This window comes from Symsagittifera roscoffensis, chromosome 5 (genome assembly GCF_963678635.1).
Source record: "Symsagittifera roscoffensis chromosome 5, txSymRosc1.1, whole genome shotgun sequence".
Classification (NCBI taxonomy): Eukaryota; Metazoa; Xenacoelomorpha; order Acoela; family Convolutidae; genus Symsagittifera; species Symsagittifera roscoffensis.
The window spans coordinates 23,172,667-23,239,336 of record NC_087066.1 but is presented as its reverse complement, the minus strand read 5'-3'; the positions used below and the strand labels follow the sequence as shown (position 1 = coordinate 23,239,336).

The window sequence follows — 66,670 nt, the reverse complement described above, 5'->3', positions numbered from 1 at the left end:
CTACAATTCGTGCCACTTCTTTCTCGGACGGCTCAGATTTTATCTTCTTCGGTTTCCATGATGGTTTTTTCTTTTTAGGGCTGATGAGTTCTCTCTAGCTGTATCTCGACTAGTGACGAACAAAGCTGGATCATTACAGGGAGCTGGACCCGGATGAGGGCCGCAGGACAATGGTAAGCTACGATTTGTAGCAGATTTCTCCATGACTGTCATTTTGCTGGATTCTCTGCGACTTCTCTAGATTTAGAGCTAAGAGAACACAGTGTTTTGGTTGAATTTCCGCTTGGATCGACGGATTGTTGACTGTTGGGCAACGCTATGGCTACCATTTGAATGCATCTGACGCCTACTGAAAGAATTGAAATTGTTGTTCAGAACACTGACATAATTTTTAGAGCTGCTAATTGTTTTTGCCTTGGAAGTTCTTAGGAAAAGCTGTTTAAAAACTAATGACACTCCTTGAAAATTTTGCCCAAAAAAAACTGACACAATTAAAATATTAATTTTTCTGATTTTCACTAAAATTTGATAAACTGACAAAATTAGTAAAGATTTACCTGAATTCCTGTCAAGGAAATTCCGGCTTGCTAATTAACGCGTTTTTTTAAAGCTGACCAACAACTTTTGCCTCGTGCCAAATATGGGGGATATTATGGCGGGGATTGATCAATGAAGTCATACTAACCGACTTTTTCGAGACTCAGAGACAAATGGTTCTTTTTCTGTTTCTTTGCTAAGCTGTCCTTAACTCTGACTTAACTCATCTCCGGAGCTACTGCTAATTGTTCCAGATGATGATTTATGCGACGTGACAGTCTCCAACGTGTTTCATCAGTTTCGTGTTCTTTGGTAAGATGTTCCTGTTAAACCGTCCAGAGAGGACTACTTTGACCCTGTCTAGAGTAGCCCTCGCCCAGCATCTCTTCTGGTTTTAGCCTTGAACGCTGCAGTCGTTTTGAATATGCATCGGCACTGCATTTGTTATCCGACGCGAGTGAAAGTTTGGTGTTCGGCTGACGCTCCAAATGCTGTCAAAAGCCGAAAGTTTGACCATTTTGTGTTTGCCTGAGCAGATATCGTCTATAATATCAAATAATATAGGTTTTAGGAGGTCGGTTTTGTGGGTGTAGTGCTTAGATGAACATCAATGGATAAAATGCGAAAAAGCAGAGCCTGAAAACAGCAGCAATTGCGAAATAACATTGTACGTACTCTAAGCAAGAGGCCATGCTCGTTATTACTGTGTTCTGCAGTGCGGCTGCAAAGACATGCAAAACTTGCAGATGAAGTTTACTTTTTGGAAAAGCAAAAATTGTAATTATTATTGAAAAGCCTTCGTTCCCCGAAGAACTCCAAAGTCCAAATCGATTTTTAAAATTAGAATATGGGTACCAAGTCAGAACTCCAGCACTGCTCATTGTATGGCCTTCTTCTGAAAAGCGCCTCCTCATCCGGAGAGTCCATTACCCTCCTTGATGATTCCAGAAAGGGGTCTTCACATATAAGCTCAGCGAGAAAGTTAGTGTCAAACAGACTGGGTAATTCCGCCGCTATGTTCTTGTTTCTCGACGCAATCTGCTTTGGCTGCAATGAGCAGACATTTAGAGAATTTTTGATGCGAGTATAGGTAGTTGTTCCGCATTCCGCAAATGTAAATGGATTCCGCAAATGTAAGTGGATTCCGCAAAATTACGTGGATTCCGCTTACAATTTGCGGATTCCGCTTATAATTTGCGGAATTTGCTTACAATTATCGGATTCCGCCTACAATTTGGTGATTCCATTCACAGTTGAGGATTCCGCGACAGCTTAAATTTACTAAACTCATACAATAGTATTTGCTCATGGTTTCCACAAACTGGTTCCGGATTCCACACATTTTGTTGCGGATTCCACAAATTTGCCTGTTTTTGGAGCGATTTTGAGCAATACAGTGTTTTAGCTCTTTGTCCGTGGAATCCAAAACAGCAGAGAAGATCAAAGAAAAATAGCAATGTTGCAGAATCCGCGACAAATCTGGTTTTTGCCTGTTGCGGAATCCGCTTACAATTCACAAAATGCACAGTTTGGCCTCGTAATGTCGAAGCAAGGGTGGCTTCAAACATAAACTGCAATCTCAAATTGCCTTATTTGGTACCTAGATGAAAACGACATCGCAACGAAAAACTTTCTTTTGCCCCCAGTAGGCGTCAAAGACGTTGACAATTTAAAGACTTTTTATGCAGGCTTCTCTGCTGGCGTGAAAAGGGTTTCAACTAATTATTTACCAACAATTTCGACTTGTCCAACAATTACCAACAAGTTTTTTTAGCTGCTTTTTCTTGATTTTAGTTCAAAATAATTTTGTGTGATAACCGAATATGTTTTTTTTAACGAAATCCTAAATTAATGTGTTTGCAGTATTTGTTTTCTTGTGTGAGTAAGTGCTAGATCTTCGGAGGATGCTCAACGATTTTGAAGACATTGAATTTGCAGACAAAAGCAGAATCGCAAATGTACAATTTTTTTAGACTCATTGGTATTCAAAACTGTCCAATCCAGTTTTCACAAAAGATACGAATGTATTTTTTTTTCAACAATTTTCCGAGTATAAATTAAGAAACAAAAATTGATTTTTTTTGAATGAGTGATTTTCAACAAGCATATCGTTTGCATCATACGCTCCACGAAGCAAAAACTTGGTGTACCAATTTTTGTTTACACCCATGTTTAAAATAGTCAAAACTTTCTGCAGCGAGAGTTCCCTTTTGTACTGGGCTGATGAATTTGAATCGTGACAACTTTATGAAAACTGTATTATTAAGATAAAAAAATTTATAGAAAAATTCAGTTTTGTGATATAAGAAAAATTGGTGAACCATCGTAACTACTAGCTAAAGATGAAGGAGAAATTTGAGCTCAAATTGCGACTGCAAAAAACCTTGCCGAAGATAGATGCTACTTGTAAAAAAAATTTGAACAAATTTAGAAAAGCTGTCATACGTGCTTTTTTTCTAATTAATTCTTGTAATTAAACGTTTCATTTTTTACATAAAAAGATTTTTCTTTTCATAAAAAATTGCACAAAATACGTCTGAACAGTTTGAGTTATGTCATTGTATAACTCTGTTAGTTGTGACCCCGTTTATTTTGAAAAATTGTCAAACTATGCTCAAAAAACTTAAAAAACTGCTGTGGAGTTTTTGCTTTCAAGTCTAAATTTGAGCAAATGAAGCAAGCTAGTAAAATTTATTATAGGAAATTTTTAGTTCGAACCGTACAAAACTTCTTTTAAATCAAGGAAAATGAGTTTTAAAGCTTCTCTTAGCGTTTCTATACAATGAAATGTTTCCAAAAAAAAAAACTGTAAACATCTAAAGTAAATAATGAAAAAATTACTCACGATTGAAAAAACTTGAATAAATTTGTTGACTTCATATTGAAACTAGGTGGATAAAACAAGCTAAGGCTCATTATTTTAATTTAAACTGAGAAATTCGAAAATAAGTTGTAGGAATAATTCGAAAACAAATTGTAGGTTTAATTGTTTTTATATGGAAGTTTCACATCAAGAAATTATTTTTTGCTTTTTTCAAATCAGCTTTAAATAATTGCCTTGCTCTAAGTCTCAAAGTCTCACTCTAAGTCTCACTCATTCTAGGTCGCATGAAAAGTGACAAAACTGAAAACTGAAACTTTTAACGAAAATTTTAATGGCAAATTAATATGAGTCTTTGGGCAAATATTGAAAAAAAACTATATTACACCTTAAAATATCCGGTTTTTAAATAGCAGTTGAATGAAATCGCTCAGACGACTGCAATCAGAAAAGAATATACAAAAACGAACAACAAACCGGCTCAAAAAAAGAATCTCCAAAAAAAACATCGATAGCGAATTAATTTAGTTTTATGTGACTTAAAAACCATGCATCTGGCAGAGAATTTTTGATAAGCTGACCAGAAAAAAATTTGAGTCTTTCAAAATTCCGCAAAAATGACAAAAATTTTATAACAAGTATTTTTCACTTTGTGTAATCAAACTTTCAAGAAACGGCCATATTTAGATGATTTATTTCAAAACAATGTTTCAAAATTCTTGATCAATTTTTTAGCTCCTTTTTTTGAAACTTATCTCTGTTCAAGCGTTATAAGTGAACTGTTACAACTTTTTCCTACTATTCCCATAGTCAAAAAGGTTGAATGTTTTTTCTTTTGTGCAAAACTATAGTTCATGATTATTACTGAATTATCTCTAAAAAACGCATAACACATATAATCATCACTGCAAATTTTGATGCTAGGATAAAAACAAATCACTATATTCTTAAATAAAGATTTCAAAATAAAAAAACTTTTGGTTCGTTCTTCTTTCAAACACTCGCCTTTTATGCATTTTCAGAAAAATTCAATCATAATAAAAACGTAAAAATAAGACTATGTTTTTCTATGTTGAGGGGGAAAAACACTTTTGCACCACGTAAGAATGTCCAAAAATATGGACGGAACTTGTAACAAACAAAAAACGAAGTTTTGTTTGCTTCATCGGATTCGACAAAACATCATATACAAAGTTTTTTGCCGAATTTTTTTTAAAAAAAAAAACATTCTAATCATCAATTTACAAAATATGTGCAGTTTGAGACTGAGAATTAAGTAGAGTAAAGAAGCACGTATGCGTATGACAGCTGCTATGAATTGTGCTTTATTCTGCTTTTGTCGGTTTTTTATTTTCATGATTGAAGCTCAAATCAATTAACGTGCTATGAGAGGTTTTTAGTTTTTCCTTGATACTCGACTAAAATAAATGCTCAGTCCTTCAATATGAATTTTCAAATCAATTATTATCTTCAATTTTTCTGAAACGTGACGGAGCTGAAAACTGATTTTTTTTTTGAAAATTTTGATGGCAATAAAATCAAAAAAAAATGCAAGGTAGTCGAACCATCTCATTAATCTTCTTAGTGCTCTAAACAAAGAGCAAAAAAAAATCACTAGAACAAATCAAATTATAGATCATAGTGAAAATTTCTTAGTCGTGACTTGAATAAATATTTGAAAATTTCAACAAACTTATTCAACGTTGAGAAAAACCAGTTTTTGCTTTTTTGTCTAATTTCGTGAGATAAAATCAGTGAGAAACCTCGTTAAATCAAAACCTTTTGTTTGTGCCGCACAGAACTTACTACAATCGAAGAAAATATTTTTAGAAGGTTTAATTAGCTTTCGCATCATAATAAAAAAGTTTCGATAAAAAACGCATAAAAAATTAATCAGCAAACTCTTGTTTCTAAGTTTGATGTTGTTTTTAGGGTACATTTTGACTCAATTAGGTTAGTAAACAGCACGTATTATTAGTAAAATCAATTGGTAATTTGATGCAAAAAAACATAATGAACACTAAAAATAAGCTAAGAATTTAAATACTTGGACACCTGAAAACGAGAATATATACTTGAGAAACGGAAAAGTTCGGGCCAATTTTTTTTGTAATTTGGGCCAAAATATTTGAAATTTTTGAAATTAAAAAGACGACTCAAAAACCTTAAACATGCTACTCTACTTGAGCGAGCGTCTTTGGGAGTAGTCGAAAACAGATAGAAAAACCAAACTGAGTTGTATTTATTTGAAAAACAAAGCTAAACAATTCAGACAAAATAAAAGTTCAAAAATAATGTTGTTGAATTTTTTGTTTTGAAAACAGAATTTCGTAGCAAAAAACTTATTGTTTTTTTTCCAAATTTTCATCAACACAAAAGTTCCAAGGTCTTAATAGTCTAAATTAGAAATAAAAAATTCGCTCCTTTTTTGCTCCTTTTTTGCATAGTGGTTCAAGAATCTTCAGAGTAGATGTTTTCAAGCAAATTGAGATACAGCAAAATAGCGTCAAATGGGGTCGAGTGACATTAAAATGAAACCTTTTCAGTCCTGATTTGGATTTCAAAACCGAATTAAAATGTTTTCTTTGTGTCAAAAAAGCATTCTGAATATAACCAATTTTTGGCTGAGAGATTAATTTCAAACTTTTCAAAAGTTTTCATAGATTCGTCTCTTATTCATTTTAGAGTGATTTAATCATACTAAAACTATTATTATCTGTTTTCGATTTAAATTTCAAGCTCTTTCTGTAGCTCAAGAAAACGGCATAAAACTTCTGAAATGAATGAAAAACAAAAATTATTTTATATTAGTTTTTTATATAAATGCTTGTTGTCGAAAAAATCTGTCATACTTGCACAGGAACCAGTTTCTCTGGTTGCTAACTCCTTTGAAATTTTTAAAAACCCGAGTTTGGCTTTTTAAAAACCCGAGTTTGACGATTTCTTATGGATAAAAAAAAGCCATCGTTAGGTGCAATTTTTATTTCAATTCGCATTTAATTCGGTTGTTTCGAGATTTATTGATAGAAATGTAATATTTTTTGTTCCGGATACACTACATTATACTTCAATATCCTGGAAATTGAGCTCTCCCATGTAAGTAAATAAATTTTCATTTGGAAAACAAATATTTAATTTTATTTCTCATTAATTTTACACCTTTTTGTTGACATTTTCCATATTGATATCTGGTTTTTAATAAATGAAAGTAATTTGATAGCAATCTTAGAGAGGTCTAAGAAATACATGAGCAGTGTTGGAAAAACCCAGTAGCCAACAATTTAAAGTCAACTGTATCAATCAGAATCCATTTTTGGCAGTATTTAAAGTTTAAATGGAAAAAGAAGATTCATTTTGGATCTAAAAAATACCTTTCTTGAGAAGTATATACTTGAACACATTTGAAGGCATTTGTAGGATTTTGCTATTTGTCCAATCAGAATTGAGAGACGTTGATTGCTTTAACCGGTCCAAGTGATTTGGGGACAATTATATAAGACATTACATAACAATCAGGAAACATCTCTATGGAGAAATAAAAAGAATAAAAGCAAGAATTTTATTGGCAAATTTCAATTCAGTTAGAAAACACTATTTAGTGATTATTTCCCTATCCAAACTTTATTCCAATTCTTAACTAACACAGAACAGATTGCTAGGTAAAATCAACCTAAAAATTCTCAATCAAACACAATTACCAATTCTTTCAGCTAACAAGTAGTGGCTATCTACCAAAGCTGTTATGAACAATCCACTAACTTTTCATTAATATCTCACAAGCAATTGAATTAGCGGAAATCTTTCGAATTTTTCTTCTGAACGTTGATCACCTAACTTTTTCACAACAAGCAATGCAGAGCTCCTTAAACAGTCAGTCGGATATATTTCTGGATCAGGAAGAGCCAGAGGAAATCATGGAAGACGAGTCTGAAGATGTTGGGAGTCCAGAGTCCCGTGCAACATTGGACAATGGTGATGGCGAAGATGCGGCTCCTGGATATGGCGTCATGGGGCCGAGCGACGAAGGGGATGATGCCCATGGTCACCATCCAGATGAACAACTTATAAATGGTAAGAGTCTAAAATTCTAATTGCTGAATTTTTTTCACTTCAACCGGTATGTTCTAACTCGAACAATCTTAAGAAATCACACGAGGATGTGGCAAATTTGTTCATTTTAAATCTCTTGTCGCGCTTTTCCATAGTAACCTAAGGTAAAAAAAATGGTGTTGTTATTTAGAAGTTTTGTGCTGCCTCTGCAACATGAACTATTGCAGAACTTGAAGCAGAAACTATTTTCAGCTTAGCGTTGCTCCTTTTGCCAAATTTTGAACTGAAATGGCTCATCCAACTGAGAATGAAAAGCATTTTGCCTCGAAAATTGGATGTATGCCCTCATATGAAAACTCTTCCAGCAGGGCTTCACATTCGAAGTTTTTTTCAGACTAATTTAACGCCAGAGAAAAAACAATAAAAGTCCCTTTAAGCTTAATTTGTCAACAGCTCTATACTTTCAAGCTACACCGCTCTCTACTTTAATAGTTATTTAAAAAAAACTCCAGTTACCAAAAAACATTTTAAGAAAACATTATGATTCTGAGAGCAAAAATCATTTTTGATTAGTTTTCAATCGTTGAAAACTTCGTGCATTTTTTTAATGGGCGAAATATTCTGCTTTGTTACCACAACTATTTTTGCTTCGATTTTTTCCATTAATTTATCATTATTCTAAAACACGTTTCTTTAAAATGCACTCAAATAGCTTTCAGTCGTAAGCTGAACTTGGAGCCTTATCGCTGGAAGGTTGGCTCATCCAAGAATTGTATCAAGTCAAACTCGTTTTTCGTTCTAATTTGTCCTCATATGTGTTCACATGAAGCCCCAATGTTCACTCTGTTGATCTTATTTGGGCTCGAGCTGAGGATTTATCGCTTATCATTGCTAAATTTCAGTCTCTAACTGAACAAAAATTTCTGCTGCTGAAATATAACTGAATGTTTGAAAATTTCGTGGCTAATTTTTCAATTTTATGAAGGTATTCTCATTTCCATCATTTCTTTTAAATATGCGAAAAACTTTAATGCTAGAAAATTGATACTTAAAGGTTTCCTCATTTATGACTATGGAAAGTCAATGCTAAAAAATAGAAGACTCAATCAATCACCCGGAACGATGACGATGCTTCCTTGCGAGTTATGTTTGAACCGAGTCGGATCAAGCACATGTTAGTGTTCGACCAAAAAACCCTGTTCGAGAAGGCTTCATACTCATCATCATGGTGAAAGCATAAATTTGAGAGGTCGAAACATTTAACATACAGTAGTCGATCTCAAAGTAAAACATTTAACATAAAGGTAATCCGCTCACTTTAAGATCCTCAAAAAGTGTATTAGATCACCTGCCATGGCAATGATAGCATGTGAAGACGAGCTCTCACCTGATTTCTAGCTGCAAGTCTAGCACACCCCGAACAATTTTGGCTGCAATAGTGGTAACACGTGAAAGTTCTAGACTCGAAGAAACAGCTTCGAAAAAATATGCTTCGCTCAACAAAATTGCTTGGCCTGGAAAGTGAGAAAAAATAGAAATGAACTAATGATAGACATGCCAGGTTCTCACAAACCATCTGCAAATCGCAGAAACTTCACTTATTCTCATTGTTTACGGTCGAAAATTGAACTGTTTTTTTTTTCTCGGTCAAACACGGTTGGAGTTTCATACTTTTCTCAGCCAACATTTTTTTTTCAATCAAATACTGTCGAAATATAAATAATTTGCTTTGAGACGGTTAAAACATATGGAACTTGTTTTGAGACGGTCAAAACGTACAAGTTTTTAGTCGATTCGGTCAAAACATAAATTGAAAACCTCAACCCGGGTGAGTTTAATTAATATTTGTTTTCTGTGCTTTAGATCAACCAACCCTCTTGTTTTTAGCAAATGAAAGCAATGCCCAAAAACACATTTTTTCAATGAACATTTTGCAGCTGTAGAAAGCATATAAGAAACTTAAAAACGGCTAATTATCCAATAAAAGTTCAATCAACATGAAATTTCTATAATCATTTTACAACAACATCATCAAAATTTGAACTAATTTTGATAAGTTATTTTAGTTTGACATCAGAGATCTTAAATCTTAACCTCCATCCTAAAAAAGAGCAGGCTATATTTTGTTCCCACAAATGGGAGGGCGGTGGTGAATCCTTCCGCAACTGTTTTGCCTTTTTTGGTCGCCCGTACTGTAGTCAGTCAGCCATACCTGTCAAGGGCCAAATTTAACTAAATTGACTAGAGGCTACACTCGGATTGGGGGGTGGGGGAGGTTTAAAATGAACTTGAAAGAGAATGGATGAAAGGAAAGGCAAAGAAAGGTGTTTTGAGCAAATTTCATAGGTTCCATTTCCACTGTTTTCTCTTTAATATTTCCATCATTTTTATATTTAAAGCGGAAGTTGCTAGTGAGTTAAAGTCTCCTTGAAGCGGAAATATACTAGAATATCCATTAATTTTTCCCACAAACCGTGAACAAAAACATTGACGGATTGAATGAACTGGGTTGAAGACCGAAAAATGGGTAAATTTAGTGAATGAATTCAATTCCGTCAATACATTTTTGATGATCATCGCTGATGAAAAATACTAAATTGGAAATATTCGAGAAGCCTGCTTCCATTCGAATATCTATTAATCAATTTTTACTCTCAATTACATATTTGTGAAATACTCATTTTTCATTTACCGTGTTCAATTATAGCACTGATTTAAAGAATTTTAAAAAGTGATTCGATTCTTTTTGGATAAAATTCAGGTGTTTATGGGCGCTCATAAATTAAACTGGTGTCGTTTATCTTAGATATGCTTGCGGCTTCATTAAAATTTTAGGAAAAAGCAGAATTTGCTGTAGTTTAAAAGATCTTTGTTGAATAATTTCATAAAAATTACAAAGAAGCCGCTTGTTTATATCAAAAAGGGAGAAAACTATCTTTTGAATTTGATATTCACAAAAACGCCGCGAGCTTGCGCTTCATGTTGGCAATAATAAAATTTCTTCAAAAAAAATTCCAGCCCGGGATGAAAAATTAATGTTTTATCAAGACCTTACAGGTATTTTTAATAGCTTAGAGGATACTGTATTTTTAATCTTTTTCCTTGTTCGAACTATAAATTTAAACTTGATATGAATTTTTAAATGTAAAAAAGTTGATTTTTTTCCAGGTGATAGCTATCCCTTTGCTATTCAATGAAAAAAAAAATTAAAGGAAAAAAGGTAATTACATTTTGTAACCACTTTCCTTCAAATCTTGTAATTGTTTGTCTGCAGTTTCTAATGCATTCTCATAATCTGCACTAGTTGTGAAACATTATATACTTTTCGTCACCCCATTTGTCTGGTGACCCAAAAAAAGGATCAAAATTTTGATTTCTAAATTTCTACTCCGGGCAAAGCAGGTCATTCAAACACCTTTTCTGGTGCAACAAAGACTAATCTATTGTTTAATTAATAATTAGCAGCGATAAGTTTCATCCGTCTAATGTTTGAACCCAATTGTCAAAGGTTTGATATTAAATATGAAAATAGCGGATTGTAGTTTGTTCTGCCGTTTTATTGTATTGACTAACTATTACTATTAAACCTGCCGACCATTAGTGTTGGATGTAATATTTGAAGAAAGCAATTTAATAAATATAATTGACTTTATTTTATTGATCCGTTTCTGAAGGCGAGATTGCTTTTACGACACTTTCGCGCCAGGCATTGATTGATAACAGCAATAACAGTTATTCTGAATTTAACACCAATAGTTCTAGTCATACATAGATATAATATGGGGCAATTGTGTGTGTACCAACCAAACTACATGAAAGGTTCAATATTTAGTTATTGTTTTATTGCCCAAAAGGGGGGTTTGGTTTATTACGGCCGTTTAATAAAAATCGGCCGTAAGTAAAGAAAACACCTATTTGTAATGGCACCCCATTAAAGCCATATAGCCTGACCTCATTTTGTGATGTTGAATTATATCTAAATATTCCATGGCCGTTTTATGTGTGCCCATAAGGTGTATATTTCAGATCTACTCCATGCTGCCTGTAGTAATAAAATTAAGTGGGTTCGAAATTAATACACCAATCTCAACTTCAGCCAGTCGCAGCCAGTAGTCAAACATTTCTACAATGCACAAATATAAAGTATTGACACTAAAATGTGAACGAAGTGCGACTAAGTTATACTTACCCGGATGTTGTGAACAATATTTCCGATTTTGATTAGAGCCATTTAGGTCATAAATGTGGCGGGGTCAGACTTCAAGGGAAGAGCGCTGTTAGTTTTTAATTGATCCCATCCCAAGTGGAGAAACTGACCGGCTAGACACATGTTGATATCATTGTTATTATGGAATAATATACTGTGCCATATACAGGGGAGAGGCCATGATTTGAGGGGGTTGGCATAAGGCAAAACTAGATTGAAAAAAACTTTCGACGCAATAGAAAAATCCATAGTTTCAGGCTTTAAGAAAGTGTCAATGAAACTTCAATTAAGCTGAAGCTTCCGTTTTTCCAAAAATCATATAAATGATTTTTTCAATAAGCTTTTTTTCTCATCTCATATTGACCTGATCAAGTATATTGCAAAATTTTAATCTGATGATGGGTTTGTATATTAATACGACACTGAGCCATTAAATCATATTGTATTGATGTTTGAAGTAATAATAAAATATAAATTTGTGCTGTTTTTGACAGGCTCTGGCATTTATCTTCTTTCCTTTTCCTTTTCATCATTTTCTGCACCAGACTAGAAATCATACGCCATATCAGCCATAAAACCACTCAATTGCCTTAATGCTGCTTTGAGTATAAGAACTTTTCAATTTCGCTAATATCCTCTCAGATCTTTCGACTGATCAAAAGATAAGAAGCAAAAATTTTTGGGGGAAAATTAAAAAAAAATTTCAAACTCAATTTTTAGGTTTTTGGGCAAATAGATTTGATGCGATATGCTTGCGGAAATTAAAGTATCGCCTCGGCTCATAAAATGGCCCGTCACTACATATGCTCGACGCAATTATAATTTTGGTCGCTATTATTATTACAAGATATATTATCCCTAAAAATCCTGACCGTGTCTTAGTCGTCATCATAACTATTGTGTAGTGATAAGTGGTTATGGTTTGTTCACTTCGCTTCGGTGGCTTCGACTCCGACCATTGAACAGTCGGAACAAAGGCCTATGAATTGGTACTCATAAAGAAATAACTTGACTAAAACTTAACCAAGTCAACTGATATCACATTTCAATCAGCAAAAAAAAAATCAATTTGTAAAAATTACCCACAAGTCAACAAAATATTCAACAAGGTAAGATATAGTTTCATTCAGTTTATAGGGCGATTTTTTGAACTAAAACGCCTTTCAAAAAAGTTGGAGTTTTTTTTTCTGCGGACATCTTACACACTTCAAAGAACACAATAAATCAAATGGATGTCCCAATTTTTGTAAAAAAAAAGGATCACTTTTTCCAAAGTTTATGAATATAGTTCTAAGTTTGGCAAAATAATTATGTCATTTTTTCGTCAAAAGCAGAGCTGCTTTTGATAAAAATCAATTATAAGAGAAAAAGTTAAAAGCGAAAGTATCAGGTTGTAGTGAAGGATTTATTTTTTTACTTGATTACTCTACTTGAAATTATGAAATTTCATGTGCGCATATTTTGTTCACTTCAAACCGAGCGATTTTCCATAAATCAATTTGTCATCAAAGGTGATGAATAAATTCGCCCTTTCAAGTTTATAAGCGCACATGAGTATATATTGTATTTTGGTGTCATATAAATATTATGCGGCTGAATTTATGGGAGATTAGATGGAAAAGCGAATGTTTATAAATCTACCAGATAAAGGATACTTTAAGGAATAGCATCAAAGGTCATCTATTTAAATGTTTGGAAAATGATGTTCTAATAAAATGATCAAACTCAAAGAACCACAATGAAAACGATTTTTTAGTAAGTTGATCCCTCTTAAAAATGGTTCTCGGATCAATCTGTGCAAAGCTGTAAGATGCGCTGCTTGCTATAAGAATTTTTTTTCCAGCGAGTAGCTTGGTTCAAGTTTTCAAGGTTTTTTGTTGACAATAACCCGGTTCTATCCGGAACATTCAGATTCTGTACAGAAACGTTCAGTTAGTTCTTGTTGCGACCATTGAAACTGGGAAAAACTTTGTAGACAGGCGTTTTAGGTTTTTTTTTAGTTTTTTCCACACAAAGTCAGGTATAACAAAATGTCATCGGATTGGGTTGAGTGATATATCATATTGAAGCCCTTTCCATCATGATTCGAACGACATTCTAAAATTGCCAAAACAATCCTATGGTCAAGAAAAACCGGTTTGAAACTTTTGAATTTTTTGGTCTGTTTCAGAGCGAGTAACGCGATCGAGTAACGTTCTTTATGTATAAAAATTACCAATTTAGGCTATTTCTTCATTAGATTTTTTAGTTTTGGAAGCCTTATTTAGCGCTTCTCTGGCAAAAAAAAATGTTCCAAAAATACTATTAGTGCAAACAATGAAAGAGAAAAAATTTTTGAACAATATTTTCCATCTTCAATTTTTAGTTTTTGAAGACAATTGTAGTCATTTATGCCAATTTCACTGAATTTGTACGCGTTTATATAGCTCTACATCACAAGACGTGCAAAAAACACTAACTTGAAGAGAATGGGGTCGGAACATTCAGTGCCACTCGCACAGCAACCGGCTATCCTTGTATTAAATAAAGTTTGATTGTGTGAGTCACAGTTCACAGTTCTAGGAAACTTTCCGTTCTCAGATCAGGAAATTTAATCCAAATATTTAAATATTCATGATGAATACCTCAATTATTCTTAACTTGTGTAAGCCTCTGTGGAAGTTAAATTTTAAAAGAGTATTTTTATGGTCGATTTAGTTCGGCGCCACATCAAAAGTCCGAGAAGTCGATTCAAGTGAAAAACTCAAAGATCTCTTCAAAGGAGACCAAACTAAACAAACTGTTATGAAAATATAATCTTGTGTATGAATTAAGTCCAAGTTAGTGTTCAAATAAATTTATAATTTATGACTGCCTGACAAGTTATGGTTACTTTCAAAATTTACAATAACTCGGCAGCCACTTGGTAAGTTTGCCAACTAATTTCAACTTTGCTATTTTCTCATAAATGATTTCAATTTTGGTCAGAAGTTGTCCAATTTATCTTCATATGGTTTATGTAAGTTTCTTCAAACTCGACGACATTTGAAAGAGGCTTTTAACAAACGATTTTTTCCAATTGAATAAATTTGCGAATAGAAGTTTTTTTCTCATTTTTTCTGCCTTTATTTTTTTTTGCATGTATCGGAGTCAAATTTGCGATGGTATGACCCTTAAGAGTCAAATTAAATTTCAATTTTTATTATGATACCAGTTTCGAAATTATTGTCGGCCAACTTTGGTCATAAATTCTACCATTCGTATATCTCTGCCGTTAGATGTTATCCCTATTAATTTAGCAGCAATCAAATTTGTGAGTTGTGCTAAATAAACGGGGCTAAAGTGAGGGCTCTCATTTGTGTATTTTGGGTCACAAGCAAACGAGGCGAGAGAAAACGAGACTGGAATAAATGGAAATTTAAACAAAGCCTTTTTTGATCTGCTGGTCATTTCAATATGATATAATATAAAATTTAATGGCCTCTGCAAATATCATAACTTACAGTCATAAAACGCGATAACTGAATTATCACATCAAAAAGTGTTTCTTTTCCGAGGCGCTATTTCACAAAGTCGAAAAAAATTTAAAACAACTTGAAAGCAGAAAACTGACGAGAATATTCCAAATCAATCAAGTCTCCATATTTGATTGTATACATTACGGCTATTTATGCAAAATAATATCTGGTAATTTTTGTTTGATCCTCAGTTTTTTTTTGTTTTTTGTTTTTGTTCAGATCACTTATTTTGGTGAATGAAAGAACAAAGAATGATAAATGAATAAAAGGCAACTATTTTGTCACGAGCCGTCAACCCCGACCATAAAACTGCTGTGAAATTATGAATTAGTTATTATTTTCATACCTTTTCACAAGAAGCCTTCTACGCCATTTGGCAAATTTTCGACAATAAAAACTGGTATAAATCACACCTTTATTGCACAAACATAGTGGCTGATACTTAAATTAAAACGACCATTAACTTTTATTTCATTTTATTATTCCTAATAAATAATATCTCAGAGTGCCCTGTTAATTTGTTCAACAGGTTTGCAGTTGTAAAAATATAATAAACATAAATGTGATTCATTAGCCACAAAGCCTCGGTGAGTAAACTTATGTAAATTTTTATCGATTTTATTTAATTTTCGCAAATGTTTTCCTGCTTGAATTTCACAGTATCGATTTTAATATATCGATCGCAAAAATGCAATATTTTCAAGTATTTGTTCCTCGCATAATATATATATTTTATCATATCTCTGGAAAATTTTGAGCTGCCGCGGGGCGCATTAGAATTTAGTTGCGCAGCTATAAACAAAAATTCATAATCTTTTCTGCGTATATTTACAAGATAATAAATGAATCGTATCAACTCAATTCCGCCTTATTGAATTTTTCAACCTGGCCTTTCTTACCTACACTTTTAGATGTTGTACCTTTATTCACCCAACACAGTGCTATGATAATTTGAGTTGAACTTATTTTAATTATTCCGAAATAAGAAATACTGGGTTAATTAAAAAGTTGTCGAATTCATGGTTTAGAAATACTGGGGTTTTGAACAATTGAAGTCGCGGGTAAATTTGCATGATGTAATGAATGGTACGGTTCTAATTAAGTTAGTTTGGCTCATAGACATCTGCAGTTTTCTTTCCAATTGTTAATGTTTTTCTGTTTTTATCAAAAATAAATAGAACTAAAATAATATACTTTTTATTTTGATAACTGTTAGGCGTTGGTTGGCGTTGGCCATCCACTTGACTTGGAGTAATTCGGAGTTGGTTGGTTATTTGGTGGCAGAAAATGGCCATTGCCGCTTCTTTTCTTTTCTCTTCTCCATTGAGGCGTGACGACAATCAGGCAGTGCAGGATTGTTGATTATTTCGGTGCATTTTAAGCCCTCAATTAGGTCGAGCATTTAGAAAGGACTTGTTCGAGGAGAGAGGGGGGATTAGAGAAGAGCGAAAATGAGTTATGGGACTGGAATTGAATTCGATAATAAACGGGGAGGTTATAAATATAATAAATGCCACTCATCAACAAAACAATCAATGGAAGAATTTCGACCTCCGATTAGTCCCCGAAGACCTTGAAATTTTAATAATTCAATCATAAATACAAAATATCGCAAATCAAGTGTGGCCAAACTTGAGCACATGCTAATCAATTCCGCCGTTATATGTCAGTAATAACTTATAAACCCAACCCCCTCCCCCCACCACCATCGCCACCTCTTCATCCTACCCCCTACCCGCCTGGTTTATAAACCCAGCAATAACCTGACATCTTTTTATTTCCATAAAAGTAAACTGCTTTCCATGCAAATTATATTTCAGCACTACTCCAGTAATTCTCTCGCCGCGACTGCATTTCAAACTCGCTCCGGTGTAAATAATCTTCCCTAGTAATAACTTCTGACTTCTGATCCGAGAAAATCATATTTTCCAAATTAAATATTAATTTTCATATTTATCATTTTTTGCACGAGTTTAAAGAAAAAACTAAAATTTATTCAAACAAAGATAAAACTTGTTCAGATTCGTCAAAAATGGAGATTCCGTCGAGCGTAAGTGACTCACAACCTCAAAACGACTATTTTAACCAACACTCAAAGACTCCTGGAGTTCAAAGACACCTGTCAGATGACTGGAGTGAACAAAATGGGTCCTCAGATCTGAATGCTGAGCAACTTCACGAAGAACAGTCTAGAGTAAAAATGACACCACCTAATGCCGAGTTCGTGTCGGAAGTGAAAATTGAGACGCGACAGGCCGACAACATTCCGGCTTCGGCTCTGAATCCGAACCTTCAAAGTTTGGGAATTGATGCTGCGACTCAAAAACTACTGACCGAAAAGTATCTGCAAAGTTACCTATCAAGCGTGCAAGATGTAACATCAACTAATGCTAGCCTGAATGCGTATGCGAGCCTGCAGAACTCACAAATGCAACAAGAGCAGCAACGTCAAGTTCAACAAGTGACGCAATACCTGCAAAGTGTGTTTCTGCAACTCGCAATGGCATCCTCGAATAATACAGCTGGCAACGGGTTGTTCCAACCGGGTCAAAATACCAATGGAGGAGGCGCAGGCGCCTTGTTGCACCCTTATTCAGGTCTTCTACTTCAAAATGTAAGTCAATAATTCTGCTACTCAAAATTCAATTTTTTGGTTCATTCAAGAGCGTCTTTCTAAATTATTGAAATCCATGGGTCGTTATTTTTCGAGAAAAAAAATTTTCACGCAAAATTTTTTGTTTCAGCAATACTCATCGTTCTCCAACATGCTCGGAATGCACCAAAACTTAAACCCCCTGTCGGTCAATTCGCTGATCAACAAGCACTCACCCACCAACAACAATAACAACAACAGTCTCAAAATCCCCACACAAATCTCAGCCACAAACAACCACCAGACGTCGCCGCTTGCTTTCAAAAATGATCCGCAGTCTTCCCCAAATTTATCATCTCAATTCTTGTCAAACTTGCTGGGCTCAACGAATAGTTTACCTCCAAACTACCCACTGACTTTGGGCATAGGCCAAAGTCCAGTCATTACCAACCATAACCCAACCGGTTCATTTTTGAACTCTGGTTTCAAACCGCAACCTTGGGATTTGGGAATCAATACTGGAATGGCAAGTTTTCCCCTGTTGAAACGAAAGGCGCATATGAGTTCTGATATGAGTCATCCAGCGTCGGATTTGATCATGCCGAAGTTGATCAAAGCCGAGTCTGAAAGATCGCCGATTGACACGAAGAACGTGAAAAATTTGCCAACTGTGAGCAATGGAGACAGTCATAATTCATACAGACATCGCTGCAAGTTTTGCAAAAAGGTCAGTTTTCAGCCTGATTTTTAAATAATTTCTTTTTAAAATCTGTTTTCTATTTCTCGCAATACAGTTTGAGGCTAAGTCTAGAGTCTAGTCATGGACCCGCGACGTTGTAGAACCTGAACTAAAAAAGGAAACAAAAAGCCGAATTGTGTTTTCATTTACAATCTAATCCTGTATCGTATAGAAGATTTTTTCCTTAAGACAACCAATTGAAGTTTAATTAAAGTTCGAATTTTTAGAAGTTATGACAAAATGATACAATTTTTATTTGTCTTGAAATCAATTTCGATTCAGAAAACCTATTGAACTTAAATAATTAGTTCTGACCCGAGTTAATTTCATCTATGATTCATGCTTTGATTGTTTCAGCCATTTGGCAGTGACAGTGCACTTCAGATCCACGTGCGATCACACACGGGGGAGCGTCCTTTCAAGTGCAACATCTGTGGCAACCGATTCACCACCAAGGGCAACCTCAAAGTCCACTTCCAGCGACACAAGGCCAAATACCCATCCGTGGAGGTCAGTGATTGTTTGACCTTTTGACCCCAACTACTCGCACGCAAATCACACATATGAACACAAACGTCAACTTCCCATAAAAATGTTGCTTTTAACAACGCTTCAATCAACTTCCCATAAATATATTGCTATTAAAAACGCAAAATAATTTCATTTTAATAGAAGTAGCCGCTTGCTGTGCAAGTAACCCAGAATATTCCGACAGTTATTTATAAAAAGTCTTATGAAAATTTTTTTACCTTTTTTTTAATTTCGTTTTTAGAAGGTCGTATTTTGTGTGCGTGGCGTGGTGAGAGTTCCTAAAAAACGATCAGACAATTAAAACGGCAGTTGTCTTCCATTTTTCATTTTTTTAAATGCCTGCGAAGCATTAATTTGTTTTCCTTCATTAACTTGTTTTCCTTTCGTAAAACTGAGTTATTTTCTTGAATAACCAAATTTCATATAAAAACATTAAATGTTACTCTCGCTTTTACTTGCTCGAATTCGACCAAAAAAATTTCAAACTGGTTTTTCTCAACATTAATTTTTTTTTTTGAAAATTAATAAATCAGACAGAGAGAGAGAGAGAGCTATAATATGATACATCACTCAACCCATTCTGATGATTTATTTGAGGTACCTGATTTTGCGAAAAAAATACAAAAAACCCGAAGACAAAATTCCTACCCATTTTCAGTGGCCGGAACAATTACTTCATTTGATAGCCTTTTCCAAAACTGAGAGATGAAAGATTTAACAATTTTAGAGTCTTTTCGTGAAAATGACTAGTTTAGAAAAAGATGATAGACCTCCAAAATATAAAAAAAAAGATCATAATTTGGTGAGACTACTTTTTTTTACTTTACTGGAGGGGCTACGATAAAAATGACTGTAAGTTTTTAAATTAAATTGCTATCTAAGTAAGTCGTTATCAAAGTAAGCTGGTGATTTATGCTAACAGGTCAAATTATCAGTGCTAAATATCTAAATCACAAAGATACGATGCATGATCCATACATCTTTGATTTGAAAGTAATTCAATTTTGGGTTAAATGTTTTTGACTCTACCCTTGGGTGGAATTGCGACTTGGAAAGCACAAATTAGTGTTTCAATCGGGCGGGGGAGGTTGGGGGAGGTTGCATTGAGGCGGCAGTCGGAATCATAAAAGGGGTAGAAAATTATTATTTCAAATAAATTTGGGCGAGCAAGAATTAATCAGGATTTCACCCATCGCGCAGCTGAAAGATCAAAAGGTTTTTCATCAAAATTTTATACCTCATCAAAAATGAAATTATACGCTAGAAAAAGACCGGCTTCTTTAAAGTCGAACAAAATTTTATTTCCTTAAGGCTATTCTGATTAAATTTCTGAAAAACCAGAGAAATACATGTAAATATATCATTATTTTATCACAAAACCCAATCCCAGCTTAGAGATACATTACAGAGAAAATATTAAAGATGGAAAAAGCCCTAGTATAATAATTAATTTTAGATACGCTCAATTTAAACCAGCAGAACTCAACTCAGCGGCTCTGATAAACAACAAACAATATGTAAACTAAATTTAGGGTGACCTAATTTTCCTTCTTTGATATTTTATGGCCGCGAACTATTTGTGTTTCTGAAATTCAATGAAATGAAATATTCCAACACTTTTTCATCAGCAGTGTGCTTTCCATCCTTTTGCAGTATAATTTTTTTTTACGAAAAGTGATTGTACTCATTGTTGTCGTTTAATGATTCGAAAATTTCCAAAACCCAATTTTCAGCAAAATTAAATCTTGTTTTTGCGATGTGACCTGGTCGTATTTTTTCAGTTCTTGATTTTTTTCAGAGAAAGGGGTAAAAACTCCGATTGAAAAGTAAAATTGTATTGTTGAGTTATAAAGAAGACTTTACTGAAAATGGATTAGTTATTCATTTTTTCTGTCTTCTTTTAATTCGTCTTCTTTGTTTTTATCAGAAAGGAGTATTTGAAATGTAATTGTAAAAGCGTAATTTGTATGATAAACTAGATTGGGGGGTTGCATTGGAAGGAATAATGAATCGAATCCCATTGCCATTAATTTTAATATTCAATCTGACAGCTTTGATAAGCAGTTAATACCTCCCAGAATGCATTTCACTAAAAAAGATTATTTCACTGTCAAAAAAATTTCATCCTTTCCATCAATTCACAGTCTCAATGGTACGCATTAGCATAACTAAAAATAACATATTCCATAACCTAATAGCAAAGACACACGCTCCACTTTAAATACAATATTGAACCAACTTCATCGAAAATCAAAGAAACAATTTCATTATGGATCCCAAGGTTTCACGAAAAAAGTATATCAAAGTCGGATTTAGCTCAGTTTAATTCTGAAGATGTAAAACCAAACATCCTAGTGATATTTATTTATATTTTTGAAACCAGATTTCAACAAGAGCACTCAGTTGTTGAGCGAGTAGCGACCAATTTTCAAGCTAAAAGCAAAATTTTATTGACAATTTTTGTTTATCATCAAAAACTTCTATTTTTGAGTCCAAAGCCTTTCCTCACTCCTCCACTGAAGCATAAATTGATATCAGTATTTAGAGAAAATAGTGGAGCTGTTTTTCAGTTAATCTGCTATCATCAAGAGAGCAAAACTGTATGCTTCAGAGAATGAGAGATTGAATAATAGAGAACGTTTTTGTTCCGGTCTTAAAGAAAATTTGTGCTCCAGAAAAATTTCGAAATTTCAACAATGTTTGACAGAATATTTGATACAATCTGAATATTTTGGCAGAGTATTTCATAAAAAATATTTGATCCGTTTTAATGATGTTACTTTGGTTTGAAATTTGGCAAAACGAATTTTACTGTAAGTGGCAAACATTACAAACAAGTGGCAAACATTACAAAGATTTTTTATTAAAATCATTTTTGACAATTTAAACCAAAAAATTATTTTAAATCAGCACTATAGAAGCTTGTTTAGAACAAAATGCTGTGAAATTTCGATAAACCGCAAAAACATCCGTAAATTAACAATTTCCAACCTTATGAAATATACCATCAGAATTCGGCAAGTTTTTAGCTGCCTATTACAAAAAAATAACCCAAACATTTGGTAACTGTGTGAGGATTCATAAAACACTTGTATTGAAAACAGCCCATTGAAATGAAACAAATTGCTTGAAAAATGCCAGTAATTTGCTATGAGAATTGAGTTTGTTGGTCGGCCTCTGGTTTTTGTTTATTTTCTTGATATCTTTTTTGTCTGAAAGCGAAAAAAAATCACAATAATTTATCACCCTCTAATCCACTAGCTGATTTTCTTGAAGCAATCAACCATTTGTCTCAAACAGTTTGTGAAAAACGTAGCTTTCTTTTAAAAAGTTAAATATTATATATTTTTGTCGATACTTTTTCAGAAAAAGTTGAAAAACTGCTTCTTCTTAAATTTTTCTTGATTTGGAGTGTGATTGGTTTGAAAAAGTTTCATTTATTTTTTGTGCTAGCTGCCAACATCGAGATGTTTGGTCAGTTCGATTATTTGTCAAGGAATACATTTGATTTTTTTTTCAGAGTTATTTGTTACAGAGCTCTTTTTCACAAAAACCTGTATCATTTGACTTCAATATCTTTTTACCCATAAAAATACACTCAATTTTTTATTTTTTGAAAATAATCTTCTCAGTTTCTAGTAGAATCAAGGCAAAAACAGGCACCAAAATTAAAGGTCAGATGAGGTCAAGTGATATGTCGTATAAGAGCTCTATCAATGCCTGAAAGTTTTCGAGAACAAATCTCAGTGTGGACTGAAACCGGTGTAGATTTTTTTGTAGATGAAAATTGAACAGAGTGTCAATTTTGATTTTGATTAACTTGAAACAATCGTTGCAAAGTTTTTGTGAGATTTAAGCCATTGGTATTTTGCAAGGTATGTACTTAAAACATATCAAGTCTAAAACTTTTAGCTTTTTCTGATTCAACTTTTTGTTCCGACTTTCGATACGAAAGTAACGGAATATTTGTGCTCGGGTGGGTTTTTTTTTCTTCAGACAAATTTCGACTTTTTAACTAGCCATTTTTGACGGAATTTTTTTATATCATTCAAAAGGTATTGTTGTCCTGAGCTTAAATTTGAAAAAATATTTCACCTGTGATCATTTTTCGTAAAGTTATGAGGGTTTAAAGATTGCCATTGACCAATTTGGGACAATTAACGCGCGATATAATTCGAGCTATTAACGCGTAAGCGGAGATTGAATCCGTCTTAGAAATTCTTCCAAATTGGTTGAACGAAGCTTATTTGCCAATTTTGATTTGTTACAAGGAACGAAATCTATCCTTTTGTAGTTTATATGGCGTGTGGGGGATGAGTTTCATTTAAAAAATTTCAAATTTTGGAAAAAAAATTTTCAATTTATTTTATTTCATTTAATTTTTTAAAGTTATTACTGCTCCATAAACCTTAAAAGGCAGTCGGAACATTCAGGGCTTCGCCCTGATACGAGCAGTCTTGTTTGTATAAATGATCATAAATGTATTCATACCAATGTGAATAAGAAGAATGTGAAAAAATAATGAAAGGTTCAAAATACGTATAAATTGATAAAAATCAAAAAAGCATGGGAAATTTGCGATAATTGCGTCAATTGTGATGGTACATAAAAACTCATTTAAGACAAGAAAAATGTATTTATTGTAGAAAAACAGGCGGTTGAAATCTTGAACTAGAGGAAATATTACCAAGATATACTTTTTTGTTTTTCTACGAAACCAAAAATTACGAGGCATTGAATCTGTAATGAAGTTATAGAGTCAACACATCGATATTTTGATAATTTTGTTTCCGGGAAATTTTTTTCAAAGTAATTTGAATTCCAACTTTGTCTCTAAATATTTTCTTAGCGAGACGGTGTCTGCACAAACTTCCCTCTGAAATTACGTAAATGTTTGTAACGTCAATTTTATTCCAAAAATGACATTTTAAGAATTGTTACACTGTTCTCTATGTTGCCTCTATGAATTAATGCCATTAAATTTTATCGTCTTTTTTATTGTTTTTGTACAACTTGTGCTTTTATTGATCTCCGATGCAAGAAAGATATGATGATTAATTCATAAATCGGATTACTATTTTTTGATGTCGAGCTTTATTGTCTCAGTTTTTATGACTGTGATATGATTTTTACGGCGATAGATCGGCCAGCCCTGCTTTTCATTCGCTGCTTTTTAAGGGGGGGGGGCTGTCTGTGGAGATTATAAGCATATATAATAGTATCGAATTTCACTTTTTTACAAACTGATGAGTAAAATAGTAATGGCAGGATAAATATTAAGTTACTGATTTATTTTATATTCAGGAATAAAGTGAACTGCGGGAAATGATGATTGATTTTAATGCTAATTGACAGGTCAAAAATTGACAAGCGCAAAAACTAATCGGAACCTAAATAATGCACACATATTTTACACCTCGGGCGTAATTTTTCACTCAAAAAGGGAGAAAATGGGAAAATAAAATGGCGTAATGAGAAGAGACATATTATATTTGTCGTTAAATTAATTCACCTCAATACTTTTTTGACAGCTCAGATATGTTTCCACGTGAATTCCTAATATGCAATTGGAAAACGTCAAAACGAATTAGGAAATAAATTTCCCCCACGTGTCATGCCAGCCAGTTCTCATTTTTTCAACTTCCCAAAATTGTTCAGGAAAACTTGACACCATATCTGCCATGTAACATTAGTGTCAAAACTAAAATTCTTAAAGTTTGTTCAGATTCAAAAAATAAATTAAAGTTAAAAAAAACTATGTAAAAAAAGATCAAGTGAAAAAGTAACCATAAATTCACCGGTCTCACTTCTATAAAACTTTGGGATCAGAGTTGATTTTTACGAGGAAGAGAAAATTGTGAAAAAATTGAAGTTGAATAAAACTTGATGTCGCCCTTAGGCTCTTTTTATGCCGAATAATTGCCTTTTATTCCGCAATATAACGCTTTTTGACACTTTCTATTTATATTAAAACTCGAGGGGAATTTAGCCCACAAAGAGGGGATATATTTTTGATGGAGGCAGATTGAAAAGCATTCGCTTATTGCAATCTGACAATTGCATTTTTGTTTGAAAACTGAAGTTAACATAATTGCCTGCCGCGCTCGCTTTTATTATAAGTCAATTTTTACAATTCTTTTTTGACTATACTACAAATCTAGAATTTTAAATAAACTTGACTCTTTCAAAAAGTACTTAATTATTTTTTTTGGAACAGTATAAGTTTAAAGTTTTCGAGAGTTGCGTAAGAGAAATAGTTGCTTTGTAAAGGTCTCAATTTGGTCTATTTTACTTCATGATAATTTTTTCTTAGCTAAAAGCAAAACTTTTGTTTGAAATTATGGGGTTAAAATTGCTGGGTTTTTAGGGGCAAAAGTGACTGCTGATTATGATGATAAAATTGCTTATAAATGATTGACACATGTCATTTTTAAACAGAACTGGCATAAAGCGACCGCTTTTTAATGATTTTTTGATAATAATAAAAATCTATACCATGCTAACTTATCTTTCTCTGCTCTTGTCGAGCCTTTTTGCATTTCCCCGGTTTTTGTTCTTTTTATCCTTTTTCAATGAAATCATTTCGATTTCAATTTTTTCATACCAGCAATTTGCTGCCTTAAATATGCTCTGCTAGGGTTATATTTATAGGCTAACTTTAGTAATATTTCAATAGAATTCACGTCCATAATTTAAATAGAAAAAAAGTCCTTCTTTTAGACATCTTTAACTTATCTCTCAGTAAGTTAGTGAAAATGGTAAATTCTGGTTTAAAATGGAGTACTTGAGATTTATACTTGAGCCTTGTGGTGGTAATATTTTCAACAATCCAAGTTTTCCTTTTTCAGTCGTCTTTTGTACTTTTGTCTTCTTGCCATTTTTAAACGTCAATGTCAAAATCACTCCTGCTTTTTATTGCCACCGTCTCTTAATTTTTTATGTTGAGCGCTCCCCGCCCGTCAATCAAATTTAAATGCTCAAAAATCCACATAAACTGTCAGTAACATCATAATTTTTCAATTCCACAGTTTTGTATCCTTTTGCTCTGCCGGGGAAAAGGAACAGAAGAACCTGTTTTTATCAGCAAATTGAACAATAAATGGCACACATGTTTTTGTGATAAGTTGTCAATCCAATCAAACTAGAAAATAGAGACTTAACAAAAAGCTTTCAATCAACTTCAGGCTAAAATCAAATAAACTTTATGAATTGTAAATTGTTAAAAGCATGTCATAAATGTGCTCCCTTTCTCAACCGACGTCTCCGCGTAATTTCCCAAAAATCAGGAAAAGAAAAATGGCACATGTTTCATAGAAAAATGTATCTTAATTTAAAATACAAGACTTAATTAATTATAACAAACATGTAAAACTGAATTTAATTATTTTAGATGAACTCCAATCCAGTTCCAGAATATCTGGACGCCAACTTTCCGACCCTCCTCTCCTCATTCCCAGAAAACCCAGTCGGGTCTTCCGGCAAGCCGACACTTCTAAACCCAGTTCACCCTACTTTGAGCCACCTCGGACTGATAGGTCGATCCGGTTGCTCTCAGTCTCCGACAACTCGAGCCGAGTGCTCAGGGGCGTTCGATCGTTGTCCCAGAACGTCGGCAAACCAAGTAATTGGAAGTCCTCAGATATCCAAATTGGATCCATCGGTATCGCAAAGTCCAGATATTTCACCCCTGGCCATTCTATCGAGCATAGCAGACGACCCAAATTTGAAACTGAAGCTGGCGCAGGATTTGGAGGCAATGAAAACGAAAGACGAGACTAGCTTCAGTGATGACGAAGACGACAGCGATTCGGACCAGGTGTTCGTTGATCCCAGTCAGCAGCCGATCAATTTGACTACTTCAGCTGGTCAAAACGAAAACAGGTTATTTATTGATGATGGCTACTATAGCAATTTTTTTGAATTAGTTTTAGCGAGATTTCGATTTACACTATACGGTGGTCTTTCATTTGATTTTGCGATGCTCGCTTAAGCACTATTTCAATTTACGTATTTCAATTTTTTATATATATAAATTTAATGTTATGTTTTCACGAGTAAATAGTAAATTAATTTTTACTGTTTTTAACTTTAGTGATGAAGATGAAGATTCGTTGGATCAAATGAAGCTACCGCCCCTACAGGTTCTACATGTGAACCCTGAAGATGGAAGCGACTCGGTAGCCAACCAGATTGCGGCAACGGCAGCCGAGCAGTACAAGCGAGAAAGTATCAACCAATCAGAGTTCTCAAACGTGAACTCATCAAGTGAGACGATGAAACTTCAGGCGCTAGTTGACAATATTGAAACTAAAATGGGAATTCACTCCAAGGAATTTTCGAGTCAACATTTGCCGCAGACCGCTTGCGTTTGCAACGTCTGCCAGAAAGTTCTCAGCTGCAAAAGTGCACTGAAAATTCATTACCGCATACACACTGGTAAGTAAAAAAAACTTACTTCTATCAAGCATGATGTCCAAGGTTCGAAGTCCAGATTGATCAGATTTTTTGAAATGATTTCATCGATTTCTAATAGTTTTATAATTGATTCAAGCGTTTCATTTCATTGTTTTTTTAGGCGAAAGGCCATATAGCTGTGAAATTTGTCAGCGAAAGTTCTCCAGTCGAGGAAACATGAAATTGCATCAAGAGACTCACAAGGAGTCACACATGCACCTTAAAAGTCAACAACTGAACCAGTGCCATGTATGCTACATGCACTTCGACACTTCAAATGCCCTTGACTTACATATGAAGTAAGTAGTTTCGAATTGACCATTTACCCTAACTTACAACTTAGCCTAAAATTGTCACTTCTTATATTATTTTTTGAAATTGAACTTGTCAATGAGATTTGTCTGAGCCTGTTCGGAATTTTCTGGTTCAAGTCGCTGTAACATTACAAAGCGGGGTTTGACTTGGAGCCATTTTGCGAATTTGTGTATTCTTGTCAATTAAAGACATTATTCGTTGTATTTGCTTAATTTATGACTAAAATCGCACAGGTATGAAAGGTAAAGGAAGGTTGTTGAGTGTTTAGTTAACAGAACGGTTCAATCAAGTCGAAGGGGAAATTGTTTATAGATATTTTACTTGTTAAAATATCAAATTTATGTAATACTAATGCCAATATGAGGGAATTTTGTTTAAACAAGCCGGTTTTATTTTGATTAACTTTCCCAAACATTACGGCTCAACGCTACAGGGACTGCCATCATCCGATCTGAAAATGAAAGTCTGAACAAGTTGCGGATAAAAATTTGCTCTCGTTCCATTTATTTGAAGAACATGTTTCCGATTTCCATAATTTATGGCACAGTTTTTGACATTAATATATGGATAAACATTGAGGAAATTTAATGAAGTCAACTTGTAAAAGAGCCGCTCTTCTTCAAAAGCTTTATGATTTGATAAAGAGAAATAAACAGAATCGACTTGAAAGAAACGCACATTTTAGCACCCAAATCGCCCAGCGCTATAGCACAAATCAAAGACTTCGGCTGAGAAAATAAACTAAATTATTTTATGGCAAATATTACCAACTCGCAAAAACATGCCAACCGCCGAACATGAAATATTTAGACAAATTGACTCTGCCTCGAGGCACAATTAACTATACGGCCTATTTTCTTATAGGTTTTTCAAATTATCCAAAAATAACATTCTATTTTCCTCTAACTGGTCGTAAAACCTCAAATTGAGACAAACTGAAGTTCGCTCAAAAAACGTCAAGCAAACCATGAACATTTTCCATAATTTGTTGGTAAAATTTGTTGGTATGGTTTCAGGGATCACACCGTTGAAAACACGTACAAAATGCACCCATCTCTCCAGGAAACAAGCGATTCGACTATTTTGAACTTTTCTTCCTCGTCGCTGAAAAGTGCTTTCGAAAAAATGAAGCAAGAGAATGGAGACTTTGCGATCAACGAAAGCGAGTCAAAACAATCTACCGATTCTGACTGTGATAATTTGAACTCAATTAAAACCGCAAACTCGCAGAATGAAGGTGAAAACTCAGATGGGGCGGAAATTTATTCGATGCTAAATGAGGACGAAGATGAAAAAGGTGTGAAAAAAGAGTCGGAATCGCCTCTTGGATATTCAGGAGATTCTAGCAGAGTTTCGCCATCTGAGAACTCTCAGGGTCAAAATGAATGTTCCCCGCATCAGTTTTATCCCGTTGGTAGTTCGGCCAAACAACACGTCTGCTTAACATGCTCGAAGCCATTTTCATCGGCATCAGCACTGCAGATACACACACGTACTCACACAGGTGACAAGCCGTACAAGTGTGCAATTTGTCAACGGGCTTTCACGACGAAAGGTAACTTGAAAGTTCACATGGGAACTCATATCTACAATGGACCCAGTAGACGAGGGCGTCGAACTTCAAATGACCCCGTAGGTTTGAACCCAGTCGGGATTCCCGGGATCGATTCGGCATCCGCACCCTACTTTCGTTCCTTGCCGGTATCCAATCAAAATCAACTTGTCGCTAATCCGTCATCAATTTTAGCAGCCGCTGCTGCCGCTTCGAGTTTGTTTCCTTTCTACAACGTCCAACCTGAACTTAATCGGAACCTGAATCCGAGTGTGAACACTAATTCTGCTGGTTTAAGTTCACGATTTGATTTCACACTTCCCACATCGTGGGGTAATGATGCAATGAACAAGTTATTACGTAATACACCTGGTAACAACTCTGAAGCAATTGCTGCGTCACAAGCTAGTTACATAACTTCGAGCAACTTTGTCAAAAAAGATTTTGAACCAAAAGATCGAAGTATCATCACAAGCCCTAATCAAGCTACTACAAGCGTTTCAATTGCTAACACAAACTCTTGCTTCCCTAAATCTTGTGAAAACCAAATATCTGCAGCGCAGAATAGTATTTTAAATGCCCTTTTGAAAACCTGACCTAAATGACATTTTGTCCAAAACTTAGTTCTAAATTTTGCGTGAAATTTATGCAATTTGTACAGAATCAGCAAAAAAAATTAAAGCGCTTTAGCGTTTACTTTTGTAGCTTCTTTATCCTAACTTCTCGTATAAAATTGTATCTCAAATCATCTTTATCTAAATCACAAAATCTCACATTCCTATACTTTATCTATTTGTTTGATGTTTATTTTATTTTGCAAAACACTAAAAATTGTGTATTCGAACTTTATTGCACTAAATTCAAGTTAATAGTTGAACAGTTTTCCCGACTCAACTTTAAAAAACTACTCAGCGAGGAGTTCATGCTAAGACTTACTCCAAACGCGTTTCGCTCCCACAATGAAACTTTTTCAGCGGAAAAAGTTGGATAAATGTTTTCATACGTTCGAAGCATGTGAAGTTTTAATAAAGAGACGATTAGCTTCATGACAATTTATAGGTATTTACGTCCATGCCAAAAAAGAATGATGATAAACAATCGCGATTGGTGCGGTGCCTTTAGAAGCTTTAAATGTTAAAACGCGACAAAATCAGTTTTTCTTTAAATAAATAATAATTAATAATTAATTGTGTTTTCTGCGATTGGCAGAGGATCTATGAAAGGCTATCCAGCCAGTCTAAGCATAGACCATTTCTCTTATTTCCCCACATTTTAGACTAAGTTATGTCTTTGAGAGAAGCTTTTTTTGCGACTCAAGGCCATTTTTTTGTCAAAACTTTCACAGGGTACCGTTATTGGAGCCGTGGTAGACCTGAAGCTAGAGGTCAAGTGAGAGCTTGACCTCACGCACTATCATTGCCACGGCAGGGGATCGATTACTCGATATGACGATCTCAAAGTCAACGCCCTACTACTATGCTAAGTGCCTCTAAATATTAAGATTCGACACGCGCGCGCTGTGCCCATTAACCCTAAAATTAAGCAAACAGCATCAAACTGAGAAAATACAATATTTCTGACACAATGGACTAAAACCATTTTGAGCAAAATTCAAATTCGAAAGCAAAAGAAAAATGAATTTTCAAAAAAAACTGGAGAGGCTATAATAGACAAAAACTATTTTGGACAAAAAAAATGACGATTCAAGGCAAAAATTTTGAAGATAAATGCCTATACTTTAACAAAAACAAGCTCCGATTATAACTCTACTCGATTTCTCCATTGTCGAAAGATTCCAAAATAGCTCTACAGGGTATTATCGAAACACGTTGTTTATACGTCCTCTCTCATTTCAAAAATATTTAGGTAGTTGAAGAGATGTTTTTGCGGTCAGCAGAAAAATTTCGTTGAAACTTGATGATATATTTCATTAAATTAGATTGCATTTTGCTGAAGTTTTTTGCTGTTTATCGAATTTTTATTGCAAATTGTGCTGAACAAGCTACATTAGTGCTGATTTAAAATAACCGCCATGCAAGCTTAACCGAGCGAAATAGCGTTAGCTCGTGTGACATAATAATTCACAATGAATGAATATACTACAATCAAGGAAGCAAACTTAAAAAATTCCAATGATAACTTGAAATTCTCCTTTTTTCTTGGGTTACTTTTGGTTGACAAACAGCTTCAAGAATGAAATGACGACGGTTAATTTCATTCAAAACTTCCTTGATGCATTCTGCAGTGATTACAAATTAAAGTAGGTTACTTCGCTGAAAGATTTCTGAAAACCGAAAAACTTCAGATCAGTTGTTCTCAATACCGATAATTTTTTTCATTAGTTTTTTTTTGAATTTAATGTATGATTGAAAAAGTCATGGAATTCGGTTTGTACTTGACGCCTTCAGTTGTTTCTAAACTTTTCATTTCATCTTGTTCTTGATGAATTTTGCTATAAAACTGTTTTCGGTTGGTTCAATTGTAATCAAACTGTTTGTATCAGCTACAACGATTAGCGCTAACCAGTTTTTACCATATCAAACAAAGACAAGTAGGATAAAGAAGTTTGTAATGCTTTTTAATGGAAATGCTTAGGCTGTTTAAAATATGGCATGAGAAAAAAACTACTGGAAGAATTAAACCATCTTTTTGCGTTATAACCGCAGTCAAGAAATTTGTAAAAATTTTAAAATAAATCCTTAACATAACAAGTCATGATGAAAAAATAAATTTTAGTCGTATTAGAAGTATTCAGAGAACTCAACGCACACAAGTCCTACCGATATTTTGTTCCGAATTTTTGATAATTTTTACGAACATCAAGCTCTGCCTCTTGGATAAAGAAAATTAACTGATGTACTTACCGATGTACAAAACGAAACAATCAAATGTTGGGTTTAAGAATTCAAAAGCGAGTAATTCACAACGCGCTGGATTATTCAATGCAGTTGATTTGTGGACATTTGTTTCAACAGCGATAATATATGCTTAATTAGCTCAGAGGTTCAACTCATCGTTTGCTGTTTCCGTCATACAACCATGACGAGAATCTGATTAATAAAAAAACGCAACGAGTTGTACCAATCCGCATATCAAAAATTATGAAATCAAAATACGGAGTTAAGTTTAAAAATTTGTTATTTTCATTCTAATTTGGCCAAAATTTTTTTTTTTAAAGTGATCAAAACGTCATTGTGGGCTTTTTATTTTTTCAATGGGCAGATTATGGTCTTCACAGGATTTTAGAGTTGCTCAGAAAACATTCGAATTGACCTTAAAAAAGCTAAGCAAAATTTCCAAAAGCTACCATAAGATGTGAAGTAGTTTTTTATTCCTAATGTGAAAAGCCAGTCATGCGGCATTAAATCTTTCCATCTTTCTTGTAATTGTACATTGCAAAAAAAATGTTTTTTATAAAGTTTTCTTTTGTTTTAGTTTATCCGCACAAAGGTAGAGGTGGACTATCTACAATGCATTATTGCCAATGAGCAATCTTTTAAAGAATTCCGAAGAAAAAATTTCACATCAGTTTTCTTTGAGACACAGTAAAGTTTTTCAGAACAATTTTTAAGAAACCCACTTTGCAAGTATGCAAGCAGCACATATGGTTCTGATCAAGCATTTTTTGTTCAATACATGAAAATCAGAAAAAAATCGGACTTTTTTTGAATTTATTTGTAGTTTAATTTTCAGTAAGTGAAAAGAGATTTCATTGCTTATTGAGCCATAAAAACCAGTTTATAGGAAACAAAACACAAAAGAGTAAGATTGGAAAATCAATTAAAGCACCCAGGTTGATAAAATCTATAATATTTTCTCAATAGACTTCTCGAAATTGAGACAAAATTTGAATTTTTTTTAAGATAAAAATTACGGCTCAAAAAGCATTCATTGTGTAAGACGGAGACCAGGGGGGTTAGGGCTCGGTATTACAAATGCTAGTGAGGTCTAAAAATCCGTTTTTGGTTCTACTAAAGCTAGTTTCACCGCGGGTCTAGTAAGTGCTCCTAACGCTGCTTTGATTACGCATGAGCGCGCAGTGCCATCAAGACCCGTAAGCGTTTCAACAACCTTACCCAGGGGCAATATGCCTCGTGGAGTACAGTCTTCAAGGATCCACACGAGTTCAATTTTTTTCTATGGTTTCCTCTTTTTGGTTCCACTTGGTTCGTTTGATCAGGGTTGGAGCGTATTCTTTCAGTAGTCGCTTCCAGAAGCTGTCTAGTTGGTCCTTGGTTAGCTTCCAGGAGTTGTTGCTTAGTTTGTTGGTATTTGTTTGGTCATAGAATAAAGCTGCGGGAGCGTAAATGAATGGCCTCCGAAGTAGGAAGTGGTTAGATGTAAGTGATATTGTGTCAATAATGTCGCAACTTACATAGGTCAGTGGTCTTCAGTTGATGAAGCCTTCGCGTTCTACTACAATAGTTGATGAAAAGATTCCTAGAAAGTCTATCCGATTCTAAATTCAATACAAAGACTCGTTTGATGATCGAAACGATACGTTCCCACACCCAACCAAAATAAGGAGCAGATGGTGGATTAAGAAACTAGTCGATTGACATCAGCTGAAATTTGGTTGCTATTTCGTTTTTGTTGATATTTGAGGATTGTTTCATGGTTTGTTTACGTGCGGCGATGAAGTATGCTGCGTTATCAAAAAAAATTAGTTTAGGAGACCAACGTTGCGCTATGAATCTACAAAGTGCTTTCTAGCATTTTTCAGTGGTCAGATTGTCCGTAGTTTTGAGGTGGATCGCACGTTGTTAAACAAGTAAAGAGACCAATGTAGTTTTTTTTTGTGGTATCTTTGACAGCAATGTAGAATGGAATCAGGTAGTCAAGTCCAACGTTCTGAAAAGGACATTGATTAGTTTCCAGGCCATCAAAGCGCTGTGCAATTTTTCCCGTTTCAGCGCTTCAATGGCGCGGAACGTAATCAATTTCCATTCCAGAACGTTGGACTTGACTACACTGGTCCATTTTTATTGCTGTAAGAGATGCCACAGATAAAACTACATTTGTCTCTTTACTTAATTAACAACGCGTGCAACTCACCTCGAAACTATCGAAAATCAGCCATGAAAGGGTTTAAACCTTTTCCTTGAAAACGGCGGCACAAGAAACAGTGGTGGCGAATGTGTCTCAATGCTTTTCTGAGACCCAAATTTGTGAAGCTTTGTTGCAAGCAGTGTCGTACAATTTCGGTACCGAGGTGCATGCATTTATGATGTGCGTTTTTAACCATAAAATGAATCAAAGGTTTCTTTGCGTCTTTGCGTCTAGAATGAATAATGGGGTACTTAGTTGCATCTGGCATTAATGAATGGCTCAGCGGTTCTCGCGCACAAATAAGATTACCATCCATAAATAGTGAGTATGGCAGTAAAGCATCTTTTTTTGTCCAATACTTTGTTGGTAGCTAAAAAATTATTAGCATCAGGAAAGTAGCATTTTGTGGTTGCTCGTAAAGTAGAGTTTTAGAAAATCTCCCGGTCGTCTATTCTTAAGTCGCGTTTTTGGTTTTTGCTGAAGAATTTCTTTGAGCTAGACAACACGAGCAGTTGCGCGGAGTAGACAAAACCAATCGGAAAATCTCGAAACATCAATGATTGGTTCACTTTTTGCGCTAGTTGAAATGTTTTACCGTTTCAGTATAGCGTTGATTTTTAGAATTGTACAGTAGAAATTTAGTGTAGTAGTTCTCTCCTTATCTGTAGTTGTGAAAACCGGTTGAAGAACTGTGTGGTTCTGTAGTTTTGATCACATTCTAGTAACAGTAGGAATTCCGGTGGTTGCAACCAAAGCTGTTCCACGTCCTGAAGCGGGATACTTCTTGTAGCGTGATCGGCCGGGTTCCGTTTATCGAGTATATGATGCCACTATTGGGCTTTAGAAACTGACAGACTTTCGTTAATTCTGTTCGCGCAGTAAAATTTTTGCTTTTCCGGAGTGTTCATCTATGCAAGTGCCGTCTTACTATCCTTCCAGAAATGAATTGAAATTTAGCTGAAAGTCTTCGGTTGTAAATTTGCAATGACGTGTACCATTTACTGCAGCTTGCAATTCTAGCTTGGGTATGCTTTCTTCGTTAAGTGGTAAGACCTTGGTTCTTCCAATCATAAATGGTGGTTGTTTATGGTCTTGGTTCGAAATATTGATGTATATGCAAGCTGGCTTGGCGCACCGGGAAGCATCGGTGAAAACATGAAGTTGTATATCGCTGCGTCTGTCGGTTTGGCCTACGAACATCGGTAGTTTCATATTTCCATCTTGTCCACAATGTCGCGTTCATTTTTCGATAATTTGGATATATTCAAGAGGAATTTCTTGATCCCAGGTTATACCAGATAGCCAAATCTTTTGAAGCAGTATTTTGAGAACTATGACATATGGTGCTGTCAATCCCAGAGGATCAAAGATTCTGGCTACAAAAAAAAACAAAATTTTAGCCGTTAGATTGTTTTTTAGTACGGGCTGAATGATGCGTGTGTAATTCATAGTGACCCACTTCACTCCCACAACCCGAACAATAGTACTATTGTTTTCAGTTTTGGGTTCAATGAGGAAACCAAGAATTTTTTTGTACTCGATAGTAACCTGGTTAAATTGTAGCCTGCTTTTAGGAGTGCCACCTTTAAAGCTTTAGTTGATTCCTGGCTTCCAGTAAGTTGTCATAGAAATGAACGAATTCATTTATGTTATGAATTACTTGTTGTATGTGGGGTTCTTTGTTGCAGAAGTCGACGGCGGTTTCATGTAGTGCAGAGATGGCTATTGCGGGCGAACATTTAGCTCAGAATCCTAGACGCGTATACTGATACTGCTTAACGCGTTGATTAGTCGGCCACAAGAATCGTAGTACACTTTGATTGCCCTCTTTTATGCCTATCTGCAAAAACCTGCCTTCTATATCACCAGAAACTGCTATTTGTTTTTCTCTAAACCTCATTGGCAAACATGTTTTAAGTAGATTTGGTCCCGTCTCTAAAAAGGAATTAAGAAAAAAGCCTTTGAATTTCTTTGCAGTATTTTTCACACGTCAAACTTTACCAGGCTTCTGGGGATTTAAATCCGGGTTTGTAACGGTGGCGGATGTAGGAAAGTTACGGGCATCACGTAATCTTTATCAAAATCAGTTGATAATGATTGGTCGTAGAGTTGAATTGTGATTTTGTCCTTTTGTATTTGTCGTCGTAGAGGTTCAAGTTGAGCTTTAGCAACAACGTAGTTGTTTGGCATTGTTATGTTGCCCTTTCAAAGCAAAATGATTCGGTAGCTGGTTCCGTCACCTTGAATGTTTTGTTTCATAAACAATAATGGCTTAGTATATTTGCTGGAAAATGTCCTTTAGTTACACGAGTAGTTGTGCCGATTTCTTCGACCTTCCAAAATTGTTCTACATTTTTGTTTAAGGAAGCATCCTCGTGTTGCTTAATTTCTATGAATTTGGTTAGATGATAGTTGCACTACTCATCTAAAAAAATTTTGGTGAAGCCGGCCGCTTATCGTCTATCGCAGCAAGTTGCGCACTCCATACGGACTGCTGCCAGGGCCCTTCAAGATTTTTTTCTCTGCGAAATGCCAAAAAGCGTCGACGCTGGGTAGAATGTGTACCGAGTTGTCAAGGAGATTAGGAAACGCAAGGTAACGTAAATGGTAGTACCGGTATCATACATTGCAAATTTTGCTACATCTATCCAATCAAAGTTGAGCGTTTCCACCGAGTAGACTGATTGTAGAGTAAACGTATCAGAAGTAGAGATGAAAGGTCCAATGGGTAACTGAATCAGATTTGACGAAACAGTGTCCTCACTGAAAACACCATGAACGCTTAATTGAACTGTTCGACTGGGCTTACATTGTAAGATATCAGCTGTGCATTTCAAGACATCAGAACAGCTGCTGTAATTGTCAAGAATTGCATAGCAAGGAACCGCTTGGTTGTTGTTGATTAAAGTAATGGGCAGAACTGAAGTTGATTTTTCAAACCAGATTTTGTATTCAAATGGTTTTTCAATATTATTTTTTTGGATTTCTGAGTATGTCGCTATGCAGTTTTATCCTGATTCCTATGTTAGGTTGAGTGGTGTTTTCCGCCGCAGTTTTCTATGATGCAACGTCTTGCAGAAGTACGGTCAGTTGACATAGGCCGTGTTACATAGGCAGTTGAAGCCTATCTGATTATCCTTCAGTAATTGAGTTTGTTGTTGTGTAGTTAGCTTCACAAAAACTGGGCAGTACAGTGTCCAATGTAGTGATATGCATTTTCCAGCGGACATTACAATTTCGATTTATTGTCTAATTCTGTAATTTATTCTTTTTTTCGGTATGCAGGCTGTCACGCATGTTTAAGAAAGATTTTTTTTGTAGGCGGTCGTTTTTCCAATCTTGTTTCCCGTGAAAAGACATAGTGCATCGTGTATAACGTCTAAATTCTCGCAAGCTCTAGAGTAGTTAAAAAGCTAGTCCTTAAAATCTTCAAGTATAGCATAGTACATCCCATTAAAAACGCAGTATTCTTCCCATTTGAAAGAGACTGCTGGAAGAAGTTTACAGCAAAAAAGTCGAGTAAGGTTACTCAAGTTCAAGTCGGACAAGTAGTTGTTTAATTCTAAATTGCACAACAGCTTACGTAGAAAAGCAGCGAACCTGGCAAGCATGCATTTGAGGTTCATTAACATGCAGTCGCTCAAAATTTTCCAACACCGCAGTAAAAGCTACAACAGCGAATTTAGCGTTGCCACATCTGCCTATTACCTCTTCTATTGCTTGAATATACTGTGAAGAATTCGTGCCGTAGCTCTGCACAACCTTTTTCACTTTAACGACACACAGGGACTGTAGGTAAATTGCTTTTTTTCCACATCAATTAACTTGTGATTGTTTCTTATTGCAGTTTGGATCAGCTCACGCCAAGTTTTCCATTCTATTGGGTTCCATTCTATTGGGTTACTAGGGAGCTTATTACTTGGAAGCCTTTGAGACTGTAATAAGCCGCGCTGATGTTCGTGTTCTGATCAGAACAACGAAGGCCGTGATTGACTGGAGTCACAATTCTTGAACACTGTCAATCCGTAGAGTGCATGCTGAGACCATTAGCACCAGGTTTTGGCTGTTGTAGTGAGGGATTAAGTGTATATTGATCATTTCCAGAGAACTCTGGGTTCTCGTCGGAACCATCTCGATTGTATATTCCATCACATTGTCGTCGATGTGATGGCCATGGAAAATGTTGCATAGATCTCGAGTTCTCTAGCGGATTGGCTAGCGAAACGCAATAAAATTAGATGATACCGTTGTTGCAGTAGTATCAAAACTGATGGCTGCCCTGCAAACGTTGTACATGTTGTTATACGTTGTAGCGTAAGTTCGCACGAGAATAATACTGCTGGCTGGGATCTTCGGTGGAGATAGTTGAAGAGTAGTGACTGGGGGAGTCATCTATCTGTATCCCGTTGTAGTATTTTTCGTATCGTCGCATTTGTTTTATTAGCGAAAAATTTCAGCTTCGTAGTGAAGAGGCATCATTTAGAAAAATTTGGACGTCTACTAGAGGGCACGGTGCTATATAATCTGCCAATTTCTCCAATTTTTGCGGGCATTTCAAAAAGTTGTTAGCCGTTATTTTAAAATCTTCTAATTCCGTAGATTGTGCAATTTTGCTGCTACGTTATCTTTTAAGGCTCTCAAAAGAAGTGTAGCGAGACGTTTATTTGCTTATGAGCGTTTGTTTTGAGTTTTTCGGAGCCATCGTTAAGGTAGTGAAAAGGTTAGAGAAATGGTATGATAAGGTTAAAAGAGAAGTTATGAAATGGACGAAAGTAGGTTCAGGTTTAATTGTTTTTTTTGTAAACAAAAGATACGAACGGTTCTGTTGGAACTACGAGGGTGCGTATTTCGTATACGCCTTTTATGAGCTTTTAAGGAACTATGAAGTATCACGTAATTCGACTATTAAGTACCAAATACTTTTGATAGTTATTTTTTTTAGCAGTGAAACTTGACTGAGAAGAGAATTTAACCTTCTGCATAAGAATAAAATACTTTTTAGACTTCACTGGTTCAAGTTTTTAATAGAACTATTACGCTATAGACATTCTTATGTTTTTTCACAAGTTTCTAGAAATTTTTGGAATGATATGTTTATTGCTTGTCCTTTTTTTCTTGATTTTTTTGGGTTAAGGAGATTTTGGCTATCGGGTTTTGGTTATGGTAAATTTTAACAGAAAAAATCTATCTTTGCACCCCGAGTGATCAACAATTAATCTGGGTGTAAGGCAAAGTTATGGAACTTAAGCGAATTATGAATACTCTTAAGTGATTGTGAAGAGCTGGTGAAAAGCTGGTAGAATGTTGGCACGGTTAGCTGGCCTTGAAGATGTAAACTTGAAGAAGTAGAGATCCTGTAGACTTCGAACAGCTGGGGGATCTCTGAGGCAGCCCGTGATTCAGATTAATGCCCTTGAAGGAGGTTGTGTAGACTCTGGTGTCAGCTCTGGTTGACCTTTGTTTTTGCTTTTCTGTGTTTGCCAGTGTTTAAGACTCTTGGTTCTCAAATCTTAAATTGTCATCTTTTAGTTTATACATCATCAAAATTTGATCCAATAATTTATTAATTACGAACTGGAAATTACCGCTTTTTCAAGTAATGCATGTTAAAGATTATTCACATCATGAACATTCATGTCATTCCAAGGTTGATGAATTTTCTTGAGATAGTCAAGTTCTTCTAAACGAAATACAGTCACTATGACATAGCTCCTTCTCCTATTGTGAAAATATCGACACAACAACACGCGAGCGTGCATTAAGCTCAATGCACTCGAAGGAAAAAATCGAACCTAGGCATAGTTTCCTCTCAGTTTTTCAGAGAAATTTTGCGCACATACACAGTTTGAAGCACGTGAAGTATTCGGACTTGAATAAAAAAAAACACTTTTTATAGAACAGATTTTTGTGCTTCTTTTTATTTCCATGGAAACTTCTTTTTACTATGGCATAAAACGCAAATCAAGTCTGACATTACCTTCAAAACAAATTTGGATTTTTAAAAACGAAATGCATAAGCGAACTGAACGCAAGTAAAGAACAATTTTGAATGGCTCCTGTGAAATTAATTATTAACAGAACAAAATAGTTATTTCATATCTTTTTTTTAAAGTAAGTCGTTTATTTATGCAATTTTGCAATTAATTTTGCAAAACCTCGAATCAATTTCTAAGCGACACCAATAGTAGCGTTTAAAATACATATTTTGCAAAACTTGCTCAAAAAAAGAGAAAAAAAAACAAATATTCAGGTTTTTTGTAAACTTTTTGAACTTTTTTGCAGTAAAATATCTGACTGATTTTTTCAAAATGAGGTTTCTGAAAACTAAAATGCTAATTTTTTTAATGAAATCTTTTTTTGCTGTGCTGCTTGCTTTAATTGCGATAAAATTAAACTATAAAAAACTGTTTGTTTCAATATAATCATTAAAGAAAATGCTAACAAACGATATATCATTAAATCTTATCTGACGTTCTGACGTAGCATCTGAGTTTGTGTTCTTAAGTTCTTTCAAAGCCTAAAGCGCTAAAAACTACAAAAACACCAAAACCAATTGTTCTGAAATATTTCTCATTTTAATGGGAGTTTAAAAAAAGATCAACTGGGCCTCAAATAAAGGGTAATGTGTTAATAACTTTCGATCATTTTTTATAGGAATCCCTAGCAAGCCAATTAGTAATAAATAAAACTTTTTTCATAAAAACTTCAATTAATTATTAGTGCGATTATCAATTTTGTAAACAAGTTTTTTTTTCTGAAACTCAGAACAAAGAAATATATTCGTTAATCCAGCAACAATCTTCAACTAAACGATAACGTTATAATCCAGTTTTCTAACTGTTTTTTTTTCTTGAAACCAAGAACAAGTCAAAACATAAAAAGCTCAAGTTCCAAATAAAATTAAACGTGAGCAAGCTCATTTGTTTTCACAAGAAAGCAGCTTTCTGTAAAAAAAAGTGTCCTCTTTTTAAATGATTTTTTTAAAATTCAAGTCGTTCTGTGAATTCAAGCAGAGAGAAATGGATAACTGTTAAACCTACAATTACTTTTATGATTTCAGCCTGTTTCTATTATTTTCGCAAAATTCTTGACAAAAAGCTAAGAATTGACAAAAAACTTATTGTTTCCAAAAGTATCAAACCAATAGGCTATTATAGATTTTATGTGAGGTTTTTACTATCCAAAACTGCTTACTGAAATATCCAAAACAGTTTTTTGGAAAATAAAATTCAGCATATTTTATAGTTTTTAAAATGCTTTTGCTTCTACTAACTTTTGAAACATAGAGTGAAACGACATGAGGTAGCACAAAAATAAATCTAAGCTAGAAACAATAGATGAAAGCTGTTAGATGAAACTACAGCAATTTTCGATTTCATCGCGAAAGCAGAAATATCAAGAAAAAATTTTTTGAACAGATTGGCACAAAAAATTATTTTTTATTTCAACAAGTGTTTTTTTTTCAAATACTTTTAATTTTTTTGCGGAGGTTGGCACTCGTTTAGGCTTCTAACGAGTGCCAACAAAACTCTTTTAGATCTTGCATATCGAACATTTTTTGTGGTTTTAATTCGAGTTCTCTCATTAATTATTCGGTTTGCAGCTCTAATTGTTCTTTAAAAAAACTCATTCGGTTTTTCTTGTAACAAAAGCATTCATTTTTTGGCTCCTCTGATACAATTTGAATAACAATTAAGAGGGTTTAAATGTAATATTTCACTCGACCTTAAAAAACTTTGGGTTTTAGTTGTAAAAAAAGTTGTATCATTTAAACTTTGTCCCAAAATTTAAATGATACATTTTTTCCCACAGCGGAGTTAACCCTATTTTGAAACTTTTCTTCCTCTTTTTGTCGCGAATTTAGCTCTAGGCTTCATTAACCACCAGACGTTTTCAAAAAAATTTGTTTCTTAGAACTGGCAACTTCGCAACATATATCAGCCGAATTTATATATAAATAATCCTGTTTAATCTTGTGACGCAAGATGTCGCGGTAGCGCTCAGGGTACCGCGACAAATCGAAACAAAAAAGAACTCGTAACACAGCCTAGAAGTCAAATTTAGGAAAAACAACAACTGACATAGTTTGAAAATTTTTTCAATTTAAGATTTTCGGTTTAATATCGCCGCTAAATATCTTTTAAGGTCATACCCTCTGTTGGCAAGCCTGCAACACGTTAAAGCGACTGCGGCTGTGAGTACTTGCAGTTTTTTAATGCAAGTTGCCTATCATTGTTCTGACTATTGAAAATGGTGAAAAATTTCATTCGAGTGTGTTTTAGTTCTTTTTTCTTTTTTTTCTGTTTTCCACGCAAATACAGGTACCACAAATAATCATCGGTCTGGGTTAAATGATATATCATATTAAATTCTTTTCAGTCATAAATCGAATGACATTTAAAAATTGCGAAAATAGGTCTCAGAGTTGATAAAAACCGGTATGAAATTTCATGTTTTTCGTTTGAATTTGGCCAAATAAATAATAATAATTATAAAAAATTAAATTCAGAGAATTCCATTTCAGTTAATTCCATTTATAAAGTGTTGAAAACCTGTTAAATTGGTCATTTAGGCTAAAAAACCTAATTTTTTGAAACGGAAATTATATCAAAAACTATAGTTGGCACTTCCCTGGCAAGAGAAATTTTTCGAATTTTTTGAACAAAATTGTTAAAAAAATAGAAAAAATTTTGGTTTTTTCCTTGAAATTTTCTTGTATCTTTTTTTGTTTTTTATTTATTTTTTGAAGACAACTTTTGTCGATTATGCCTAATTTACTGACTTTTTAAGCGTGTGTACATTTTATCGTCAGTCCACATACAAAAAACGACACTAATTTGAAGAACTAAATAAACCGAGGAACTTTTATTTTGTCAAAATTTTTTGTTAAACTCGCAACTGTTTTGAATAATTTTCAACTTTCTAAAATTCCATTACTATTAGATAAAAACGATGGAGGGTGCAGTAGAAAAAAAACGTTAATAAGTTTTAAAAAAGCAAACTTGGTCGACTGTAGAAACAGCTGATTTGACAAATCTTTTACTCAATGTTCTACATGATGACACGTGCAATCTTCTGCAATTCAATCGCACTGATAACGAAAATATTTGACTAACGCCATTTTACTATTTCAATATTTTTTCTCAATTGATACAGAAAAAAAAGATTGCGTGGCCTTGTTTTGAACCACACAATTAGTCTTAGAAACACAATTTGAAACGTCAAATTTCATTCAATAGGTCATAACAGCTTCGAATAGGCAGCTTTTTCTTGTTGATGTCTCTTTGAAGTCAGCTTGTTTTAGCCGTTTGCGAAATATAAATAAGAATATTTTGCTAGAAAATTTATTTTCCCTTAAGAGCATTGAAGTTTAACGAGTAATCTATCCTTTTGAAAAATAAAATCTTCCAAAAAAGATGAGTGCTCTGAAACTCATTTGTACTTTTGTACTCTTTGTTGTGATCAAGGCCGATCAAGACCAATGTCCCCCTTTCATGGACCTAGCGGGGACCAATTGCCTCTTGGTGAGCGAGCAACACTTCGAGAAACAGGCGGACGCCAAGGCATTCTGCGACAGCCAAACTAAGTGAGTAAAACATCAGATACCCCGTTGAACCATATTTCTAATTTCACACATTTCGTATTGCACAGATTTCACACTTATAGCATATTGAAACATTTTTTTCAATTGTTCGCTAATTTTTGTCTTTTCCTAACATATTTTTGATTAAAAAGTTATTAAATATTTATCCACATTTTTTTCAGTAAATGGCGATCTATCACGCCTACTTTTGAAAAACTATTCTAGCTTGGAAACAATTTATTGTTGTTATAATCATTAAATTGCAAAAAAAAGAAGAAATAATGGTTAAACTATGGTAAAAATTGAAAAATAACTAAATTGAGATGAGTCTTTTATTCGTGTCATTCGTAAATATTGTGTCATTTAGTCTGCAAACCAGAAAAATAAACCAGCTTTTCTTAAACGGCGAGATTTTTTTTGTTCTTTTGGGGGGATCCGAATTACAACTGAAAGAACTTTAATAGGATAGCACAAAGGGGCGGATTTAGGGGGGGGGGCGTACGCCCCATCCCTTTCAGGGAATTGACCCCCCTTCGGCGCCAATGTATACTAATTTTGAGGGGGGAGCGCGCACCGAAAAAACGCGATTTTTTGGTCAAAAGTTTCCAAAAAGTGCCTAAAAACGCTTTTGGCCTGCTTTTTCAAAATTTTGCCTGCGGCGCAAAAAATTTCGTCAAAACAGGGACTAAACAGTGCTTGGGGGAGAGCTCGAAAAATCAATTCAGTCGACCTAAATAAACGTCGACAAATTTTTTGAAAATTCGCCCCCCCTTCCTCGAGAAAATCCTGGATCCGCCCCTGGCTGATAGCACACTTGAACCACTACAAGTTTACTTTTGATGTATTCACTTCCTTCGGAAACAGAACAACTTACCATATAGTTCCTTGCTACTTCGTGAAGTGATATAAGCAAAAGTTGATCAAATAAGGCTTTCTATTTATTCATCGAAAGTATTTTGAGAAAATTTCCCACAAGTATTTTACAAACACCTGAAACAAAAATTTCAAGACAATGAATTGATCCAAAGGTGAATTTTATAAGTATGACCATAGAATCCAATTTTGACAAAACATCATACCAATTCGGGCAACAGTCGTTTTGATTGTTTTTTACACAAACAAGGCAGGCGGATTGCTGTGCAAGTAACTCAGAATGTTGTAACCAAGCTGATTTCGAAAAAAAATTGGGAACTTTTTCTTGAAATTTTGTCTAAATTTCCTGTTACTTTGCTCTAGAAAAACCATATAGACAATATAGACAAGCATGCAGAAAAAACGAAGTTATACTTGAAACAAGGGTAAAATTGTACTAGAAATGAAGTTTTTCTCGTCGCTGAATAACTGTTGTGATTTTTTGAGACAGAGGTGAAGCGGAGTTTCACACCACTTGTGATACAACACAAAAAAATTTCGATACAAAACGTAAATGTAAGAAAAACACGAAAAAAGATAACTAGGGGCCCTGCTGAAGCTAGAAGTATCGGTTTGATTTTTTTTTTGAATTTTGAATGCTGATGCGGAACAAAGTGGGTTTCAAAAACTCGATTTTGCCCAAAAACTTACTTGTTTCTCAACTAAAACAATTGAGAAGACTGAAAACTTTTGAGAAATTGGAATCTTCCCTGAGATATCAGATTTTTCTTACAAAAGATTGAAAGTCGCCGCTTCTGCAAAAAAAAGAATCTCCAGCGGTTCTTTCGATTGAACCATTTATCTCAAATTTCCTTGGGTACGTTCTAAGAAAAATAAAAAAGTCTAACAAATAGTCAAACGTTCAAAAACTTGAATTTTCGAAATCCATTAACATTTTTCTGCAAAAGAAGGACGTGACAGTTTATGCAGAGAACATATCAAAAATCGGGTTTGTCAATTGAACACTTAACTTAATAATTAGACAAGAAATTTTCGAGCAAATGTCCAAAAACGGTTCAGAGCAGCTTCCCACAACCGATGTTTTCGATTGAACCTAAAATCTCATAGAAGATTATGCAGGTACACAGATGAGCAGGAGTTCTTTTTTAGTCATACCCTTCTTTTGAAAATCAAAAGAATAGTTTTCAAATAAGCTCAATTTTTTGCAAGAATACCTGATTTCCCCGAACATGATTTTTTTGGCCTTTGATACTTCAAGATATAAATCGAATAAGCTGATACAACCTAGGCCAAAACCATTAAAGTGGAAAAAAAACTTTATAAGCAACCAAATTATTCAATATCAGACTTGGTAATATGACAAAACACAGAACAGTCAATCATAGTTCCAAAAACTTGAAAACCAAAATAAAATACATGCTGTACAAAGCGGGCCGAAAAAAATAACAAAAAAATCAAAGTTTTTAAGAAAAGAAAATGAGCCAATGGAAACTAGGCCGAAAAGTGATTTAAAAAAGCTTCCTGTTGCAAATTTTTTATTATTATAACCATTACGTCTTTGCTGAACGAATTTAGAAGATCATTTTCAATTAAATTGATTACTAAATAATTCGTACCCAATTTCCTTCAAAAAAATTTAAAAACTATATTTTGACGGCAACGTTTTGAATCCGAGTTGCCCAAAAAAGCAGTATTTTAAATCTATAAAACTTTTTTCTTGCTTTTTTGTCTCCATCATTTTGTTCCAGGAACTCTCAAACAACAAATGACATCTTATTTCAGGGAGGGTAGAAAAGGCCGTCTGTTCTTGCCGACAACAAAGGAGCATACAGCAGCGGCAGTTGCCTACGCAAAAGAACAAAAAGCTGCAATAAGCTGCGATGTCGAGCATGTCTGGACAGGTTGGGAAAAGGATCCGGCCACTAAAACCATCATCAGTTCCTCCAGACCAGGTTTGACAATGCCGGGATCCATCTGGGCGGGCCCAAATGAGCCAAAATTCCCGGTGGAGAAAACCACGTCTCTGAAGAACGGGAAATATAAAGAGGGCTGTATTGTAGCAGTTGCGGGAGGCGTTGGTGACGTAGAGTGTGAAACATGGGCTGGGAAAATGAACCGTAAACCATATGCCATGTGTGAGTTCTACTGAGAAAGACTCAGTTTTGCTGCAGTGGGTTTCGATCATGAATATATACATAAGATGAGTCGGTGGTTTAGATTTCTTTATCATTATCAAGGCTGTAGTGGAAAAATAGTGGCAGCTTTTGATGGAGTAATTAAATAATTGAATCTCTGTTCTTTTTGTCCATGAGAGAAACTTAAGCCTATCGGTTCATTCCGCCCAAAATTAATTTCACTGCTTTTACTACTTGAATTTAAAAATTCAGGATTATTGTGCACATCTTCTGTAAGAGACTTATTGTACAACCAAGAACCAAATTGCCAGCCGACGACTCAATTGCCTTGCACACTCAAAGAAAACTAAAGTAAAAGTAAGGTAAAAAGTTAACTGCTCCGAAATGTTTATAATACAAGATGTTAGCTTAAGCTCGCTTTGCTTGCACATTTTTGGAGGACAAACACCAAAAATATGCAAATTGCGATATATGGATCTTCGTAATCTCATATGGCTCGCATTCATCACTATACTATCCTGCCGGTGTCCTACAATTTAATAACATACAATTTAACACCGTACATTTTACCACTTAGTCATTTCACTACTAAACAATTTAAATCGACAACACTTTAACTCCTTTTTTCCAGTTAAACACAGTACATTTTAACACCTAGTCATTTCACTACTAAAATTAATGCTGTATGAATTCCATATCTTAACTCTTATCACACCAAAATTAAACCTGCAATTAACGCACGCACCGTAATGAAAAACCTGATTTATCTTAGTTATACATACTAAAATGAGCATTCCTAAATTACTTAAGACTCTTATCAACAAGTTCGTACTTTATTTTTAATTAGACTTTTCGCTAAACCATTATGATCACTAAAAAAGCTGTGTATTAAATCATAACAATATGACGTGAAATTTTTGACAGAAATTAAATTCTGACAGTCACCTTATACTTTACTCAAGCGATAAACACACGCAAACACAATAAACACATTGAGATTGAGTCTTCTTTCGAATTCACAGTTTCATCTAAAAACAAGCCAATTCTTATAGCGTCCGGCCACGAATTTTATTTCAAGCGAAAAAATAAGTTTACCAAAAACTTGATTTGCTCAAAATATCAAACACATAAATGTCAAGCAACTGCCATTACTGAAAACAACGAGACGCGTGGAGAGCATAACCATGACATTTCAGCGGGAAAATCGGAGGCCCGAAATGTCAAAGCATTTAAAAGTTCTCAGCGAGAGATTTACCCCGATTGTTGCAGTTGCCAGTTGCAAACGATTTGGCCACTCAGTTTGTCCTCTCAAGTAAAGACAAACGGCTCCGAACGGCTGCGCGCACTCGTAAGCAGCTAGATGTAATCCCCGTTGCGCAAAATTTTGAGATCCCTGAAGTTCTTGAAAATTTTATCCGGTATGACAGTGGATCAAATGATCATGAGCGAATCCCCGAAATGCTGAGAGTTCTGGAGAAGTCATCTTTCTTGTTAGCCGGTTGAGCTTTCAAAATTACTTCAAAAACGTTCTATCAGCTATATTCAAATCATGTTAGTGTATCTGGCATTGCGCCAGCTTGCATTTACGCCTTCCTTCCTAACAAAAACCAAAAAACCTACAAACGCTTCTTGCAGGCGTTAATTGATTTAGCATCCAACTGCCCGTCTAAAAATTTTTTGTTAGATTTTGAGCAAGCTGCTCTTCAGTCCTTCCAAAAAACATTCCCCGAAGCACATTTATCGGGTTGCATTTGCCATCTCTCCCAAAGTTATATGAGAAAAAATAAATAACCTAATGACTTATGGTGGTTTAAAGATTGCCATTTTCTTAGAATGTCTGTCTTAGAAAATGTTCTAAATTGGTTGAAAGAAGCTTAAGTTCGAGAATGATTCTAAAAAATATATTTTTTAGGCTTTTGGCATTGGTTAAACCTTTTTTAAATTTTTATACCGGCTGAAAATGTCTAGAAAATTAGGCCGTATTAGTCAAAGGACGTCTAATTATTTGCGGGCTTTTGAAGTTCATTGAATTTTTGCTTGTTTTTGGTTCATTTTGGAATGACTCATTGAAAATATTGGCAAGGCCATTTCGTTTTGGTTTGAAACGATTCATTGAAATTGTTTGCAAGGTAATTTCTGTTCAAAATTTATGCGAATTAAGCAGCGCGAAACTGTCTGGCTTTAAATGGCAAAAGTTTCTCTCGTTCAATTCTTTGATGCTTACCGAAACCTCCTTTGAAGTAGGTTTTCGTTTCACTTTGGATTAAAACAGTGTTAAGTCAAAGAAATTGTTTTAAAATATAGCGATAATCAATTGCTAAGGCAACAACAAGTAGGGAGCGAAATTGTAATGTGTTAAAATGTTTATAATTAAAAAGGGGGGAAGCATCCTGCCAACCCAATCGCTATTAAATGAGTCTAACTAAACTACTTGTTTATACTTTGATGCCGAGAGAGTAACGCAATTTATTTACGCGTGGCTAATTATGGCTCACCACAAAATTGTTCCAAATTGAAAAAAGGCAAGCTAAACGGTCTTACTAATTCCAAACGTGCTCAATTTTATTACATTCAGATTGATACTAACAGCCTGAAATTTATAAATTGTCAACATTTCATTAACAAAAAACTATTTGAGACCAGTTTATCAGCAGTCAGAACAATCTGGCCTTTGCCCAGATACAAGTACTTTTGTTTTACTTTTTAACTAGCCGCTTTTGACGGAACTTTTGTATATCATTCAAAAGGTATTGTTGTCCTGAGCTTAAATTTTAAAAAAATATATTTCACTTGTGATCATTTTTTCGAAAAATTATGGTGGTTTAAAGATTGCCATTTTCTTAGAATGTCTGTCTTAGAAAATGTTCTAAATTGGTTGAAAGAAGCTTATTTGCCTTAATTGATTTGCTACAAGGAACTAAATCTATCGTTTTGTACTTGTGAGGGGATGAATTTGTAGTTGTGGGGTGATACTTAAATAGGGGGATTGAATGTCCTAAAAAAATCCTATTTTAGAATTTTATTTTTATTTATTAAATTTAATTTTTGTAGGTTATTACTGCTCCATAATCCTTAAAAGGCAGTCGGAACAAATAGGGCTTTGCCCTGATACGAGCAGTCTTGTTTTGTTATTTATGAAAGTAACTGAGGACTTCTCTGTCCATCATTGAAGATTGTAATTCTAATGTTCTCTTTTAAAGATCTTTTCGGATTTTATTTTAATGCAATTATGCTTTTGGCGTAGGCACGGATAGCTCAAATTTAAATCTCAGCGTTAGAGAAAACTTACAGAACTATATATAAACTGATTTTTTAAGGGAATTCTATCATTGTTGAAAGTGAAAACTTCAAACATCAACAAAATACAGCCTCAATTACATTCAAAAACACTATTTTTTGACGTTTTACAAACTACATCAGCTTTTTGTGTAAATTTGAAGACGGCTTGAATTGCATGAAACTGTTTCATTTTTTTCTAAAAGGCTCGAAACGCATGAAAGTTTCATTTTTTTCTAAAAAATAATAGCAAGTCTCTAATTATGAACAATTAATGATACTGAAGAGCAAACATAGAAGTACTTGATTTTTTGTTCCAAGTTTCAAAGAAGGAATATAATTTTTCTTTAACCTGAAAGATTTTTATTACACTTCATTCCAATCAATGTTTCCATTAGTTGAGTTAGCAGAATCAGAAGAACTGAACTGATATGATTCACTTCCTGGTTTATAAAAATAGCTCTATTCACATTGTAAACAACAACTTCCAAGGCGGGCGGTACTTCAGTTTTATTGAAGTCATCTTCATATCCATATTCTGTAGTGGTGACTTCACATTAGAACAAACTACAACAGCTAAAAGATATCATAATAGAAACATCCATGCATTAACTGATGTCCATCGATGTGGTCTCCGATATCACGAATGGGATCCACGGATACACATGATCTGAGAATGGCAAGTCCAAGACAACATCGAATCCACAAAAGCACTTGACTATACGAAGATATTTCTTTTTTCTGACTGATCATCGAAACAAGTAAAACATGGCAGCGAAATTGCACATGCCTCTCGTGCACGAAAGAACAAGAGGTGCGAATGAACTTTGTTCGACTTCTCTGATACGTTGCTCATAGCATCTCTTTTTTTTCAGTTCGTGCTTTCTGTACACACTTGGCAGAGTGCCAGAATTTGATGTGGCGCAAGGATTGAATACTCTTACATCGAAGAATGCCTTCTCAAATCTGCCTCCCCAGACTCCCTCAGCTGCTTCAAATGGTTTTTTTCCAGACAACTTTTACGTTTTAACTAGCTTTATCTGCATATAACTTTAATACGCTCTGAAAAAACTGACATCCTGCGTGCAAATTCAAAAAATTTTTGAGAAATTATCGTGCGATATATTTCATTCCATTACCACATGAGAATGAAAATTGAACAATCCGATCGAGCTTCAGTGGAAGCGGGCTATTTCCAGACTCTATTAAAACGTTTCTAGACACTAAACACATCACTTTGCACTTTACAAAACGCATGGGAGAATATCTTCAAAAGATGATCTGGAAAAAAGTTTGCTCTCCAATTTTTGAATTTTTTATCACCTTTCAAATTTTTTGTTTAAAATGTTTCAATCGATGATTCTTAAGATGAATCGGTCTCGATTACTTGAGCAGTCTAATATTGTTTTGTACCGTTTTACGTAACGCAGTTTTTTCCGAGAAAACGAAGAAAAAATCAAATTACACCCCATCTTTTTGAAGAAACAGCAAAAAAGTACCCAAACAGATCCAATATTCATCACTTTTGTCTCAAAGGCGAAGCGGAGCTTCGCACCACTTGCGATACAATACTAGCAAAAACTAAAAACGTAAAAAGCCGAAAATGGAAATTTTTGAAAAAAAAACAATGTCAGTTAAACGTTCATTTGTTTCGATAGAAGTTGATCAAACATGCCAGACACTTGAATTTTGAATAAACAACAACGGAACAAAATTTATGAGAATAAACAAAGCCGCCAACTTTTGAGCAGACACAAGTTGAGCCCAAAAAAAACAGATTTTTAAAAAATATATATATATTTAAAGTCCCACCTTAAACAACAATGGACAGCAATTGCACTTGCAAATACAATAAAAGATGCTTACAGCACCAGCAAAATTAGTGATGTGGCATCTAAGCTAAACATTTTTGAGCTGAAGCCACTTTAACCAAAAAAAAAGTTTTGATTTTTCAAAAATCTTTAAAGTCTTCCATGAAACTAGAATGAACAGCACGTGGCAATTTAGCTGACAAAACCTGAGCAAACAAACAAAAAACCAGCAATTCATTTTTCTCCGATTTTTTTTTCAATTTCCCTAATACTGAAAAAAAAGATCCGGCCACGACTCAAACCCAAAACCCGAGGGTACAAAGGCAGCTGCTTTACCTCCAGGCCAAAGGGGAAGTAACGTGGAACATGTAAAAAGAGGGTAAGAAGAGAAGTAAAGAGAAGATAAGTGAAAAGTGATTCAACTGATTTTGTTTAGCTAATTGTTAACCCGAAAAGTTTTATTCAAGTTTGATAACGCTTGCTTATCACAAGCTTATTCAAAAAATAATTACCGCAATTGATTAAAAAACCAAAGTAATATAAAAATTGCTTCACTGAAATCCAAGTCCGTTAAAAAGATGAAAGCACTTTAAACTTAACTTGATTACATCGTGATTTTGCGATGCGGCTATACAGTCACTTTGCATCTGTAGGAGTGCCAACCTGAACATTTCCTATGTTCGCTGCCATTCTTTGTTTTTTGCTTTTTCGGGGACAAAATGAGCTGACTCTTAACATAGCAGTACAGAAGCTTCTGTCTTCAGCTGTCATTGTGAAAAAATTATGAAAATAAATATTCTTCTATCATATATTTTTTTCTCAAATCATGGTTCTTTTAGTTGGTGGGTGCCTAGCTTTTAGGTGAAGAAACTGTTTAGCTCATTCAATTTAAAACTGATTAGAATAAGGATAAGAAAAAAATTTTTCACTTCTACCACAATCTGAAAGTGACTCATATTTTATTTTTTATCTCGCACAGTGACTCGAAAATAGTCTGAAAAGCAAAATACTCTAAATAATTCTCTTCACACCTCAAAAACGTATGTGAAAATCTTAACTGAAGCTCAACTGCGATGTTTTCAATATATTTCACTGAAAGTTCAAAATACACACATTAATCCAAAATTGCCTCTCACTTCCTGGTCGGAACAACACGGTTTTTTAAAAAAAACTACAACAAAAATTGTTTTTATTTTAGTTTACTCGTGTTGATAAAACTTGAGAAAACTGGATCAGTAAACAACTTTTCAATCTGTTAGAAATTCTGAAAATTAGTTTCATTTTCGAAACTGAAACTTGTTTTTCGAGAGAGGACTTTTTTCTATCAATGCTTATGACAACTTGAAATTTCGAATCATATCTGGAACTTGAAAACACCCACTGTTTCAACCTTTTTACTTTTCTATTAGTCTCTAATTTTTCAAACCAGCAAAAAAGCGCTTATTTAATGCACAGATATATATTTTTTAATTTTTCCAGTAAGTAACACAGTTTGCATATTTTTAATTAAAAAAAAAGTGTCCGTAGACTTGTTTTGTAAGCTTTTATTGTTCCGACTTTCGATACGAAAGTAACGAAATATTTGTGCTCGGTTGGTTTTTTTCTTCAGACAAATTTCGACATTTTAACTAACCATTTTTGACGGAATTTATTTATATCTTGAAAGCTATTGTTGTCCTGAGCTTAAAGTTGAAAAGATATTTCACCTGTGACCAATTTCGTAAAGTTATGGGGGTTTAAAGATTGCCATTTTGGGACAATTAACGCGCGATATATTTCGCACTATTAACGCGTAAGCGAAATTTAATCCGTCTTGAAATCGTTCCAAGTTGGTGATTGAAAGAAGCTTATTTGCCATAATTGATTTGTTACAATTAGCGAAACCTATCCTTTTGTACTCTATATGGCGTGTGGAGTGATAGTGATGATTTTCATAAAAAACTTCAAATTTTAGAAGAAAAAAAAATTCATTTTATTTTATTAAATTTAATTTTTTTTGTTATTACTGCTCCATAAACCTCAAAAGGCAGTCGGACCATCCAGGGGTTCACGCTGATACGAGCAGTCTTGTTAGAATTTTATAAGCCAATTAAAAAATAGTAAAAATGGTAATCACTTAGAAGCGAAGCCACACTTGTCAAAAATTACAAGCAAGAAATACAAAAATCAACAATAAATACGTCCTGATTCTACAAATTTTATCCCGGAATACTTGCGTTAACTTCTCAGCCATGACGCCTTTCTTGAATTTCTTTCAAAAAAATGAACATAGTTATCAGGTAGCAAAGAACGCGCCTCAGTAAAACGTATAGAGCTAGTTTTTATGCAATGGAAATAATGTGTACTCTTCACAAAATAAGCGATTTTCTCGGAAAAAAGATAAGACTGATTTTCGCTTCAAATTTAACTCCTTTTAATTACTCTACGCTCGCAAAGACTCTTCGCTCCTTAAACGGAGACATCGACTAAAACTTGAAAATTTCTATATGCTTTTTCGGCGCCAATAAACACTTTATGTGAGGGTGGAGCGCAAAAAACTTCAAAAGTTTGCCGTTAAATGCTAAATTTTGGCGTTTCTTTTGCGGGGTTGAATTGCGTTTTGTATGGCACAGATCGGAAAAACCCACCCTATACTATTGACTTCAAAAAAACACTTGAATTTTTCTTATATAGCATTTGGCTGAACCAAGTGGTCCTTGTGTAGAAAGAATTTGAAAAACTTGTTGATAACTTAAGGGGCGTTAACAAAAATTCTTGAAAGCACGAACATTTTTTTTTCACAAGAACCAATTAAGTGTTGTCGCATTGAAACACTCTAAACTAACTAATCAGTCAACTCTTTCAGTTGTATGGTATAATAAATACGCCGGTATTGAAACAGCCACCGTACAATTTTTTGAATTCTGAATAATAACTTGCAGTTACCAAAAAAGCTATAGAGGATAAATTGTAAAATCCAAAAAAATTAGACAATTCGATGATAAATCAGCCGAGCACGTACGAAAATTCTTTGGATAAGTAGTTTTTCCTAAAACAAATTTCAGTTCGACAAAGATCTACTTGTCCAAAATTTCTTCCTGTCACCATAGGATAGTAGGAATAATAACTAGGGAACGCTAAAAAGCAATTTAGCCGAAAAAAAAATTGAAAAAAAAAGGTCTATAAAAACTTCAATATTTAGGAAGGTTCCATTTTAAATATATTGAAATGCAATTGCTAGCAGTAAATGAGCATAAAACGCAAACTATGAATTCGCAATTAACTCGAGAAAACTTGGGTAGCCACCTGCTGAGCCAAAAAAAATCTGTCAAAAACTTGGATCTGGAACAAAACTTCAGAACTTGAAGTTTTAAAGATTGATACATCCTTTAGCGCACACAAACACAAATGAAAAATTATTTTCTGTCTTCACACGACATTTTGAGCTAACTAAGCCCAAAAAAATTTACCGAAGCGCCTTTCTAGCCAAATAAACAGTTTAAGCAAAAAAAGCAAACAAAATAAGGATAGACACTTACCGTGAAAATAGCACAGAATGTTCCGAGCATAGTCAAATTTGTTTAGTTTTTTTTCTGCGTGTTGTGATGAAACGACCTGAACAAAAAAACTGCAATTTACGAAAATTCGAGAGTCATAGTCAAATAGCAACTTGGACAACTGTTTTCGAAAAAAATAGAAAAACAAAAAAAAAAACAGAAATTGGCAGAAATTTTTGAAATCTTTTCAACTTTTTGATTCTCAAAATGGCGGCAAAAACACTCCGAGAAATTTAAGTCGAGTGAAATTAAGTTTTTACGACTTTACTTAAGCTTAAATCACCTTTGTAAGCCTGATCACTGGCTTACTAGAACATTCAAACTGGTTATTCTCAAGGTTGGGAAATTTATTTTGGAAAATAATGAGTGTCCTTCGAATTACAACTGAATGGAAGTTAATACAGTATATCACTCAGCTCACTCCGATGCTTGATTGTGGTAGCTAATTTTCCTTGTTTGTGGTAGCTCTAAAACACCGGAATACAAGTTTCCTCCCCATTTTCAATGGTCGTAACAAAACCGCCGGAGTTCTTTCAATCATTAAAGACAGATAACAGACAGTTCGAAAACTGTAAAGAACAAGGACACCAAAAAAAGCTGCTTGAAAATTTGCAAATGTTTTCCATCTTTCGAAAGTCGAAGAAAAACTTCTTTCAAGTTGAAGCTATTTAAATTTCAAATACTTTCTGAATGGAACTTGTTTTGTAAAAATATTCAATTTTGAGAACTATCTATCAATATGTATTTTTTCTTCTGCTGGGAAACTGCCTTAATCTAAAGAAATAAATTGAGCTCAAAAAATAAATCATAAGTCAAAATCGCAGAAAAAAAACAAAATTTGAGCGTGGACGAAGACTTTTTCCTAAAAAACAAAAAAATCATCAAAACGTATATAAGTGAAAATTAATTCGTTCTTTTAGACTTTAGAACAAATTTCAAATAGAAAAAAAGTTGAAATGCAGACTTGCTCACACAATGTCTTAGAAATCACCCTCTCATAAATGAAATTCTAAAAATATTTGTAAACATTCTAAAACATTTTTTTTTTTGGAAAAAAACTTGTTCCCGATTACAATACAGTTGATGTCGCATGTGTCAAACTCCCATTACGGTTTTGAGCTAAGCAACAAGAGGTATAAAACTGCGATTCAAGATGCCTGATTTAAAAATTTAGAATTGAATACGACAAAGAGAATAGATAAATTTACATTTAAATCATTTGCGAATTGAAAGAAGGAAACCGTAGCAGTTTTAAACTAAGGCGATAAATAAAAAGAGAACAAAATTGCTACATACTAGCTTACGAACCAGTAAATGACCACATAGAGGTATTTCATAATCAAGTTCTTGTTACTATTTTAAACGAGGTTACTCATTTTCGGTTTGAGAGACCTAGCAGAAAATGTCCAATAGTCAAGTTTTCGAATCTTTCATGCAAAGGCAAGTTTTAATTTTCAGATTTACATAAACGGAATGTTCAAATCAATTCCTATCGCTCCTTTTTGATGCTGAGTTCCACTCATTTGTTTAGTGAAGCCACTCGACCTGATAGGGCTCAAATTCGACTGAGCGAAGTTTCGTTTTATTGGACTGTTGCCAGATGTTCCGTCGGAATTCGATCTTTCGATTCTCGAACCTACGGATCCCCTCGATATATCTAATGATATACCAGTCCCCGGATCTCCTAGATTTAGCCTCACAACACCCCCTCCATTATTCATCCTGATTGGATTCAATGTTTTACTCTCAATGCTCCCTAGTCTTGACTTGATATTTGTTGAATATGTGAACTCATTTAGATCACCTTTTGCACCAGTCGCAGCACTGGTTCCGCCTTCAAAATTGTTTGGATTTATTGCACGTAACGCGATTTGCATTTCTTTGCGCAAAATCATTTCAGCTCTTTTCTCTAACATGCCAGACCCTTTTTCGGGGCTTTCCATTGTGAGCCTGGATTTAAGTTCGTTTCGTAGCATAACGCCAGGCATATCAGCCATGTGAGGTCGAAACGGTCTATTTTGACCACCAGTAGGAGGTGCGAAACTCATCCTTTGGGCAGATGAAAACGGAACGCCGGGTCCCCGGTCAACTCCAGCAGATACTACCAAGTTCCTTAAGAGTTGATTTGAAGTATTCTGCCGCACATCATCTCTAGACAATTCTATCGGAGGTTGCGGCTCAAAACTCGTTTGTCCATGAAATCGCAATGGTTGAATACGGCGGATGTTTTCTGGTAAAGGACCTCTGAAATTCGGTCTAATCGCAGGAACTCTCATAAATCGTGGAGGCACAGCTCTTGTCGGAGGAGGGGTGTTTGCGAGTTCTGGTCTCGGAGGCGGGAATCTCATTTTCCCTTGGTCTGACATCATTCCCCGTGGTCTCATAATTTCCTCATTCTGATCCGGATTCCTTGCTCGGAAAATTGGAATTCTGATTCGAACTGGTTCGTGTCCAGGACGATTTCCAACTCTATCTGGACCATTCAAAATGGGACCTCGAGGTACCAGCTGTGAATCATGACAATGAGGTCGAAATGTCCTTTCGTGGAACATGGGTACTGTCTGCGACTTTAAAAACCTAATAAGTGGTGGCGCCTGACGGCTAGACAAGTATTCAGATTCGAGTTCATTCTCGACACTAGATGGCATCGATCTCTGTTCTTCACAATTATCCAAGACACTTTGACAGCACTCTCGGGCACTTTTCAGGAAGTTAGCGAACTCGCTTGTCACCGTTCCGTCATCCGAGATGGTTTGTGATTGCACTTCATCCATATCAACATCTTGCTGATCATCATTTTCACCACTAGTTGTTGTGTTATTTCCAACACAATCGTTATTATCTTTTGTAGACGTAAGTATTGGCAAACTTTGAGGAGCTTTATCCGCATTCGCCGACACTTGATTAGTAGTAACTGGTCCAGAATGTCGCATAGAATTCATAAAAAACTTCGAAATATCATGCGCACTGTTTTGGAATCCATGATCCAAGTCATTTGTCTTTTCGAGGGAACCTTCTGATGGGTTTGGCACTGGAACAATTGGGATTTCACGAGACACAGATTCTTTAAAGTCATCTGTTGACACTTTGGGACTGGTGGGAGAAATTGCCGTTTGATTATTCACGGCGGTGTCATTACTTACAGTGCCTGGTGCGCTCAATTCAAGTGTTCTAAGAGGATCCGAGATATCGCTACGTTTGGATAGCAAACAAGTCTCTTCTGACCTTCTTGAAGCTGATTTATCAGACAAATTATTTGCAACGGTTACAGCGGCGGACGAAACATTTAGGAAACTGGTTGATGATGTAGAACTCATTAAGGAATTGATGTTTGATTGAGTGCTCATAGGAGCTGTAGATGTCGCATAAGCACCATTTGAGGCGGTAGTTGCACTAGAAGCCAATAAAACACTGCTGTTAGCGGCAGAAGTCATTGACTTATCAGACTGATTGGCAAGACTATATTGCGACATGTAAGTGCACCTGGTACCCGTCAACGGAGGTTTTGAAGGTTGCCTGGAACCTTTGGAAGTCGGCATGAAACTCGGAGGCGGAGGGAACGGTGGTGGCACTGGAGGAATTAGCATCTGCTTCAAACTTGAATTGGCACCATTCTGAGCACTAGAAACACTATCTTTACTGTTGTCGCTATTGCTTGAGGACAAGAAAGCTTTAACAGCGTTGATTGCAACATCGGTTGGATTTTTGGCAGCTGAAGCCAAAGAAAAACTAACTCCTTTTGGTGTTTGGAGTTGATTAGCTACTGACGACTGAAAAAAGTATTTCACTGACTGCGCTGATGTGCTTGACGTACTTGAAACAACAATGGGACTCGAACTAGTCACCGAGCTTCCAAAGCTACTCGAGTTCTGATTTACAAATGTCGGTTCACGCTGCACTGTCGTCGAGTTCTTGTAGTTTGATACAACGACCGGGTTAATTGCAACCCCGTGCGAAATTGAAGTCACTGCTGATGGTGGAATTTTCTTGTGCTGCGGTAGAGGATATCCTTGCACTCTAAAATCGACGTCTTTTGAATTTGAACTTCCATCAATTCCCGGTAGAGCTCGCGGCGTTGCTGCATTCGACGAAAAGGTAGACGTTGCTGTGTTCGAAGTCAAATAAGGCGTTGCTGCATGCGAAGTAAAATTTGCAATGTTTGCGGCCACACTTGAACGACTACTAGTTACAGTATTATTCCACAATGTATTTAGCTTGGTTGCACTGTCCGTCCAGGAGCTCATTCCACTACTTGGCGTACTATCATTCGAACTTGGAACAGGCGGAGCCACATGAAAATTGCTATATGACCTTGGTACCGTAGTTGAGCTACAAGTTGGCACCTTGCTAGGATTATAACCGACTTTACTCGTCACCGCCGAAGTCGAGGATTGATTCGTGCTTGCGAATGACGTTTTCGTCTGTGCATTTTTCGAAGGTGAAGCACCAGTAACAGACTGTGACGAAGCCTCTGAATTGACAAATGCAGTATACGGACTGTTTGACGATGATGCCGCAGCGGCTCCGTACATCTGCTGATAGTTTTGTGTCGGCATTCCATACCCCCCAGAATAAGCATATGGGTTGTAAGCACCATAGCTGGCGTAAGGGTAAGTGTATCCGGGCGGGTATGACATGTGTTGATACATGGCGGCAGTTTGAAGGTAGTTCTGGTAATGGGCATTCATGTACATGTTAGCTGAGTTGTATGCCGTCGTTTCTGCTGTTGATGCAAGAGGATTGCTGCTCGATGTTGATGTTGATGTGGTAGCAGCAGATGAGTCAGATGTCGCCTTTTTCGCTGATCCCCATCCGAAGGCACTGAACCTTGTTGCTAAAACCAAAAAGACAATTAGAATAATATTTAACAATGTTTGAGAAAATGTATACGTTTCTTTTTGTACCATTCCGTTCTAAATCCGTTTAAATTCCTTCGTATAACTAAAAGCGAGGAGCCATTTTGTCATGGGAAAATTCAGTTTGAACCAGAAAATGCGTGCTTCAAAAGACTCGCCTGGGAAACAAAAAACGAAAAGAGAATTTCAATTTTCCACAAAAAACACGACCCAAATAAGTCGAAATAAATTAGTTGATTTTTTTTTTGCTTAAATTTATGAAGCACCCAGTTAGATAAGCATCGATAAGCTCAAGGAAACAAAGGAGCAGCAATTCCATTTTTGTTGAAATGGAGCTTAACTGCACCTTCCAATTTGAGCCTATATATCTGCACAACTTAATTATGTGTAACGCATGCCGTTCATTATCGCATATATTTACGACTGATTAAATTAGATAACCTTGAAAAACTATCAATAGCGATTATTTTTGTCATAGAAAATCCAAAGTCATACTGGTATCAAGCCAAGAGTAGCCGGTTGCCGTGCAAGTAGCACAGAGAGTTCGGACCACATTAAAGAAAAAAGCGAAAATTTATTTTTTGCGGGCAGTCATGAGGAGTGGAATACGATGAAACCTACAAAATTTTTGCCGAAGTTCAACAAAAAAAAATAAAAACAGTCAACAGACAGTTTGAAAAGCGTAGAAGAACAATGAAAACTTTCAAGATTTTTCAACTTTCGAATTTCGAAGAACAAAATAATTCTCGTTTAAGCTCTTTAAATTTCAAATACTGGTTATTAATGGCACTTTTACTGTAAAATTATCTTATTTAGAGAAAACTGGATCGATATATGATTTTTTTTTATTGTGCAGTGAATTCATTCCATATTTGAAACAAGAAATCATTCCTATTTTTTGCAAACTTTTCATTTTTGCTGTTCAATAGAGGAATTTGGCTTTATTTAACAAAGATGAAGTGAACTAAGAAAAAAATCATAAGCCAAAACGCGAAAAATCAAACGTGAGCGTATAGAAATTTTAAGACGTTTTCCTAAGCAAAAAATCATCGAGACCTACGTGAGTGAAAACCACTTCATTATTTTTTTAACTTGAAAACGAGGCAAAAAGTCAGAAAAACTGCAGAATTTTTTTGGATTATTTGAAAGTTATTTATTGCCAAGGAAGCAAAATGAAGCTTCTAAAACTAGTTTTCTTGGAGTCAAATTAAATTTTTTCACGCCTTAGAAGAAAACTTTAAATTTTAAATTGTTAATGTACACTTCACACAAAGCTCCCGATCGCAGTTATTTTTGCAACAACAAAATAAAAAAGAGGGTAAAAGTTTAGAGAAAGAATTGAAACTTTTTATTCGCGGGTAATTTACAACATTTTTGCAGAGGGAAAGTAAACATTTTGGTATCTGTGTCTTGATTTTGTTCTTAAAAATTTCTCTTTATGAAAAACATGTCAAAAGGTAATAAAGCCGATAAACCTTGAACAGACACACGTTTAGCCGGTAAAAAATGCTTTAAAAACTATAAAACTTACAAGAGTTATATATCCCTCAAAACATTTGGATATAACTTTTTTATGATATGCTGAAGTATTTGACAAATTTTCAACCAACGTGAAAAAAAAATCAAAAATCGAAGAAGAGCGGGTATTCAAAAATGCAAACACGCTCAAAATTTGTCGGTTAGTTGGCCGTACAAACTTAAAGACCAACCAATTTCATTCGACCTGAAAACAAAGTTGTTTCCAAGAAAAACCTCTAGTACCAAAGTGCAATAATCTTGCTTATTTTAAGAGACAATACTTAACTATTTAAGACAAAAATTCAAGAACAACGATCCAATAAAGCAATATTTTAAAAGTGCTTTTTTTAGAAATCAAAAGCGAGTTATTTTCACAATTTGCTCTCATTCTATTTAAAAGGCAAGCTTGTGTTCAACCGGTTTTTCTCAACACCAAGAAGATCTAAATATTTTTTAAGTCGATCATATCTTTTATGCCGTGAAAAAGTTTTATACAGCGAACTACATCCTACAAATTGCCTTTGTCTAACCTAAGTCGGCATGAGAAAAACACCCAAATACAAAGTTCTTTCCGACTTCCAGTGGTGTGGTGGGAACAAATTACTTTACATTTTAACAGCACAAAATCACTCGGCACAACTAATAAACTTGAAGTTTTAACTGATTTCATCAAACTCTTAATTCCGGAGAAAGATTGCAAAATATCTTCCTAAATGTCTTTTACTTCAAGCTGCAAATCAAAAATAATCTTTTCAACCTTTAGTGCAAATGAACTGAAGGAAACCGAAAAAAAAACACTTTTTCGGAAACTATTCATTGTCAAGTTTCCAGAAACAGAATATATCACCTTGAAGCGCTTTCACTTACAAGAATCTCTCATGATTGACGTTTTCTAAGAAGACTAATCATTGACAATTTATCTATAGGTATTTCTCAAATCGACTGGACGATCTAAAAATTAACTAGACCTTTGCAATTTAAATACAAGCTCAATTTTTCGCTCCATTTGAATTTTTGTTATTGAAGAGCCTAATTTAACTTCATTTAAAAATGAGTTTTCAAGTATATTCTAAACAAAATAAAAACTCGCTTTAATTTTTCGACACTTTATAACATATATATGGCAGGAAACTGGATACCGATTAAGTCAATGGATACAGATTAAGCCATGGATACAGATTAAGCCAAATTTTAATATACAGATTCAGCCAAACTTTAAGATACAGATTAAGCCAATCAGAAAACTATGCAAAAAATTTGACAGGGAAAAAATGATTTCAACGCGCGACTTGATTTGAAAAAGGTTGACCTGGATAAATAACAAAACATCAGCTTGGCTGTTGAAAAAACTGCTTCGTTCCTTCGTAATACGAAGCGCGACAAAAAGTGCTTTAAAATGATACCTCATTCGATCGTCTCTGAGTTTTCTTTGAATCAACAAAACCCACCCTACATCATAGTACCTGCTCATCCGTAGGGGTGGTCGTAGCAAAAAAATAGCCAGCAGATGGTTGGAAAAGTGTAATAGATCACCAAGACACCGAAAAAAATTGGTTGAAATTTTTGAACGTTTTTCAAAATTATATGTTAAAGCTCTTTGAATTTCAAGTATAGTTAATGATCCGCAGTTTCTCTCAAAGTTTTGCCATTAAGAGAAACTTGATCAATGATTTTTTTAAACCGGTGGGATTTTCGTAGCCGTAAAACTTTTGCTGCTCGCTAGTGAGTTTGCTTTTCTTTTATCAAAGGAAATGAGCTCAATTTCAAAAATCAAAATACAAGCAAAAAATCAAAATTGAGTGAACAAGTTTTGAAGCTTACCGATCAAGCATAACTAAATCGCTAACCAAAATTTCACTTAATTGAATCTGATAAAAGAGTAAACTTTGAAAAGCCTTCTCTTGAAATCTAACATCGAAGATGAATATTACAGGAATAGCAGGTATAAGAAAGCTTCAGAAACTGCATAAATCATGCAACAGATATATGTACAAAAAAAATCAACAATTTTATTAACTTAACAGATCTTCTGCAACTGAATATTTACACAGATGCAAGCTGTGCTTCTCAAACACTAGCGAGAAAATGACAAAACTCAGCTCTATAAAGTTCAATAAAAAAGAGTAGAATTAAGCTTCGAAATAGTAAAAATTCGTTTACGTCTCGGATTCGATCTGCGACCTAGAGATTATGCGTCTCACGCACTAACCACTCGAGCCACAAATAAAGCACGAGCCACAAATAAAGCTGAGAACAGATGCTATGAAATTTCCAATGCTACAGATCGTGATTATAGCAAAAGTGTTACTTTTAATGACACTTTTAATGAACACTTTTATTTGCCAGTTAAGTTAGAAAAAGAAGCTTCGTAATAATACTAACGCTCTCAAGCTCGTTAGTGTAACCAACTTAACTTATAACAGAAATCAAACTCCGTGAACAGAAATTTAACTTAATCTACCGAACATGGGTAATGTCCAAAACCAGTAAATTTTCTGAATGTCGGATATAAATTCCAAAAATAAAAACGTTGATAAGTTTAAATCAACAAGTAACCATTTTTTTGTCACAAATCCTTTTCCAAATTTATATCCTATTCCAAATTCTATTCCTCGGATTGTGCATCCCAGATTATGGACTCCAGAGTAAAGGAACAGAATTTTATTGATCATAATGGATGAGAAAATAAAGACAAGAAATAATGTCCTTATAGTCTCGTTTAACACTACAGAACTTGAAAGCAAGATGATTCACCTTATGTAAGCAGTTCAGTTTTTCTTGATTTCAAATACTATATAAATACCTTCAGCTTTCCTGTCAACTGGCGCAAATGGGGCAGGTTTGAATGCTGAACTGTTAGAAACACTCGATTCGGTTTTGCTCCTGCAAAATTAACATCATCTGTTAAATTCACAAAAAAAGAAACAGAAGTATAGATTGTAGATTTTAGTCTTACTTTTTAGGCGAAGGCGGCTCGTCGTTTGCAGCTCCAATCTTTTGACTTTTGGCAATCATCTTCGCTATCTTCTTTTTGATCTCGGCGTTAGATGGTGCTCCTATGCTTTCGTCTTCACTTATTTGTGAATAGGTCAGCGTCCGATCCGGGTCTGTAGAGCTGGTTACTTCGTTATTTTTTGTCAATTCTTCAGGCGGAGGCAAAGTTGACTTATCTATGAAGCAGCCATCCAAAAAGGCTACCAAGGGATCCTTAGGCGCTTTATTCCACGGAACAACACAACATCCCACTGATCCATCCCACATCTCAATCCAGGGTGGCTGGCTAACTGGCTTCGGAAAAGCCCAAGAAATTCCGAACTCGTTCCTGTGTCTAAGCGAAACTAGAGCGCAACAGGCTGATTTGCGTTCTGAGTAATTAACTAAAGCTTTGTTCAAAGATACGACCATTTCAACGCTCAAAACATTCCCGTACACTTTCAATAAATCATTTACACGTTTGAAACTTAGGTCGGTGATATTGCTAATTGATAAAACAGTACTGTATATGATAATACACTTTTTAGGGTACAAATGCGGTCCATAGTTAACTATAGGATCTGTGGTCAGTTCATTTTCAAGGTCAAAATCAACCTTTTTCCGCTTTTTGTTTTTTCTTGCACTTATCAAATCCAATTCTTCTTTCAAGGACTTCGTTGGAGTTCTGTGAATCTTTTTCGAATGTTCATCGTTCTCGCTACCATCGCTATTCTCTTCACTACTGTCTGACTTTTTAGACGATTCGTGCTTATTTTTCGCCTTCTTCTTATGTTTCTTGTTTTTCTTCTTTTTCTTCTTCGACTTTTTGCTCTTCTTCTTTTCTGAGGCACTGCTTGAAGAACGACTGCGTTCATTTGTAGCAAAACTATTAGATTTGTGCTTCTTCCGCTTAATGTGTTTCGTGAGCATAGGCTTTTCCGGCGATAATTTAGTTTTAGCACCATGTTTAATTAGCTCAGGTTGTTGATAGTCCGACAACTCGCCCAGGTCAGATCCAGTTGGCATCAAATTCTCAACCGGACTGCCTTTCTTCTCTCTGTAATTTCTTTTCCGGTCCCGAGGCGTCCTTTGACTTATTTTCGTCTTTTCTTTTTTCGGCATCTTTTTCTCTCGCTTTCTCGTCTTTTCTTCCTCTTTATTTTCTAATGTAACTGTTGTTAAAGCCGCTGCATCTTGATGTACTGTGATTTTTATGTTTTCGTTATCCTCGGCGTAGTTTGACGCAACCAATTTTGACTCTTTTCCTTCATTCGAGAACTCTATTTCAGGCTTCACAGCTCCTTCAACGACATCATTTTCAGGACTTTTCAATTTTTCAGTCTTTTTATTTGCTGATTCGATATCCATGTCAGATCCATTGATATCTTGCCCGTCAGAAATCGGACTAAATTCCGACATATCAACAGTATTCTTGTACTCAAGTGGAATATTCACGCACTCTTTTGTTAATGACTCATTTCCTAGAACTTCGCTTTCTAAATCTGAACGCAACTCTTCACCTCGCAACTCTCGGTCTAACTTAGTATCAGAACCAAACGGCAGTTCCTGTGAAAACTCGTCATTGACGGTTTTTAGCAATTGTAAAAATTCGGCTGCATTAGTTTTCTCGGTCGAGTTGTTTTTCGATTCTGTTTCTCCTGACGTTACATTTAGAAGCTCTCCCAATTTCCTTACATTTTCGCTAGTTGTCGGTGTATATTTATCCTCATCAGTCATTTCCTCGACAGCCAACGAAGTATTGAT

At 34.9% G+C, this 66,670-nt stretch overlaps 2 protein-coding genes across 4 annotated transcripts in view; one reads left to right on the top strand and one right to left on the bottom strand.

Annotated features, from left to right (window-relative positions):
• The first annotated feature begins 6,864 nt into the window (after positions 1–6,864).
• Positions 6,865–30,173, top strand: LOC134846138 (sal-like protein 1). 3 transcript variants are annotated; one of them, XM_063863362.1, is made up of 8 exons: positions 6,865–7,429; positions 17,134–17,726; positions 17,857–18,432; positions 18,802–18,954; positions 26,366–26,856; positions 27,068–27,411; positions 27,551–27,728; positions 28,761–30,173. In XM_063863362.1, the coding sequence occupies exons 1-8, from the start codon at positions 7,210–7,212 to the stop codon at positions 29,890–29,892; spliced, it is 3,687 nt and encodes a 1,228-aa protein (XP_063719432.1). In that variant the 5' UTR covers positions 6,865–7,209; the 3' UTR covers positions 29,893–30,173. The 3 variants fall into 3 exon arrangements, with proteins under 3 accessions (XP_063719432.1, XP_063719433.1, XP_063719434.1); XM_063863363.1 differs by lacking the exon at positions 6,865–7,429 and adding an exon at positions 14,539–14,613; XM_063863364.1 differs by lacking the exon at positions 6,865–7,429 and adding an exon at positions 15,608–15,699.
• A 26,543-nt stretch (positions 30,174–56,716) lies between these two features.
• LOC134845702 (uncharacterized) overlaps positions 56,717–66,670 on the bottom strand; it is a 10,679-nt gene continuing 725 nt past the window's right edge. Inside the window, exons 1-3 of the mRNA XM_063862752.1 lie at positions 64,890–66,670; positions 64,737–64,816; positions 56,717–60,393 (exon numbers count right to left, since the gene is read on the bottom strand). The exon at positions 64,890–66,670 is cut by the window's right edge and continues 725 nt beyond it. Of these exons, the coding sequence (XP_063718822.1) occupies positions 57,020–60,393; positions 64,737–64,816; positions 64,890–66,670 (5,235 nt within the window). The 3' untranslated portion in view covers positions 56,717–57,019. The remainder of the gene's footprint in view (positions 60,394–64,736; positions 64,817–64,889) is intronic.

Coding starts and splice junctions, on each gene's coding strand:
- LOC134846138 (XM_063863362.1), top strand. CDS start 7,210: ATGCAGAGCTCCTTAAACAGTCAGTCGGATATATTTCTGGATCAGGAA. Junction 18,433..18,801: donor GCTGCAAGTTTTGCAAAAAG/GTCAGTTTTCAG, acceptor TGATTGTTTCAG/CCATTTGGCAGTGACAGTGC. Junction 27,729..28,760: donor GCCCTTGACTTACATATGAA/GTAAGTAGTTTC, acceptor GTATGGTTTCAG/GGATCACACCGTTGAAAACA.